At 38.6% G+C, this 72089-nt stretch overlaps 3 protein-coding genes, 1 long non-coding RNA gene and 2 other non-coding genes across 7 annotated transcripts in view; 2 read left to right on the top strand and 4 right to left on the bottom strand.

The window, feature by feature from the left end:
- LOC143751194 (uncharacterized) overlaps positions 1-9648 on the top strand; it is a 10418-nt gene extending 770 nt beyond the window's left edge. The window contains exons 2-3 of one of the 2 annotated variants that reach the window (XM_077243928.1): positions 6804-6904; positions 7157-9648. In XM_077243928.1, coding sequence (XP_077100043.1) covers positions 6804-6904; positions 7157-7957 — 902 coding nt within the window. In that variant the 3' untranslated portion in view covers positions 7958-9648. Of the gene's footprint in view, positions 1-6803 lie in introns of both variants that reach the window. The other variant, XM_077243925.1, reaches the window with a different exon arrangement.
- A 10963-nt stretch (positions 9649-20611) lies between these two features.
- LOC143752911 (uncharacterized) lies at positions 20612-22275 on the top strand. The gene is made up of 5 exons (XM_077245619.1): positions 20612-20750; positions 20856-21090; positions 21184-21306; positions 21397-21480; positions 21667-22275. The coding sequence occupies exons 1-5, from the start codon at positions 20665-20667 to the stop codon at positions 21736-21738; spliced, it is 600 nt and encodes a 199-aa protein (XP_077101734.1). The 5' UTR covers positions 20612-20664; the 3' UTR covers positions 21739-22275.
- Positions 22276-28840: 6565 nt separating this feature from the next.
- LOC143742234 (5S ribosomal RNA) lies at positions 28841-28959 on the bottom strand. The gene has a single exon (XR_013205387.1). It is a non-coding gene; the product is annotated as a 5S ribosomal RNA (ribosomal RNA).
- A 1209-nt stretch (positions 28960-30168) lies between these two features.
- On the bottom strand, positions 30169-30287 carry LOC143741196 (5S ribosomal RNA). Its single transcript, XR_013204958.1, has one exon. It is a non-coding gene; the product is annotated as a 5S ribosomal RNA (ribosomal RNA).
- Positions 30288-37716: 7429 nt separating this feature from the next.
- On the bottom strand, positions 37717-54813 carry LOC143749306 (zinc-binding protein A33-like). The gene is made up of 6 exons (XM_077241869.1): positions 54173-54813; positions 53965-54060; positions 49718-49948; positions 49622-49644; positions 49422-49540; positions 37717-40374 (listed from the first exon to the last, which is right to left on the bottom strand). The coding sequence occupies exons 1-6, from the start codon at positions 54566-54568 to the stop codon at positions 39881-39883; spliced, it is 1359 nt and encodes a 452-aa protein (XP_077097984.1). The 5' UTR covers positions 54569-54813; the 3' UTR covers positions 37717-39880.
- Positions 54814-64848: 10035 nt separating this feature from the next.
- LOC143753608 (uncharacterized) lies at positions 64849-70489 on the bottom strand. The gene is made up of 3 exons (XR_013207785.1): positions 70399-70489; positions 69968-70034; positions 64849-64955 (listed from the first exon to the last, which is right to left on the bottom strand). It is a non-coding gene; the product is annotated as an uncharacterized LOC143753608 (long non-coding RNA).
- Positions 70490-72089: the final 1600 nt, after the last annotated feature.

Genomic DNA, 72089 nt, shown 5'->3' with positions numbered 1-72089 from the left:
ACATAATAATAGAATAAAACAATAATATAGTAACAAGATATAATGTATCCCTTTCCCAGTACTACTACTCTGGGTTTTTTTTTTAAATAAACAAAATGCACACAATTATTATTGAACAAATGTTTTGAATCTTCTTTTCAGTTACTTTTGTGTTTTAAGGCACAATAATAGAACAAATGAAAAATATTCCCTTTCATTACACTTCTCTGCCATAGTCTATAAACAAAGTACACACACTTGTTGGTGGAAAAACTAAATAAATAAAGTGCAAAAAACTAAATAATAATAGATAAACTACTACAAACCTGTATAATTCTTAATCTTTTGTTTTTAACCCCAAAGCCCTCCTGTGTCCAAGGAAATGTTCCCTGAGACCCCTTTTATACCCTGTGACCCAGTTACTACTGAGTTAAAAGGGTTTTGTTCAGAAATAATAACGTTTACATTTTTCCCTTTTTGTTGCACTTCTCTGTCCTGCCTTCGAGAAAATTCTTCCTCAGGGACAGATGATACAGGGGAATGTTGGCTCATTCATTTTCCCCCAAAGTACTGGGTCTCGTCCTCTGAAACGACGTGGGAATGTGCTGACATCTCAGCTGCCAAATCGGTACTGAAATATGAAAAATGTGACGCTTGTGGGGAATCGTAAACACCTCTGATTGGCCATTGTGTTCACGTGCTCATCGGATATGTCTGTGATCGGCTACAATGATCAGCGCTTCAAAAACATGTTGTAAATATACATCAATGACGCTCTTTACAGAGCACTTACACCGATAACACACGGAGCGTTTGAAAGCAGGCGTGCATTGGCGGACCGGTCCACTGCTTGTTCTTTTTAAACGCTCCAGCTTCTTTTTTTTAAAATGCTTTTTTAAACACTTCCGTGCGTTGATAATTGTAGCCAATCACAGGCATGTCTGATGAACGCAATGGCCAATCAGAGGTGTCTACGAGAGGCTAGCGGATAGTCAGGAGATGTTTGTCGTATGTGACAAAAAATGTTTTGGCCTAAAAAACGCGTGACATCGCTTTGAGCACCTTTAATTGATTTAGTGACTATCGCGACAGGCCTAATCCAGATTAATAACAGCTAGCCGTGAGCCGTGGCTAACAGCTGGCAAGCTTCCAGCTGAGCCACTTAGCTAGCTAACAACTCGCTACCTACTCAGAGCAAACTACCACCAAAATCATACATTTGAATTTCTTTTATAATACCAACATTTCCCATGATTAAATATAAATCCTTGGTGGCCAGGTGCCGCACTTTTACGTCTTTTACCCATCCAACAACAGCATATTGATACGCGTCTGTACTCTTGAAAGCCTTCAAGCGATCCCCACTGTATGGGGAGGGGTTACACACAAGATAAATATATATATATCATGGAAGGCAAATTGGGGCAAGTCTGGGGCAGATAATAAAGGACAAAAGAAAACTGGGGGTAAAAAATAAGGATCGGAGCCTAAAACTAAAATTTTATCCATGTATCCCTGTCTTTCTCTCTCATTCAAATGGGTGGTTTGGGCGGCCATACCGGGCGAGATCGGTCGTCAATATGGCGGCGTTCTATTTCTAGTGACGTAGGTGGCATCTATGAATAGCCTATAACACGCTCTCACATGTTTATTTTTTAGCATTTTTGGGAGGAGTAAAATTTACATATGTGGTTTCAACAACCAGATGCATTTGCACTTGTCCAGTTTCGTCTGGAATGCGGTCCAGACCTCCTCCTGAAGTGGTTTGAGCGATCGGGTTCAAATCCGTCTCGGATGCGTTTCGGGGGGCATTTACACCTGGTCTTTTCACGATCAGATAGCTATCCGATCACAGAAAACGCATGAAGTGGTCAGGTGTAAACAGCCAGTGACTGAAAGTACTTGGTGAGATAATGAAATGTTAGTATTGGATGTCTGTTATGGCACGTTCATTTGTGGAATATGCAGTGAACGTAGCCAAAGCTACAGCGCAGTAAGTGTATCGTTAGCTACCCGCAAATTAGCCCAGTGCATAACAACAGTCGTTGATTGCTAAACAGAAATTCCTGCCAGATGGAGTGTCATACAAGTAGCCGACTGTAAGGTTGAGGATGGCCTTATGCAATATTTACACTGCTCTATTCATGTAGATAAATGTATATGTCTTGGCAATTAAATACTTTTTTTTTTTTCAATTAATGTTTTTTCAATTAATGTAGGCTATTTATCAGGCAGGAGCCTGTGCACTGTCAGAGTCTTCTGGGTTAAAATTGAATTACAGGTTGCTGTTGCACTCTCAGATTTTGAGTCCCAAAACCAAGGCCTGTAAAATATTTTTATTATTTTTAATATATTTTTAATAGTTTTACAGCCTGAAAATCATATTATCTGGGAAGCACATTAATATAATGAAAAGTATTATTGACAGGAATGATCTACTTAGTGATACATTTTGAAAAATAAAACTTGTGATTTGCTTAAATATCTGATCCTTCTGCTATTACGATATATATTACTGATATATCACTGTTTATAGCATTATCTTTTTTAATGTGATAAAAACACTAAATAATAATTTTTACTATGTATTTGGTAGGGGTGTCACGATTCTCCAAATCCTCGATTCGATTACATTTTCGATTCTAAGGTCACGGTTCGATTCGATTCTCGATTTTTACTTCTTTTTTTTTTAAGCACAGGTTGCTGTTGCTCCTAAAAAGCTGAAATCAGTTCATCGCGATCTCACACATCTCTGTTATTATCAGTGAAGCTGACTGCACAATGACTCTTTCATAATATATAGCCTACACTTTGTTTGTTATAATTAGAGGATTTGCCAGCTTACAGAATTCAGCACTGAACAAAAAGTCCGTTTTGAGCGGTGAGGAGAGTCTCTTAAATGCTTCTTATTGGTCATTGCGTTCAAGAAATCAACACATATTATGTCTGTGATTGGCTAAATCGCTTAACGCTGCAAAACATGTTATAAATAGAATCTCTAGCCTGTAAATCGTTTCTATTTTGTTTTAGTTGTTCTTGTTGCTTTTCTGCAACAGATAAATACAAATTTATTAGTTTTTATATGTTTAATTCACAGATATTTCTAGTTTGCGGGAGTCCCGCGAATCTTTTTATTCTCCCGCACACACAGAGTGAGTGCATTAGCGCCCGCGCTCGCACTCGGCCATCAAATCTAGTCCCGCACCGCACTCTATTGCGTTGGGAGTGCACGTTTGTAGATCAAGAGCCCGGCCCGAGGGTAGAGGATAGTGACGGGAAATATCGTCCCGGGTCAGGCCAAGTTCGGGCTCGGGGCATAGAATCTAAGTCAGAGGAATCACAGCGCGCCATGATGAGTCGTTCATTGCCTCTGTCACGCGACAAATGAACAAAAGAAGTAATTATTATCAAGTAATTATTAATGTTCCCTGTAAATTATTTTTGACTGCATTATAATGATTTCTTAATTCAGAATATGATCAAGATTGCGTAGGTGGATGTGTTCGGGGAATTTGCCTGTTAAAAGTATAACATTTAAAGCCCCTGAAATGACTAGAAAAAAGATTAGTTAATTTTGATGAACGAGACTGAACAATAGAGTCAGTAAAACGATCCGAACTTTCCATCACGGGCGCGACATGAGGGCGTGGCAGTATCGACGATTCCATTTTTTATTTCGATTTTTGAGATTGTGAATTAATTTCAATCGATTTCGATTTAAAATCGAAATCGTGACACCCTTAGTATTTGTTATGTAATTTAGGGTGGCGTAAGGTGCTGGAATTTTTTTTTAAATGGACCTTGAAAGTGCTTGAAAAGTGCTAGAATTTGACCTTGGAAAAGGTGTACGAACCCTGTATAATGCTGGTAAGTGTAGCTACCTGGATATTCTGTGCCTCTCTGAAGCTGAAATGACAGTGATTTTGTTCTCGGTGCCGGGGGTCTGTCTGAAGGATTTCCCTCTTCTTTTTTTTCTTCTTTTTTTAGCTCAGAGTTTGCTTTTTCATGTGTTTTGAATTGTTTATATGAATTAGTGGTGTTGCCACGGTAGCGAATTGCTTTTCTACATGCATCACAGGTCACAGTGTTTTCATTCACGGCATTGAAATGACTCCACACAACGCTCCTCTTTTTTTCTGTCATGATACCAACCGTATATATACCTATGATGCCTGTGAAACTGATGTGAAAGAAGAGGTGTATGAGAAATCATTCATAACTACACAATTCTAAGCTTCAGTAGTAAATAAATAAAAACAGTTGTCAAAAAATAACTTCGTATCTATATTTTTATTTGAGGATCGATCCTTTCGATACAACATCAGTATCGATACTTCAGGATCGATCCGCTCAACCCTATTGGGAAAAGGTGGATGTATCGAAATTAGAGGTCGACCGATATGGGTTTTTTCAGGCCGATGCCGATCTTTTGAAATCCGGGTTGGCTGATGGCCGATAAATGCTGTCCTGAAACATGTATTTTTGTTTTGTTTGTTGACGGACAAAGCCAAATGGACATAACCTAATTATCACAAAAAAGGGGGAAAAAAATGTAGGCCATATGGACAAAATGTAATGATTTGATAATATAGCCTAGTAATAGCTATAAATTATAACAATAACGTATTTCACTAGTAAATTGCTGTTGAACGACAAAAACAACCACCAAATGGAACATTTTTATTTTACAATAACTTAAAATGCACCATAATGCACTGTCTGTTGTTCTTCAGACAACGACAGCTGCACTGCTTAACGTCCCGCTGTTGGACCCTCATATCTACAGTAAAATACAATCACACTTTACACTGTTTGGCCAGCAATTTAACCATGTTTAATCCAGCTACTAGCTAACGGTATGTTAAAGTTAGCTGCTGACTAGCGTCTCGTGCAGCGAAGAAATGTTTCTGTTATTCTAACGTCCGTTTTCGGAGCATCCAAGAGAAGCACTGGCATAACAGTAGCACCGAAATGAAGCACAGAAATCTGCGTTGATATTCGGTCCGGTAGATAACAGTCGTTTAGCAAAGCAAAGCCAGTCCGTCACTAGCATTGAGTGACAACCCTCTCAAATTTAAGACACACAAACAGAACAAATAAAAGTCTCAGATTCACTGTCTTTAATTGCAAAATTCTTGCTTACTTATTGTGACATGATAGAAACCCTTCTGCTGTGATAATGCAACTTCAACTACGCTATCAATATAGGGATGACGAAAACTAAAAATTTTCTTGACCGACCACCGAGCCTCATTAGCCGGTTGAAACCGGTTAACCGATTAGTTTAAAAAATATGCCACGCTATTTGAAATAACAGCCATTTCGAGCCGCGCCTGCAATTTCGCAACTCTGTCGCATCTCTCTCTGCCTCCCGCTCTCACACACACACACACACACACACACACACACACACACACACACACACACACACACACACACACACACACACACACACACTCACACACACACTGCCCCGGCACCGCGCTTCCACTCACGTCACTTTTTTAAAATCCCCTACAGCGCGAAACATGAGTCCCGCAAACGCGAGGCCGAGGAGCTTGTATGTAATCAGAGGACAAATGGCTCCTTAGTTTCGAAATGGTTTGGGTACAAGGTGATCGCGTTGAAAATAAAGGCGTTGGTCTAGCGTTAGAAGCTTATTTGAAACATTGCAGCGGCTCATTTAAGAAAATGACAGCTCCGAAGAGACTCCGCTTAGTTTGAGGTAACGTTAGTGCTAACAATAATAAAGAAAGATGATGATCATCATCACCTTATCTGTTACCACTGAAATGTAGATGTAATGTATTACTACTGTATTTAAGCACTGTATCACACAAGTTGCAACTTACTGTATCATTCTTTTTGGTGAAATGGTCCCACACACTACTTTTCTTTGCATGCTTCATCCTGTCGTCTGCCCTTGCTCTAACCTCGAGTGTTTTAGCCTGTAGCCTTTACTTTTCGCAAACCTTGTGAGAGCGCGAACCCAAACGCTGTGACCCCGCGCCAAATGTTTTTATTGGTTTATTAAGTACAAACAGGCGAGTTATGAAAAATTGAGCGTGAGGGATTTGTTCACTTCACACAAAAATATCTTCGAATAAGATGGCTAACTGTAGTAGCGTTTAGTCCACTGTCTATAATAGCCTAATTTAGAGATCACTTTTTTTTTTTAACCGACTACCGACAACTTTGATCGGTTAACGTTGAGACGGTCAACCATCGGTCAAACGGTCATCGGTTAGCATCCCTATATCAATATCCAAAGTAGCGGAACGTCATGTTTTTTCTCGAAGTTGGCAGTAAAATATCAAAAGTTTTTAATTAAATATAAAGGAGTTATAAGAATTGAATCCTTGCCGTTGTCTCCAAGAAACTTAGCTCCTTCCTTAGACTGGATCCTTGCTCCAAGAAACTTAGCTCCTTCCTTAGACTGGATGAGGTCTGCTGCTCACTCTGCTGGAAAATGACTCTAGCGGCAGTGTGCGTCGAACACGTGTTCCACAACAACAACAACACTCGGCTGCCGACAGATGCGCCTGCCTAATAATCGGCTTGATATACTTGGATATTGGCCGATGCCGATTATGTTAAAAATTGCAAAAAATCTATAATCAAAATGTAATGATATCCTCAAAGTTTTCAGATCTCTGGACCTTTATTAGATCAATATCAGACAAGTGACCAAAAAGACAGAAGGTTGTAAAAGATAGAGGAAACGTGTAACTGTTTGTCGCATGATTTGTGTGTGGCATGATGTGACATGTTGACTTCTGTTGTTTACATTTGCCCCCCTTTTGTTTTTACTATGTCCATTTTAGTCCTGGTGGAGGTGAAAGAGGAAAGTCAAGAACTGACTGAAGTGGAGTGGAAATATCAGCATCAGGAACCTCATTTCATAAGTGGAGAAAATAAAGGTAACCTTAACGATCACATCAGAATTCACACCGCAGAGAAGCCGTACACATGCCACGAGTGTGCAAAGAGTTTCACATGTAAGAAACAGCTCAGTGATCACATGAGGGTTCACACCGTGGAGAAGCCGTTCGTGTGCCGTTACTGTGATAAGGGTTTCAGTCACAACGGACACCTTAAGGATCACATTAGATGTCATACCGGAGAACGGCCTTACCGATGTGACCAGTGCGGCAAGAGCTTCACTCAAAGAGGACACCTTACCGATCACCTCAGAATTCACACCGCAGAGAAGCCGTTCAAATGCCTGCAGTGTGGGAAAAGTTTCATACAAAAGGGCCATTTAAAGAGTCACCTGAGAGTTCACACCGGAGAGAAGCCGTTCACCTGTCAGCAGTGCGGGAAGAGCTTCACAAATCAAGGAAACCTCATGAGTCACACCAAACTACACTCTGGAGAGAAGCTACACCACTGCTCTCAGTGTGGCAAGAGCTTCTCCGGGGCAGCGCTTCTCAAGAAACACCTGCTGTATCACTTCGGAGAAAGGCCCTTCAGCTGTGAGCAGTGCAGCCAGACTTTTTTCTTTGCATCGCAGCTAAAGAGACACCTGAAAGTTCACGCGAATGAGCGGCCCTACACCTGTTCTTTCTGTGACAAGAGCTTTGTATGGTTGCACAATTTAAAAGACCACTACAAAACTCACACCGGTATGAAAGATCATGTGTGCTTTGAGTGTGGGAAGGCCTTTAGCAGAGCCAACTACCTGGAGCAACACCAAAACACTCATACTGGAATATCACCGTACAAGTGTTCGTACTGCGATAAGAGTTTTAAAGTTTCGGGATCCCTGAAAGCACATGAAAGAATCCATACGGGAGAGAATCTGTTTCACTGCCTGACGTGTGGGAAGAGCTTCACTCATTCAGGACACATGAAAGACCACGAGAGGGTTCATACCGGAGAGAAACCCTACAAATGCCCGCAGTGTGGCAAGTGTTTCGCCACATCAAGTAATCTACAGATGCATAAAAAACAGCATTGTCCAAAGTTGTTACAGTGAGCAAAGGTCATACTCAGGTCCAAACACTTCCATGTTTCGATAAAAAAATTTTTTAGGGCCCTGTGATTTCTGTGATGCGAAAAACATGGAGAGAATCTGGGAATCAAGTTATAAAAATGAAATTTATCATATAACATGGAATGTCTAAGCATTTGGCAAATTTTGGGTGAATAAATCAGAAGTATTGCTGTACACTTCAACAAATCGCCAGTGTCTGTGAATATCGAATCACAAAAAGACTGCTATTGAAATCTGCATGTTCCGCGCCTCAGTTTCATGAACTACACAGTTACAACACATTTTCTTGAAAATATATATATATTTTAAAATGTTAAATGGTTAAAGCTGGAGCATCATGAATCCAATTTTCCAAACTGTGTTTTTGTCTTATCCTGAGTCACTACGGTACACCTATAATAAGTGTTTATACTGGGACTATTTTAGACTGGTCCAGTACCCGCATGACTCGTCATAGACTTAAACAGAGAGAAGTAGATCCGGCTACAATGTTCGCTTGCAGTTCTGTTTATTAACCACTAGAGCGCCAAAAGTTACGGACTGCAGCTTTAAAGTCTTATGAATTTAATTGATTAGACATGCTTGTTTATTATTACAATTTATTAAACCCATTTATCATTAATTTATTTTAAAACTGTAAGAGTTATTAAGAAAGCTCTACTGAATCAGGTTGCGTAGTCCATGTAAATTTATTATTTATTTACTTTTTTTTTATTTTTTTTTATTTACTAAATTATTAAATTGGTAAAGTTTTATGTATTCAATTGATTAGACATGCTTTTTTGATTATTAATTTAACCATTAAAGCGGAATCCAGGTATTAATGAATTTTGGGGAAATAGAATTTTGGAAAGAATTAAAAGGATTTCATAGGACCCTTAAAATGTGTTTTTTGTTAACCTTTTAATAGATTGTAGTTAGGGTTTACCCAAAAATGAAAATGATCCCATAATTCACTCAACCTCAAGCCATCCTAGGTGTAAATGATTCTCTTCTATTAGTCTATATAAAAAATTATCCTGGCTCTTCCAAGCTTTATAATGGGAGTGAATAGTAACTGATATTTTGAAGCCCAAAAAAGCTCATCCATCCTAAAAGTAATCCGTAAGACTCTGATTGTTTTTGCCTGAAAGAAATGTATACCTATGGCTTGAGGGCGATTAAATTATGGGATAATTTTTGGGTGAACTATCCCTTTGAGTTTAGTTTTCTGACTTCAATTAATTAGACATGATTAATAGAATGCAATTTAACCATTCAAATAAATAAATACAAAATTCAGAAAAATTTAAATGGGGGGGAAAACTGAAATTGTGAAAAAAATAATTGAATTTGTGAAAAAATTACTGATTTTACAGGGTTCTAGGTTTTGTTTGTCTTTCAGTAAAATGTTTTTTTTTATTTTTATGATTTCTGATGAAGTGTACAATACTCTTATCCGGGTCCATTGTTCTCAATTTCATGTTTTTATGATAAAAATAGGGAACGTTTCACTGTGACAAGCTTTGCACATTACTGCTACCATTTGAAGCATTTCTCCTCATAACCACTGCTGTGTGTGAATCAGACCTCGTGTTCATGGACTTTTCGTTTATCAACCTTGCTTTTTTTTTTACACTGAATTCTGATTTACTTTACTGCCTCTTTAATAAACTGATGCATATGATTTCCTATACATGTCCTGGTGTTGATATGAGTCAGGAGTGTCCAGTCCTGCTGCAGCTGATGCAAGTTCAGTTAGTCGAGCTAGTGAATCTGCATGGCTATAACATAAAGGTGAGAAAAGACTATTAAAAATATAATGCAGCAACAAAATCTAAACATTTTGAAAATAGAAATAAAAATCAACCCAAAGTGCTAAAATTTGAAGAATCACCATGATGAAGATTATTTTAATAATAATAAACAGTTAAAGGTTCTAGGTATATTCTCACTTAACATTGACCAATCAGAATTCTTGCAACCCTGTTGGCAAGTTATTTGAAAAACTAATAGATGGATCTTTATTTTTCCAACTAGAACTGCACAGATAATATTGCTTTACTAATTAACCACAACCTTTGTGTCTGTTTTTCCTCATATGCTAGACAACAAAGGCCCCTATTTAGTCTTATTATGCCACAGTCTGAAACGACAGGATATGGTGTATGACTTTATACAATATACTTTAAGCAAATGTAGATGTACAGTATTTGTAGGTTCATGTGGAAGTGAAGGGGAATAAGAAATCAACTTTTCTTTAGCCTGCATTGTAACTGGACTAAATATTCAAATATCACAGATCTGATATATAAAATGACATGATGGGTGGGTGGATGGGTGGGTGGATGGATGGATGGATGGATGGGTGGATGGATAGGTGGGTGGGTTGATGGATGGATGGATGGATGGGTGGGTGGGTTGATGGATGGATGGATGGGTGGGTGTAAGGATGGGTGGGTGGATGGATGGATGTGTGGGTGTTGGGTGGGTGGGTTGGTGGATGGGTGGATGGATGGATAGGTGGGTGGGTTGATTGATGGATGGATGGGTGGGTGGGTTGATGGATGGATGGATGGATGGATGGATAGGTGGGTGGGTTGATGGATGGATGGGTGGGTGGGTGGGTTGATGGATGGATGGATGGATGGATGGATGGATAGGTGGGTGGGTTGATGGATGGATGGGTGGGTGGGTTGATGGATGGATGGATGGGTGGGTGGGTGGGTGTAAGGATGGGTGGGTGGATGGATGGATGTGTGGGTGTTGGGTGGGTGGGTTGGTGGATGGGTGGATGGATGGAGGGATGGGTGGGTGGAGTTGGATGGGTGTGTGGATGGATGGGCGGGTGGATGGATGGGTTGATGAATGGGTTGATGGATGGGTGGGAGGGAAGAATTGTGGATCGATTCGGAGATTTTCAGAATAGATTCTGAGCTTAGTTTTTAATTCTTAACATACAATTGTTTTAATTTAATTTAGATTACCCTAGTAAGCCATATATTGCTGTAAACTACTGTTATAAGCAATATGAATCATTTCATAAACTTACCCCGCTGGCCACCTCGCATATTTCTCTTGATTTTGCAATGACCTTGCATGACACAATACCATGAAATATGCCAGTTTTTCCAGGCACAGAATAAAGTTTGTGATGATACCAGTTACGTTTAACAGTCACATAAGGATAATAAGCTATTCATTGTGGAGTGTGCATGGTGAAGAGAAAAAAAACTTCTAACCTTAGAAAAAAAACTTTTGGTGATATCTTCGGATAGGAGATGCGTCCGTTGTTCAAATTATTTTTGAACAACGCAAGTTATTTAAGGTGTCTCAAATGCACACGTCTCAACTGTACACAGTCTACCCTACAAACCAGTGGGTCAGCGGGCGAAATAAGCCAGCCAGGCCACCGTTTCCCCCGCTGCTCCTGAATTCTACATTTAGCACACACTGTTAGACCTTGCCAGGTTTTTTTTTAAAGCAACACTGTGGAAAATGGTATGATATTGTCAGAATTTGGCCTTTTTAGCAACGGTTAACAGTGCAGTTATTAACATTAAAAACGGGCACTTCAGATGAAAAATTTTGTCCTGTGTTTCATCTTTTAAACTTCTCCTCAACGTGCATGCAGTGTAAATAAAACGGTTGCAGCAATGAAATGATAGTAAAGTTAGTCCACGGCCACACCCACTGGTGGTACCGGCCCATGGCGCAAAATTACAAGACGAAAAATAGAAAATCGGTTAGATTTCATTTATTCAAATGTTTGTTTCTGAAGTCACAATTTAGCACAAGTAAAAATGAAAAAAGGGAGAAAAGGCAACTATCCATTAATAATGTAACTGGAAAAACAAGAAAAATGAAAGTCTGGTTTCAATTTAGAATTTTTGCATTTGCATTGTATGGTCTGAAAATTTAATTGTGAAGCGTTACACGGACCAGTGGAGATCCTTGGATTACTTATTTTCTCCTGAACGCAAGGGTACGGTCCATTAACTGTTGCAATATTTGCTCATTTTTCTTTTTGACCTAAGCGAGAAGGGAGACTCTTGACAGTTTCAAGATTGTCAACAGTATCACCAGGAGGATACGATGGACAGAAGTTGACTTCAGCCTTGCGGGCTTTCTTCACTCCGAATGTCGGGTTTGTGATGCCCTTGGGTTTGTCTTCATTGAATTAATGGTCACTTCAGAACAACCAAGATTGCCCAACTTTGTTCGGGAATTTGCCATTTTGTATTTAAGACTCCCAGCCACTGCAGCCTGTTACCGATCCCGTTTTTTTGAGGCAAGGGTGCTGTCTTATAAGAACTTCATTGAACTCTAAATCTGACAGATAAACTTTGAATTGAATGATTTCTTCAAGTCCGTCCAAAATTCCTAATTTGAGCTTGGGATCTGGATTCAGCGACGAGCCATTGTTCTGTGAGCTACATTGCCTTGTCCCAGTCTAATTTCTGCATCGTAAGAGAAACAGGGCACAACAAAAGTGGTTGGCCAGAAAGACTTGGCATTTGAGGCTGACCCTAGAGATGAACTACACAATGCTTCAAAGGAGAGAGTAGGAGATAGTTCAGAGGATAATCTCACGGACGACGTAGGAGAAGACTGTATGACTGTGTCACACAATGAGGGCGATGCCGATAATGCTGAAGATTCATACAGTTTGATCACCTTGAGGGTGCTCTTGTTCTGTACATTAGTTGTAGATGTCAGGTTTATAAATTCATTAAAAAATCAGGGTTCATAAAATCAGGGTTCATAAATTGAGGTCTAATTTCTTCCATCAAATAACACTGTGTCTTGATTTCTTCAATAAGTTCTTCCAGAGAACAAGCGACACCATGCTGAAGTGTCACTTTCTGAGCATTGTTCTCTTCCAGGATTATTAGATAGTAGTTTGCTGTAGTTTGTTTATTAAGCATGCAGGACAACCACCCATAATAGCATTGTAATAATCTAGACTTGATGTCATGAACGCATGAACTAATAGTTGTGCATATGTCACTGAGAGCATATGACGTAATTTAGATATATTTTTTAGATGGAAAAATGCGGTTTTACAGATACTATTGACGTGACTTTCCAATGAAAGATTGGTATCAAAAAGCACACCCAGGTTCCTAACCTACGACAGGATTTAATAGAGCAGCCATCAAGTGTTAGACAGTATTCTAGGTTATTACGTGTGGACGTTTTTTGTCCAATAATTAGAATCTCTTTTTTTTCAGAATTAAGTAGTAGAAAATGATTAGTCATCCAGTATTTTATATCAGTTATGCATTCCGTTAATTTTTTGAATTGGTAAGTTTCGTCAGGGCGTGAAGAAATATAGAGCTGAGTATCATCAGCATAACAGTGAAAACTAATGCATTGCTTCCTAATGATATCTCCTAAGTGTAGCATGTACAGATACCCCTTTTCCACCAAAGAATTTTGAGAGCCGGTTCGGAGCCGGTGCCTACTCGCGAACCAGTTCTTTGTGTTTCGACAGCCAAAGAACCGGTTCTCGGCCAGGAAAATTGGTTCCAAAGCGGCACCAACTCTTTGCTGGACTAGAACCAGAGAACCGTTCTTTTACCACGTCATTAGGGATGGGCATCGGAAAACGGTTCCACCCGAGAAACGGTTCTAAATTTAACGATCCATCGATATTGTATGTTCTCGACGTTAACGAGTCCTCTTATCGATGCTCCTGCTACGAGTCCCAGCCATATACAGACCGTGAACTCACAATTTTGTCCTTTATCGGGCACCATAGATAGCACGGCGTCTACGCATCTGCGTGTCATCATGACGTCAAAGCGATTTGAGCAAAGGAGGGAATTATGGAGAGAAAGAGGCGATCTAAAGCTTGGCTTTATTTTACAAAACGGGACCAAAATCATGCCGTTTGCAATAAATGCAAGGCTGTGATTTCGTGTAAGGGTGCAAATACAAGCAACATGCTTAAACATATGTTAACCCACGGTACTAAATTGTAGGAATGCCGTGTTTTTGATCCGCTGCGTACAACTGCCCAAGCTAGCAGCACCGTAACCTCAGTTGAACAGGGTAATGTACTGTTAAATATCACTGGCGTTTTACAAATAACAGGCATATTCTACGAAAACACTTTATTGTGTTTGTGTATAATTATTCTCGCAATATCCATTTTAGATGATAGGCAGGATGAAATCATTAGCTCCCAGTCGACAGGCTGCTCGACTACGAGTGAAGAAATGCGTTCGCCATTCACACTCGCTGCTCTGGGAAGAAAACTAAACGAGGACAAGGTAAACGAGTGTCACCGGGCAGTAACCAAGTTCGTGGTGAAAGGGTTACACCCATTCTCAACGGTGGACCAACCAGATTTTCGGTATGTGGTGAAATGTTTGGTGAACATTTAACAAGTTAGGCGAGTCTTCTTGATTGAGGCAAATCAAATGAATACTTTTATGTTATATATAGAGTACAGCTAGCATTAAAATTGCATGTTAATTATCACATTATTTAATTTACATGAATAATGTGTAGGGAGATGATCAGGACAATAAACCCCAGGTATAAGCCACCTTCAAGGGACTACCTTGGCAACAGCTTGATCCCAGCCTGGTACCAAGTTGAAAAAGAAAACCTGTTATCTGCTGTCAAGGATGTTACAAAGGCAGCCATCACAGCAGATGGATGGACTAGCCTGGCCCAGGACCATTACCTCACAGTCACACTCCATTACACCAGACAGGGCACCACTGTAGGGAAAGTCCTCAAAACTAAGGCAGTATATGAAGCCCAGACTGGTGATGCTGTGGCCGAAGAAGTTGAAGCAATACTGAAGGAATTTGAAGTTAGAGAAAAGGTTGTTGCAGCAACAGTGGACAATGCAGCGAATATGGATGTTGCTATGAAGAAGATGCAGGTTTTGAAGATCAGCTGCTTTGCACACACATTAAATCTCGCAGCACAAAAAATTAACAAATGCAGCACCGTTTGCAATTGGTCTGCAAGAGTACGCGCTATAGTTGTTTGGATGAAGAGGTCCCACATGGCAAAGGTCATTCTGAAGGAAAAGCAGCAATTACTGAGTAAGTGCACATAAATTTCATAGTTTTTATTAGACTGTACAGTAAAATATTAATATTTGATTTAAAAATATATAATGATTTCCATTACACGAGAGTAGATGTTAAAACTTCATGCTGATTTGTACTCGGCTTTCGCCAAGATAATCACCAACTAAGACGTAGCTTTACAGTAACCTATGCTTCTCCATCCATTTACGCTTCTTTCCATCTGGTGACGTGAATCTTCTGTCTGGTGTTAATACAGTGTATTGCGCGTCAGCACACACAACGGCTGCAACCACAGTGCGGTCCCCCATAACAACCCTCTGGATTGAGCGGAGTAGAGAACATCTCTAGGGTCTTCAAGTGGGCACCTTCCGTCCTCAGTGTTTCGTCGACTAGCCCACGACACCTCAAGAGGGCTCGACAGTGACTCTGGCGTCCCAGAGTCACCCCCCTCCGTCCCCCACTCAACTCAGCCCAGCTTACTGACCTCTACTTCCCTTTTGCTGCTGAGACCTAACCACAATCTCACAATCTCTCCGCAACCCAACCATACGCGCCAACCCGTTTGACTAAGGCTGTCGAGCCCCACTGGTGCGTTAATATGCAGTTTCAGTGGCAACGGTTCCGTATGGCATACCACCTACCACAAAACACAATATCTGCCCCACCACCCGTCATTCACGCAATATACACAGGAACGTAATGACTGTAAATACTATACAACCTATACAAATAAACCAACAGTTGCTGCTGAGACCTAACCACAATCTCACCGCAACCCAACCATACGCGCCAACCCGTTTGACTAAGGCTGTCGAGCCCCACTGGTGCGTTAATATGCAGTTTCAGTGGCAACGGTTCCGTATGGCATACCACCTACCGCAAAACACAATATCTGCCCAACCACCCGTCATTCACGCAATATACACAGGAACGTAATAACTGTAAATACTATACAACCTATACAAATAAACCAACAGACCTTTCAAGTTTTCAAGAATTCTACGAAACCGTAGCATGGCGGCCTGTACACAGCCAGCTAGAATCTTTCCGTCTCAACCACAGCCAGTTGCTGCTCCTTTCTGCTGCTTCAGATAAGTTCTTTACTGTACGACGCAACTCTTGGCCACTGAATCCGACGTCTCTGAGGAACCGGGTTGTAGAGTGTGCCACAAAACCACGACAACCCACTTCCACTGGATAAACCTGGACTCTCCATCCTCGCTGTTCTGCTTCAGTGGCCAGATGAGCATACCGCAGTTTCTTCCTCTCATATGCCTCATCTACCGCATCCTCCCATGGCACTGTTAACTCTATCAGTTGAACAATGCGTGCTGATCCAGACCACAAAACAATATCTGGTCGTAGGTTAATGGTGGCAATCTCAGGTGGAAAAACAAGCCGCTGATCAAGATCAACCAGCATCTTCCAGTCCCTAGCAGCTTCCAGTTGTCCTGGGCGAGAATTGGTGTTAGCACCTTTTCTTGGTGGTTGCTCGTCTGGGCGGAGGAATATTGTCTTCCGCGTGTAATGTTTTGCTAGAACAGGCGGCAATTTATTGGTCATACTACGCTTGCCTTCCAATGCTAAAGCCAAACATCGCAATACTTGGTCATGGCGCCAAGTAAACCGACCCTGGCTAAGAGCCACCTTACATCCTGTCAAAATGTGCCTTAATGTGGCAGATGATGAACACAAAGGACAAGATGGATCCTCTCCTACCCAGAGGTTTAGGTTCTGCGGTGATGGGAGAACATCATATGTTGACCTAATAAGGAAACTGATCCTACTCTCTTCCATTGACCAAAGGTCTTGCCAGCCCATTTTGCGTTGTTCCAAACTCTCCCATCTCATCCACTCTCCCTGCTTGGCCTGGGAAATGGCCTTTATACATCTCATCCTCTCCTCCTGCTTTCGCACCTCGTTGACTACCAGCTTCCTCCTTTGGGCTGGGCCTGCCTTGTGCCATTTAGGAGGAGCTAAACTGAGCCCAAAACCCCCTCTTCCATGCTGTACCTGTCCCACGATATCCCCAATTTGAAGGTCAGCCTTTGCCTCTACTACAGATTTCTTTGCTGACCACTTTCTACCAGTTTTTACCAAAGGGGCTGTCTCCCTTACACATTTGTCACGTGACTCTGCTAAAGTCATTTCCAGTCGGACCTTGGCACACTTAAACTCCTCGGTTAAAGCAGAGACTGGCAGCTGCAATACTCCTTTACTATAAAGTCCCACTCTGCTGAGGCAGCGTGGAACTCCCAACCATTTCCTGATGTATGAACTTATTAACGCTTCCAGCTTATCCACTGTTGTCAAAGAAACCTCATACACAGTCAGTGGCCACAGCAACCTTGGCAGTAGACCAAACTGAAAGCACCAGAGTTTCAGTTTGCCTGGTAGAGCACAGCTGTTTATGCTCTTCAACCCTTCCACTGCTTGTCGTCTAACTTCTCCCACTCGAACTGTGTCCTTTAGATCCCCATCGTACCATCTCCCTAGACTCTTCACTGGCTTCTGAGAAACTGTTGGTATTGCCTCACCATTAATGAAAAATGTTTTATCTACTACCTTGCCTTTAATTATGGAGATGCTCCTTGATTTAGAGGGCTTAAATTGCATTCGTGCCCATTCAATATTATCTGTTAACTTCCCCAATAACCGATTAGTGCAGGCTACCGTTGTAGTCATGGTTGTCATGTCATCCATGTATGCTCTGATTGGTGGTTGTCGCATCCCAGAAGCCAAGCACACTCCTCCTAATACCCATTTTGATGCCCTAATGATTACTTCCATTGCCATGGTAAAAGCCAGTGGAGAAATGGTGCATCCTGCCATTATTCCAACCTCTAAGCATTGCCATGTAGTGCTGAATTCTGGAGTTGAGAAACTAAATTGCAAATCTCCAAAATAGGCTTTCACTAAATTTGTTATCGACATCGGTACCCTGAAAAAATCAAATGATGCCCAAAGAAGCTCATGTGGCACTGAACCATATGCATTAGCCAAATCCAGGAATGTCACGTGGAGCTCCTTCCTCTCCTTTTTAGCTGATTGAATTTGTTGCCAGATAACACTGATGTGTTCTAAGCATCCTGAGAATCCTGGAATGCCCGCTTTTTGAACTGAAGTGTCAATGAAGCCATTCTTTAATAGGTAGGTTGACAATCTCTGAGCAATAATGCTGAAGAAAATCTTTCCTTCGACGTTTAATAGTGAAATAGGGCGAAACTGACTGATGCTTGTAGCATCTTTTTCTTTGGGTATAAAGACTCCCCCTGCTCTGCGCCATGCTCTAGGTACAACCTGCTTTTCCCAAGCCACTTTTATCAATTTCCACAGAATTCGTAGAACTCCTGAAGCACTCTTGTACACTCTGTACGGAACTCCATTAGGCCCTGGAGATGATGAAGCCCTTGCCTTTCTCACAACCTGCTCTATCTCTTTCCACTTAGGTGCACAGACCTCCATTTGGTATTCTGGTGGATTGACAGGTGGGATGTCTCACGGAATAGACATAGGCTTATGCCTTTTTGCATCTGTATGTGTTTCCTCCAAATATCTCTCTAGCTCAACCCTAGATGCTTTTAAAGTGCCATTCTTCTCACTGGTGAATAACTTCTTTGCGAATTTGAATGGATCTTTATAGAAATTAGCCCTCGCACGCTCCTTCTTTTTGTAGCGTTTCCGTAGGCGCTCAGCTCTGCGTAATGTTGCAAGCTTATCTTTTATGGCCCTTTGTAAGAGATTGAGTCCCTCCTTCTGACTTTGTTCCGCTCTTTTCCATTGCTTCCTCAGCTGTCTCCTTTCTCTAACTAACCCTTCAATTTTCTGCTGCCGTCTAGACAATCCAGGAGTAGTTTGTACTTTTTCCTTCCTTTTTTCCACACCAAACCTCTCACTTCCATATGCGTAAATGATGTCCCCAAATTTATCCAGCTTCTTTTCAACTGTACCAGTTAATCTTTCTAATGCAAAGCATAGATCTGTGTTTACCGTGTCCCATGCAGTTTTCTCACAAGCTCTTGGCCATCTAACTCCAGGCCTATGCCCGTTGAGGTTCTTTTCTCTCTTATGCTGGTTAGTCTGACCGGGTTCACAAGAATCAATGTGTTCATCACTAACTGTGCAAACCCTCCTCTCCTCTATGACAGGGGTGCTGATATCCTGCGAACTGTGGTTTGCTTCCTGTCGCTGGATTTCATTTGACTGACTTGACTGACTTCGTAAGAAGTACTGATCAATGCGAGGCCCTTGTCCCTTCTCCCTCAAGCATTTCATTTTCCCTTGATGAATCTTCAAACCCCTGACCGTTGTCGCCTTGCTCCAGCCACAGACACAAGCTTGGAGTTCAATGGCTTTGCTAACTGCAGAACCTGAACTAGTCTTTTGTGAAGTACTCTCTATACTCATATCCGTTTCCATTCCAAAGTCGTTAACCATGTTGTCCACCATTGAGTCATCTTCCGCCCCTGCTCTCGCAGACTCTAGGGGTATTTTCCTCTTTAATTTTTCAGAAGCCTTGGGCGGGTGTCTCCAGCATCCTGTAAACACAGAGCTGGATACTGCCGACAAGGGTAGCTAACCCTTACCAGCCCCATTGGGGTCTCTTTCCTCCTGTCAGCTGTCTCTCCAGGCTGTCACAAGGTCTTTCCCTTGTTGCCAGCAGCACTATTCACCGCAGTCACTGGACGTATCCAGATCTTCATGATTTCCATTACACGAGAGTAGATGTTAAAACTTCATGCTGATTTGTACTCGGCTTTCGCCAAGATAATCACCAACTAAGACGTAGCTTTACAGTAACCTATGCTTCTCCATCCATTTACGCTTCTTTCCATCTGGTGACGTGAATCTTCTGTCTGGTGTTAATACAGTGTATTGCGCGTCAGCACACGCAACGGCTGCAACCACAGTGCGGTCCCCCATAACAACCCTCTGGATTGAGCGGAGTAGGGAACATCTCTAGGGTCTTCAAGTGGGCACCTTCCGTCCTCAGTGTTTCGTCGACTAGCCCACGACACCTCAAGAGGGCTCGACAGTGACTCTGGCGTCCCAGAGTCACCCCCCTCCGTCCCCCACTCAACTCAGCCCAGCTTACTGACCTCTACTTCCCTCTTGCTGCTGAGACCTAACCACAATCTCACAATCTCTCCGCAACCCAACCATACACGCCAACCCGTTTGACTAAGGCTGTCGAGCCCCACTGGTGCGTTAATATGCAGTTTCAGTGGCAACGGTTCCATATGGCATACCACCTACCACAAAACACAATATCTGCCCCACCACCCGTCATTCACGCAATATACACAGGAACGTAATGACTGTAAATACTATACAACCTATACAAATAAACCAACAGTTGCTGCTGAGACCTAACCACAATCTCACCGCAACCCAACCATACGCGCCAACCCGTTTGACTAAGGCTGTCGAGCCCCACTGGTGCGTTAATATGCAGTTTCAGTGGCAACGGTTCCGTATGGCATACCACCTACCGCAAAACACAATATATTTATATACATCAGATTTTAGCAAAATAGTTGATTATTATAATGTTTTGTTACATTTTATTCTAACAAAAATGTGCATTTTTTCACAGACCTCGCTCAGCACTCACTAATTGTTGATGTAAAGACACGATGGAATTCTCTTTATCTGATGGTTGAGAGGTTCTATGAGCAGTTCCCTGCTATTCAAGCAGTAATAATGGATCAGCGGATAAAAAAACAATCTGAGAAGGAAAAGTAAGTTCTGTGATGATTACAATACTACTAAATTAGTGTAGGGTGCAAGAGAGGACCACTTATTGTGCTACCTTGCTTAAGGAAAATTATTATCTATATTTATAGACTGCTTGAGAAACTGCAAATGGAGGACTTCAGGAAGGCAAAGGAGTTCATGGAGTTGATGTCTGTACTCTACACGTCAACACTCTGTGTTTCTAGTGAAAGAAGCCCTACATGTGGCCAAATCATTCCAATTTTGAAAAAGTTGGAGTGCCACTATGCAGTCCAGGCTGAAGACTCTGCATTTGCAAGAAACATTAAGGAGAAAATCTGGACTGATCTTTCAACACGTTACCAGGTTCCTTGACCGATAATCACTAATTTCCAGTCTTCGTGTAAATGATTCATTGTTCTTTCTTTTTCTTTTTTTTAAATTAATGAAAATGTCCAGAACTTCTTGGAAGAAGCAACGGTGATGGACCCACGGTTCAAGTTGAAAATAGACAGTGATGCCATTTGGGACAGGCTGAGGTCTGCAGCAATTGTAGCAGCCACACCCAGAGAGACAGAAAAGGTATTTGATTCACAGTTTGTGGCTTATTTCTGTTGTGATGCTCAACTCTGGTTCCATGCGTAGGGCTGACATGTTATTTTTTATTTTAAGCAGTCACAGCAGGAAGACAACATACAGAATCTAGGACAATCTCAGGAGGTGGAAGAGAAGCAACAGGAGGAGGTAGAAAACTATGTAAGTCCTTTTAATCATAGTAAACATGTGGCATAGATGAATATATTAAACTAATCAAATCATTGATCTAAACATTTTGGTGGTAAAGTAACAGTTCTACTACCAGTGGCACTAGCTTTGATAATAGAAGTAGTACATAAGTATATTTGTTTTTTGGACATCAGATTTACTTGATATACCTTTCAGACACCACATGTAAAACACCCCAGGAAGACAGCCTTGGAGAAGCTGTTTGCGGAGGAGGAGCATGATTTATAAACAGCCCCACAACAGACTCAGACATTTTTTGAACGACTGGACCGAGAAATACTGATGTACAGAGGCATACCTTCCATCTCTGTATCAGCGGATGCTACTCTTTGGTGGTGGCAGAAGAGGGACACGATGCCTCTTTTGGCTGATCTTGCCCAAACATATCTGTGTGTTCAGGCATCTTCTACCCCTTCTGAGAGGGTGTTCTCCACTGCTGGAGACACTATTAATCGAGAGAGAGCTAGGATTCTCCCAGAAAAAGCAGATATGCTTATTTTTCTTAATAAGAATTGTTAAATGAATCCAATTTGGTTCAAACATATTTCATTGCAAACCAGTTTTGTCACCGTTAGGCTTCCATCCCTATTTTTATAGAGAATAGTTCATTCTATATTAGGAGGAAGAGTTTATGAGCTGTATGCTTGTTATGTTTACAGAATATTTTTATTTATTTATGAGCACAGCTTATTTATTATTCAGTTTGCTTACTCAAGTCAAGTGTAAACTTTAAAACAAATAAAACCACTTGTTTTGCACGAAAAAGCAATTGACTATTTTTTTTTTTTTAAACCTATTAGGAATTGTTAAGAGAATCGTTAAAGGATCGTATCGATAAGCAGAATCGTCAGTGGCATTGATATTGATAAAATCTTATCAATTCCCATCCCTACACGTCATGCTTACGTCGGTGGCTGGAGGCGAGTTGACCAACAACACGACGGGAAAGGTTGTGACCGCCATTGCTAAAAACACAGTGCAAATAGAGGAGAAACATTTGCAGAAAGACGATGTAGTCCGCCATTGTAATTGTTATGCTTAAAGCTGTCGCAAGTTTTTCAGGAAAAGCTAAGACGTATGGCGACATACACAGTGATACACACAATCCATCGCGCTCTTTAAGATCACTCAATTCGAGGCTTCTGGTCATTCCTAGGATATCTAAGTCCACTAAAGGAGGGAGGGCGTTCTCGCATTTAGCTCCTAAACTCTGGAATAGCCTTCCTGATATTGTACGAGCCTCAGACTCGCTGTCCCAGTTTAAAACTAGATTAAAGACGCATCTCTTTAACCAAGCATTCACTTAATGCTTAACCTTTGATACTGCTGAATCGGTTCGAATGCATTAACATTATGAACATCAGCTATGCTAATTATTTCCCATCTGCCTTTCTGCTGTTATCTCGGGACGCTAGTCCCGAGGTAAATAGCGTTCGTCAGCTCCAGTTTGTATCCAGCCTCTCACGGAGACTTCAGATGCCCCAACGCCTGTGAAGAGACGACTCGACGCCTGTGAAGAGACGACTCAAAGCCGGCGATATGTTATGCCATAAATTAATACTTGATTAACTAACTGTATTTTTCTATGTACATTTCCGAAATGCAATTTCTGTAAAGCTGCTTTGAGACAATGTGTATTGTGAAAAGCGCTATACAAATAAATTTGAAATTTGAATTGAATTGAATTGATGTAACGACCTCGTTCGCTGGGCTCTCTAGTCCGTGGAAAAACAAACAGGTTCTGAGAAGGTTCGCAAGTTAAACCAACTTTGAACCAGCACAAGTTACGAACTAGTTCTTTTCTTTGGTGGAAAAGGGGCAAGCGTAAACAGCAACGGTCCTAGTACTGAGCCTTGTGGTACACCATACTGAACTTTTGATCTATAAGACATCTCTTCATTTACTGCTACAAACTGATAACGGTCTGATAAGTATGATTTAAACCATGATAATGCAATTCCACTAATGCCAACATAATTTTCGAGTCTATTTAAAAGAATGTTGTGGTCAATAGTAATAAATGCAGCACCAAGATCGAGTAGCATTAATAGAGAGATACAACCATGATCGGATGATAAGAGCAAATCATTTGTGACTCTAATGAGAGCTGTCTCAGTACTATCATACAGTCTAAATTAAACTTGGGCCTCTTCTCTTCATCATCTACATACTTCGTTTCGGGAACATCATCCGTCATCATGGCTTTAAATTCCAATGTTATGCAGATGACACCCAACTATACATCCATTCACAACGCAATGCTCCTTTTCCTACAAATTCCATATCAGCCTGTATTGATGATATAAATGTTTGGATGACAAGTAATTTTCTCAAACTCAACACTGATAAAACTGATCTACTTATTGGTTCACCTCAAATTTAATCCCGTTTCTGTGTTGCCAATGTTAATATTGCTGGAGTTTTGGTTCAACCTTCCACTACTGTCAAAAACCTTGGTATTATCTTTGATTCCTCTCTTCCTTCCTTCCACACATTTCCTCTCTCACTAAGCCTTCTTTCACCTTCGTAATATCGCGCGCTTACGTCCATTTCTGAATATCAGCGATGCTGAAACCTTGGTTCACGCTTTCATCACATCACGGCTTGACTACTGCAATTCTCTTTTCTATACCTTACCCAACTCATCTATAAATAAAATCCAATATATTCAGAACTCCGCAGCTAGAGTCCTTACATACACAAAGAAATCTTCCCACATTACTCCGATTTTACGCAGACTTCATTGGCTACCGGTACGCTTTCGTATTAAATACAAGATTCTCCTTATCACATTCAAAGCCCTATATTTCTGATCTCATCCATACCTACTCCCCAGTTCGCACACTTGGATCATCTGATACGGGATGTAATTTCTGTTGACGATCCGTAGGCACAAACTATCATCGTTTGGTGGAAGGGCGTTTTGTACCGCTGCCCCAACTCTTCCATTCCCCAACACATCCATGACTTTTCACCATTACACAATTTCAAAACTCACCTTAAAACATATATTTTTGCTACTTGTTTCCCTTGATTTCTATGTTTATGTACCACTATCTCAATTTATTTTTATTGTTTCTATGTCATGTTTATTTGTACTTTATTGTAAGGCGACCGTGAGTATTCTGAAAGGCTGATTGAAAATCCTTGCAGAAACCATTTCTTTCTAGAAAGGAACATAGTTGTGAGTATACTGCCTTTTCTAGTATCTTTAACAGAAAAGGTAGATTCGAGATCGGCCTGTAATTGACTAATTCTGTAGGATCTTTATCAGCAACCAATCTTTATGTAGTTTTTATCAGCAACCAATCGTAAAAGTAAATGGGCGGATTTAACTCTAAATGCGCAATCTCATTTTACAATATTAAATCTTTAAAGCCCGTTCTCTCATACTCCAAGTCCGAAATCTCTACTTCAGTAGCACCTATATACGCCAAACTTTCCAGTCTTGTACCTAGTTATATTGTGAAGACTATTATTTGGTGATATCTGTTAGTTAAAATTTTTAACCTATTCACCTGTAGTGTCTCGCCTTAAAGCGCAAAGGAGCACCTGTGTCTAAAGTGCTGGAAAAGAGAGTTAAAAGTTTCTGTCGCAGTATCGAGTTCTTCTAAGCTATCTAGGATGCTGAGATGATGAAACTAATCAGGAAGATTATTAATAAAGCAATCTTTAGTGGCAGAAGTGATAGGTCTAACATATTTGTAACACGGGAGTCGGCTTTGCAGCCTTGGCTAAATGAAGTTTACACAAGACTAGATAATGATCTGAGATGTCATCACTCTGCTGCAGAATTTCAACAGCATCAACATTGATTCCATGTGATAATATTAGATCAGATTAGATTAGGGTTGGTAGATGCAACGGGGACCAAATCATAGCACTTAAACACGGAAAAAGTCAGATTTTCATATGTCGTCCCCTTTAAGCAAAACGGTCGCTTTTATCATGTTCGTTTTGCGATCTCGCTAGTTTCTAGTGATTTCTTTCTGATAAACTTCCATTTGTTGATGAAATGGTGGGTTTGTGTGACGTTGTTTCAGAGAGGCGTGTTACAGGCGGGTTTTAGTGAAGCGCTGCGGAGCTTCTGGCCCGACAGTGGAAACACAGCATGGTTTTGGGCTCTGTGTTACAGGTCCGAGGATATTAGCCCAGCAAATCCCATTTAAAGCCTTGGTTCACACTGCCCCAACAGTGGAAACGTGGCTATTGAACCTTCCAACAGGACAGTGATCCCAAGCATACCTCAAATTGCATTACGGCTCGGTTGCAGAAGTCGTCCTGGAAGATTCTACAGTGGCCGTCAGAGTCGCCTGACTTGAACCCCATAGAAAATCTCTGGTGAGATTTGAAGAAGGTATAGCAGCATGCAAACCCAAGAATATTACTGAACTGGAGGCCGTTACTCACGAGGAATAGGCCAAGATTCCTCAGAAACGCTGCCAGAAACTGGTGTCTGGTTATACCTCTCGTTTGCAGAAGCTCATAACAGCGAACGCGTGTTCTACTAAGTACTAAAGATGCTTGCAATGAAGGGGTTGAATAATTTTGAGACCACAGAAGTCATTAAAAGTTGAATTTTCAGTTGAATTTGGGGAAAGCACTTGAAACATTTGTTGTGTTGAACAACCTGAACCTGAAACATGTGCCGAACTGTTTTCAATCAGAAACGGCTAAAACATGCAGACTGGGACTGCTTTTGTATGCACACCTGAACCATGCTGAACTAACATTTCAAGATTAAAACATTACGCTTTTGTTAAACCTCAAACCCATTTGGTTTAGTAGTTCTAGTTATTATATAGTGTTTTACGTTTTAAATCATATTATATTTTAAATTCAAATTCTCAGTGAAAATGGAATGTTGATGATTATTTTTGTATCAATATTAAACATGACTTTGTTATTCAATCACAAAATCGTTTGAATGTGATGACATGTGATTTACTACTTCACTTGTATTTGTATTTTATTTTTTATAATTGAAATTAAAAAAATCCAGTGTTCACCATATATTCCCTGTCATTATTAATGTTGTCAGTTGGCTGATATTCATCAGGTGCCACAACCATGTAAATTCTTAAACCAACAATTAATAAGTCTGATAAAAAAAAATGGCTGAAAACTACATTGTGAATAGTAATTTTATTGAATTAATTCATTCGTATACTTGTATGATCATTTTTCTGTCTTAAAAAGTTAAATCGGATGCCAAAGATATAAATGCCTGGCCACTACACTCCAACAAATAATTCAATGGCTTTGTAAAATCACAATAATAAGTATATTATCTTAATAATATATCTGAATATCACAATCAGAGCTTCAGACTAACTTTTTTTTTACTAGTAGCCTGTAGCCCCTTACTGAATTTTTTAGGAGCACAAGCAGAAAATTTAGGGGCACACCTTAAATCAACCTGCAACACAGTTATTAATGTTTTCCCCTATTTTTACTGTATTACTGACAAATGACTTGGTAATAAATATACTTACCTTACAGAAATTACAATGTGCAGTTTTATTCAAAGTTCACAGGGCTCCAGACTAACATTTGAGGGCAGCAGCACCTGGACCAGAAAGTGGCACCAGACCCTGATTTGGTTGCATTGGGGGTCTGACAATAAAGCACTGAGCTTGAGTTCAGATGTAGATCAAATTAACTTTAATTATTATCATTCATAATGTCTAAATATTCACTCAAAAGAAAAACAAGTGAAAAAATATATAGTAGGCAGTGGAAAGAGTTAATAAACGCTCCTTTGCAACGACCTACTGGTTTCAATGGTAGTTTTAATGACTTTCTTATTATTAAATACGTGTATATCCTATATCTTGAAACTTTTATTTTTTGGGCTTAATTTTGGACTGAAAGCCTTTGGAATTCTGCGCTGAATTTGAATGCGTCTCACTAGATCTTGCATGTTATGTTATAAATTCAACGCTCTCTTCACTGGATCTCTCGCTGTGTTTGCTCGCACCGGTGTCCTGACAAATCGGGTTTTACCAAACTGTCAATTAATGATTATCCTAAGTATACTGTATACGAATGATATTGATTTAAAATGCATGTCAATAAGTTTTCAATATCATTAGGGTATTAATGTGAATTTTTTATTTTTAATAAATTTGCAAAGATTTCAAACAAACTTCGTTCACGTTGCCATTATATGGGGTATTGTTTATAATATTCCAAAATGGATTAAATTCATAATTTTCCTCACAATAAGGCTGTAACTTTACAAAATGTGGAAAAAGTGAAGCGCTGTGAATACTTTCCGGATGCATAGTATAGGCTATATTGATTTTTATAATTAGAGTTAAAACAATTGTATAATAATAATATCAATAGGCCCTACTCACAGCCCTATATTAAAGTGAAACCAAATCAAATTAAACAAGTAAACCCAAAAAAAGAAAAGATTCAATTTCATCTGTTTACATGTATGTCCTCTTGTGACTGTTCCCAACGTCTGAAAATCATAAACATGCGAATTTGTGTGGGAATATTGAAATATTAAGCTAAAATCTAAACGTTCAGCTGACAAAAACAGTTTGGGAACCTCTGGTCTAATAAATAGAGTGCCGAAGTTATGAGTCACTTTGTAGGACAACTCGGAAGTTAGCGGCACATGGGTTCCCTCGATCGAAAAACTATGCATTTTCCCCATAGACTTTCGGAAAATCGCAAAAAATAAGATCTGTGTTCAACAAAGAGTTGTGACCCTTACAGATTTTGTCTAATAAGATAATCTTTACAAGTTAATCCAAAATGTATACATTTTGAAGCCTATATAAAGTTTAAAAAACACAAGCAGACACAATAAAGTTTTTAAAAAAACCACAAGCAGGTTATAACTGGTATGTTTTATGTCATGGATCAAAACGTGAACATATTTAGAGGCTTTGTTAACCACAGACCTTATTTCAGGCGATTTAGCAAAAATCCATTAAAAAAACCCATAGACTTTAGGGCGAGGGAACCGGAAGTGCTAAAACGCTAACTCACTTCTGCGTTTTGGGCTACAAAGTGACGTCACAACTTCGGCACTGACTCAATTTGAAGTCGAGGAAAGGAGCGTGTTACAAAAGAACAAGCGCTCAGAGTTGTGTGTTGCTTGTAGACTGAGAGAGAAAAGCCTGTCGATCGCCCCCTGGAGGAGAAAGACAGAATGACGAGGCTGAGCTGTCCTTTACCACACCGAAAGCAGACAGAAGCCAGAGAGAAAGCAACATGAAAGACAAATAAATGAAGCAATTGAATTGAAAAGGATAAAGGAAAAACCGTGGGACCCGAGCCATGAAGTGTATTAGTGAATTGATAAAGCAAAAGCTTACATCACCAGGTATTCCCAGGCGGTCTCCCATCCAAGTACTAACCAGGCCCGACCCTGCTTAGCTTCCGAGATCGGACGAGATCGGGCGTGTTCAGGGTGGTATGGCCGTAAGCGAGAGTCTCAGCCGATAGAGGGATATTTAAAGAAGGCACACGAGTCTCGGCCCGCATTCACACACACTGCAGCTGCAAGACAAACAGCATCCACAAAGCGTTTTCATGTCTTTATACAGCTGCTCAAAATATTCATTCATTAGACCTCTATAAACATTAAATTAATAATAAATTAAATATTTTTCGGAGTTTCTAGACTATTTTAAGATGTAAAGTGAGCAGGATATTAAAATGTTGCACATGAATTTATGATAATAAGCAGAAGTCTCCCCAGCTCTATAGCGCCCCACAAATTCTCCTATATAAACCTGTGGTGAAAAATGGAACTGCAGCGCTCTAATCAACCTTAGATTCTCTTTTAACTTTTGGCATATAGAGAAATCAAGAATCAACATATGAATCTCAACAATGGTGACAATCAAAGGTGGAGTAAGAGGTTGCAGAGGTGGGTAATCCGAGGCCAAAGAGTAAAAGTCCTGCCACATGTTTATTCCACCCATGAGCTCAGTCAGCTGATTTCACTAAATAGTTATATCTCCTGTCTGAATTAGCAAATCCAGGTGATTGGAACAAAATACTGAGGAGGACTTTTACTTTCTGAACCTGGACTTTACACCTCTGCATTGCAATGCCACATGTCAGCCAAGAGCAAAGAAATAAACCAGAACTGGACCTTATACTAGCCAAAAAATATGTGTATATTAAATATCTATAAAGAAATAAAGTCTGGATTGTAATAAGTGAAAATGCTGAGATCTTGAGAGATCTGATACCAGCACTGAGTACCAACACTAAAACCTATTCAGACCCAGTAGAGCGCCAGTTATAGGTTAGTAGCCTAATTAAAAACCCATGAACATGCAAATGTGTGTGGAATTAATGAAATATTAAGCTAAAATCTGAGCGTTCTGCTGACAAAAACAGTTTGGGAACCTCTGGTCTAATTGAAGTCGAGGAAAGGAGCGGGTTACAAAAGAACAAGCACTCAGAGTTGTGTGTTGCTTTGAGAGAGAAAAGCCTGTCGATCGCCCCCTGGAGGAGAAAGACAGAATGACGAGGCTGAGCTGTCCTTTACCACACCGAAAGCAGAGAGAAGGCAGAGAGAAAGCAACATGAAAGACAAATAAATGAAGCAATTGAATTGAAAAGGATAAAGGAAAAACCGTGGGAGCCGAGCCATGAAGTTTATTAATGAATTGATAAAGCAAAAGCTTACAGCACCTGGTATTCCCAGGCGGTCTCCCATCCAAGTACTAACCAGGCCCGACCCTGCTTAGCTTCCGAGATCGGACGAGATCGGGCGTGTTCAGGGTGGTATGGCCGTAAGCGAGAGTCTCAGCCGATAGAGGGATATTTAAAGAAGGCACACGAGTCTCGGCCCGCATTCACACACACTGCAGCTGCAAGACAAACAGCATCCACAAAGCGTTTTCATGTCTTTATACAGCTGCTCAAAATATATTTATTCATTAGACCTTTATAATCATTAAATTCATAAATTAAATATTTTTTGGATTTTCTAGACTATTTTAAGACGAAACGTGAGCAGGATATTAAAATGCAGCCCATGAAATTATGCATTTAAAGGGATAGTTCACCCAAAAATTAAAATTCTGTCAGTATTTACTCTCCCTCATGATGTTCAACACCGTAAGACCTTCGTTCATCTTCGGAACACGAATTAAGATATTTCTGATTAAATCTGAGAGCTGGATCACTAGCTCTGACAGAATATTCTGACAGAATTTTCATTTTTGGGTGAACTATCAATTTAAGCATGTTTTTTTTTTCTTTCTTTTTTTTCAACAACACAAACAAACAATTAAGGTACATTAACAAATCTCTGACAATAACCTCCATTGTTCAGCCTTAGGTTGAGCATCGCTAGTACAGAAGAAAAACGACTAGAACAAACAAATAATTAAATAAAAAGCAATACAAAAATAAATAAATGAAAAAAAATTTAAATAAATAAAAAGGGACTTTTAAATGAATTTAACATATCCGAAAAACAAATCAATTTAAGGGCTTTCTGATTTTTAACTAATTTTAAAGATTTGCACAAGAGTTTAACCTCATTCATCCAGTGATTAAATTGGGATTAGCTTTAAACCATCAGCATTTGTGTAGGAAAAAATTTCCAGAACATAACAAGAAATTAATAACAAAATCACAATCTTTGTTATCCAGACAAACACCAAACCTAATCAACTTCACCGTGAGAGGCGGGAGTTCAACCCTCCTAGACCTTAACCAGTTCTGCACCTCACTCCAAACAGGTTGCACCATATCACAATCAAAGAAGACATGCTCCAAATTCTCAATATTTTTTTCACAAAAAACACAATTATTCACCTCAAAATTAAATTTCAATCTTAAAAATTCATTAGTAGGATAAATGTCGTTTACAATTTTGAAGTTCAGCTCCTTAGCTTTAGGAGGAAGGGGAAAAGACAAATAATTCTTCCTAATTATTTTTATTTCAACCGTATCAAAATCTTTAAGCACGTAGTGCCGTCTAATTGGGGTTGGGTAATTAGCCTGTAAAATAAAATTTCTAATAACTATATTTGTACATTTTTATCACAAAAATCATAACCTTCTAAGGAAAGCTGTCTCAGTTCTGGGGAGATTTGAGAATACAACATGTCTTCTTTAACCATTATCTTAAAGGAATTATGGCTCTAATCATTCTATTAAAAATATTAATGGTACATTGTACTTGGAATTTCTCACAAAACTCTCTATACAGTAACAGATTTCCCTTATCATCCAAGAAATGGGCAAAAGCCCAAATCCCTTTAGATTTCCATTCCTCAAGATATACAGATTTTCTGCCAAACTTTATTTATCTACTATTCCAAACTGGAGTGTTGTGAGGCGTGAAGTTATGTTTGAACAATAGTTTCAAATAGAGCAGCACTTGCTGATGAAAGGCTGAAAGTTTAACTGGTAACGAGGTGCACTCAAAGTCACAACATAACAAAAAATGTATTCCCCCAGTTTGTTAAAGATAGCATTGGGGACAATAAACCAAAAGGAGTGGCTATTTTGAATGAAGGATTTTAACCATTTCAATTTCAAAACACCATTCAAGTCAAAATCGATCGCATTCCCCCCACCATCTTCATATTTTTTAATCATGTCATCCTTTCTTATGTACTGACATTTATTTCTCCAAATAAATTTAAAATCCACCTTATTTATTAATTTAATCATTTGTGTCGATATGGGCAAGGAGAAGGCTGGATAGATGAGTCTGGACAAACTATCCATTTTAGATAAAAGAACCCTTCCAAATATTGTAAGATCCCTCTGCAGCCATCTATTTAGAATGGACTTACATTTATCTATGTTATTCAACACATTTTTATTCTCCATAACATCTTTATCCTTAGAAATAATAATCCCCAAATATTTAACTTCCCTTTTAATTTGTATATTAGATAATTACTGCAAAGGAAACTCCTGCAATGTTAACATTACACATTTGTTTAGGTTTAAATGTAGCCCCGAAGCTTTAGAAAAATGGTTAATAGACTGTAAAGCTAGTGGAATTTGATATTCATTTTTTAGAAACAATGTTGTATCGTCAGCAAATTGACTTATGATTATATGACTATCCAACACTGTAAGACCTTCAATACCATTATTTTTAATCAATATCGATAATAACTATATAACTATTCAACAATTATAAATAATAATGGAGAGCTACCACATCCCTGACGAATCCCTCTTTTAATTGGAAATCTTGATCAGGTTCCATGTCCTAGAGCTACAGAGCTATTGATTCCGTTATATAACATTTCAATTAAATTTATAAATTTTACTCCAAAACCAAAATTATGTAAGGTTTTCAAAATAAAAGGATGCTAAACAGCATCAAAAGCTTTGTAAAAATCAAAAAAAATAAGAAACCCTCTCTTGAACCATTTCACTATAATCGAGTAAATCTAGAACCAATCTAATATTATTATGAATTGACCTTCCTCCCAGAAACCCTGATTGTGTCTCACTAATTATAGTTGAAATACCCTTTTTCAGCCTAGCAGCGATAGCCCCAGAAAAGATTTTATAATCAATGTTAAGCAAAGTGATAGGCCTCAGATTGTCTAAGACTCTTTTATCTTTACAAGCTTTTGGAATCAATGTAATCAAACCTTGCTTCATACTTTCAATCAACTCTTTTTTTTCAATACCTTCTTTTAGGGCACAGAATAATAGATTTCGCAAATCTCCCCCAAAAAACTTAAAAAAATTATAGTGAGCCCATCTGTCCCTGGGGATTTGTTTAAAGGCATCTTCTCAACAACTGAATCCAATTCTTCTATTTTAAGATCCGAATCACATAAAACTTTGAAAGAGTCCTCAATACGTGGAATATTGTTCTGAATTTGAGCAAAAAAAAGATCTGACTCATAGGAAGAGAAATCTGAGGAATATAATTTAGAATAGAACTGAAACTCTTCTTTTTCAATTATTTTAGAATCTTTGCATTCCTCTCCTTGGATCATTAAACTACTGACAGAGTTCCTTTGCTGTCTATTTTTTTTCTAAATTACTGAAGTATGAAGAGTTCTTTTCACCTTCCTCAATCCACTTGGCGCGGGATCTTATATAAGCACCCTGTGCCCTCTCAAGATAGAAATTATCTAATTTACTTTGCAGCTCCATCACCTTATTTTCATAATCATTTAAAATAGGTTTGTTACAACACTGACTCATTTCACAAAATAAATTCCTTTCATATTATCTTTTTTCTTTTATTAGAGAAACCAATGGAAAATTCACGAATTTAAAATTTTAGAAATTCCCATTTACTTATATTAGAATCAAAAGAATCATTTATCTTTATATCTCTTATTAACTCCTTAATTTTATTGAAAAATTCTTCATTTTGTAAAAGGAAGGCATTGAACTTCCAGTATCCTTTGTTTCTAAATTGCTTAGTTGTGGGTTCTAAAACGAGATCTATGAAACAATGATCCGTTAACGGAGCTTTAGAAATTGTAGATTTTACAGCATATTTTAAAATGTTGTCGCTGACCATCCAATAATCAATTCTAGATTTGCTCTCCCCATTTGGGTTAAACCATGAAAAGCATTCAACCTCAGGATTTAAATATCGCCAAACATAACTCAAATTATTTTCTGTCATCCAAAAATCAACACTAGCATTAAGCCGCCCCTTGTTAAGTCTGGGAGGCCATCTATCTTTCCACTCGTCAGGAACCAAATTCCAGTCCCCTCCTATTAAAACATTATCAGATGGGTACCTCACTTTAGTTTCGGGGATCATATTAGAAATATCTTCTAATAATTTCTGGTTTTGTGCTGCATTATTAAATCCATAAATATTAATTAGAATGAAAAAAATACCATCAATTTTCAGTATCACCATCAACCAGTGACCACTTCCATCAGATTTATGAATGATGACTTCCCCAGGACATTTGTTGAAACATATTGCCACTCCTCCAGAACGGTTAGACCCATGGCTGAAAAAAATCTTCTCCCCCCATTGATTAGTCCAGAAAGATGCATCCGAGTCCGAAGGATGAGTCTCTTGTAGAAACACACAATTAGCTTTCTGCCCTTTACAAAATAAAAAAACTGTTTCCTTGTAACAATGTCCTTTAAGCCCCTAACATTCAAAGAACCGAAGATTATTTTGTCCTTAATCATTACACTAGAACAAACAAAAACGAAAATTAGAGAACTATAAAACCAAAAATCGAACCACTTGTGAGCTCACTCAGTCACTGTATGAACCGCGACTTTCAAATAGAGCTCTAGTGTCCTATTGAAAAGTTTCCAACTAAGATACCTGATTGAAACTAAAATGTATAATTTCACCCGTCAACGTCGATCCATCGTCCTTCAATGAAGCCATATGGACCACGAAAGAACGCAACCTTTCCTGCCCTCCTTGCTTGCTCAATTTGAGGCCAAAGCTTTCATCTGTCTTCCAAATCCTCTCGAGGAAGCATCTCCGCGAAACGAACTCCTTCCGTCTCACAAATAGGAGAGTTTTTGCTTCAACGCCATATTTCATCCTTCACCCGTGTTTGAGTGAACAGCACGATGACATTCCTGTTTTTATTGTCTATCCTTCTTCCCAGCCTATGAACAATGTCAACAGCCTCTTCCATCTTTCCCTCAATCTCAGGTGCAAATTTGCTGAGAATCTGGATGACATGTGATCTGATATCTTCATCTTTTTTTTCTTCAATGCCTTTGATACGAATACACCATCTCATTCTATATCTTTCCTGTTCTCTCACCCTCTCCTTAAGATCATCATTATCCTTGCGAAGAAGCTCATTTTGAATCTCCAAGTCCTTGACTCTTTTCTTGCACTCATTTACCTCTTCTGTGTTGAATTGAATCGCCTTTGTTAAGCTTGCAATCATGGCGCTGCTTTGCTTAGTTTGCTCGCTTAACTCCGCCAGCTTCTCATCCACCCTCCTTTCAAGTTTTAAAATTGCCCCCAAAATGGTTTCGTTGGAGATTTCCACCTTCTCACTGTCCGCTTTAGGCTTGACCTTTTTTCCCGCAGGATTTTTCCTTGGCGTTGCAGGAAGAGAGGCCTCACCGTGTCCTCTTTTGCTGTTTACGTGACCTCCATTGCGTAGTCGTGTACCGTTTCCCTAGCCTCAACTTTCTTTTCAACATTAGGCTACAGATCTTTTCCTTTGGGGTCTAGTTTTAGTTTAGCAGGTTTAATTAGTTTTTGTGAAGTCATCACGTGACAAGTCAGTTGGAGTTACTTACTTCAGACAAACTTTTGTGAACAACTATAACAAGCTTCAGAAAACACAACTGCTCAACTCACCATCTTCGTACCGCTACCTCAATTTAAGCATGTATTTATGATAATAAGCAGAAGCCTCCCCAGCTCTACAGCGCCCCACATATTCTCCTATGTAAATCTGTGGTGAAAAATGGAAATGTAGCGTTCTAATCAACCTTAATTCATTTTCAAATGTAGGCATGCAGAGAAATCAAGAATCAACATATGAATCTCAACAATGGTGACAATCAAGAAAGCTTTTTTGTGACTTTATTAGCTTGTTTTGTGATATTCATGGGCGGTTTCTCTGACAGGGTTTAAATTAAGACAGGAGTAGGCCTTAATCTAGAATAGTTAATCGTGATTTTAAAAAGATTTTTTTTTTTTTTTAGCACAGATTAAGTACAGATTAGTTACACCTACAGACTATGGAGTCCTGAAATAAAATAAACCAGATTAATTTAAAAATAACTGTACTAATCTGAATTAGCATGACAGAGGTTGCCTATAAAACATGGAATGAACCAAGAAAAGCAAAAAATTGCATGGAACTGAGAGAAGCAAATACAAGGAAAACAATGGCATCAGAAAAATACTGCAATCAAAAAAAGTTTACTAAACAAGAGAAAACTATTTTTAAGCAAGCTACATAAACTGCACACATCAGCTATGGAATAAAAGAAAAGAAATGTAAATACATTTTTTACAGCCATTTTTGATCATATTTACCAGGGGTGCCATTAATATATATATATACTAGTAATACATGTGTCTTCTTTGAAACACAATGTTAATCTGAAGTTAAACCTGCCTCCTGACCTCCTACCCTAGTCCTGGGGTAACTCTAATCTTCCTCCAGGAAATCAGTTTATTAAACTCTGGACTAAACTAAATCTAGGACTATTTAAAGCCATGACAGAGAAAGCAGATTTCTGTTAATCTGGTTTAAAGAGCCATTTAAGTCTAGGACTAGTTTTAATCTCTGTCCAGGAAACCGCCCCTCAGAGTTGATCTGATTTTTTTTTTATTGTCACCATTGTTGAGATTCATATGCTGATTCTTGATGTCTGTGTGAGTATACATGACCATGTCAAAATATTTTATGCATAATGACTTCATAAAATCTTTCAGAGTATCATAGCAGAACATACATTTCTGCAGGAGGATTGGCATAAAAAAAAGTTCAATAAAACATCAACATCTAAACCTCTGTTAATTCTCAATAAGAACCTTAGTATGAGAGAAATAAAGTCTGGATTATAATAAGTGAAAATGCTGAGATCTTGAGAGATCTAAATACCAACACTAAAACCTATTCAGACCCAGTGCAGGGCCAGTAATAGGTTAGAAGCCTAATTAGCTGAGACTTAGTTTGGCCCTTTGTTTTGAATCCAGATCTTTCCAGAGCTGAATCCAGAGCTGAATCCAGAGCTAGGCCAGAAAAAATGCTATGTGGGGTGTTGCTTCCAAAATAATTTAGAAATCTATTTTTAAATGATAATTTATGGAATAATTTTTAAATCTTTTAGAGGCCAAACATGATAATCCTCGTGTGACAGACCCCCATCCTAAAAATTGAAAGACATGTAATTTCATGTATAAAGACCCGTTTTATACTATAAAAAAATGTGTTATTAATTTGTCTAAATATTTTTTGGCAAATATATTCATTTTGTAATGTTATACTGTATTTATTTATTTATTTTATTTATTTTTCCTTAATGTTTTATTTATTTTTATGTTTACTTTAATGTTTATTTATTTAATTAATGTGTTATTAATTAATAATCTTAGTTTGTATTATTTCTTTATTTTTACACTTTTTTTTCTAAACATCACCCTAAAAATTGCTTGGTTAAAAACAACCATTTCTGTGTTGTTTAACCAGCAACTGGGTAAAACATCTTACAAATAACCCAATTTTCACTCTGTGGCACTAATAATCACATGACACAGGAGAATCCAAATAAACACTTCTTTATTAATCTACAAAGTAACTTAAAAAAGATTGCAGGAGCAAACTAATGAACACAAAGCAAAAACAATACCGGACAATGAACCAAAGCAAACTGAGGGCCTAATTACTCAGGGAAGGTAATCAACTGAACAGAAACAGGTGAGGGGAACTAATTAACAACCAAGGAAACTAATTAGGGCACACAGGCAGGCAAAACAGGGACAGAACACAGTAAACGAAACCAAACTGAATGTACACTAACACCAATAAAATGACCCAACAGGCTAAACCTATCATTTGAGGTTTTAGCGTGATTGAGAACCCCTTTTTATTTGAATCAAAATTATTTGAATCTGTGAACGTGGCTTTTGTGGAGTTGAAAACATTGATCTCTGTTCGGGATCATCATCAAAACTAGCGAGGACGCAGGAAGCATCAAAAGGTTTAAAACTCCTGTCCGCTCCGCTCTTCCGTACGGTGGGTCTGACGGGTCTATCTACTAGTTTGCCACCCCATCATCACATGGGTTCAGTCTTAAACATGACCCAAAACACATCAGGGTCAATCTGTTGACCCTTCCGACCTGTTAACAGGTAGAGCTTAAACACCCTTAAACGGACTCAAATGCATTCACACACAAGACAGGCCATTACCCAAAATTGTATGTACAAACCCTCAAAAAGATGATGAGATAACCATGAATAAACAGCCGCAAACGGTCAGCATTTAGTGCTGGCATCATGCCGGACGACTAAATGCTACAAAGACGACCCGTGGCAGAGACACAGGAATTAGGACTGAAAAGGTAGAGTACTTGTTTGAAAAAGTTTGGAGGGGACAGACACCAAAGCTGACGAGAAAAAACAAAAATAATCGTGTAAAATTCAGAGACGAGCTGTCAAACCTCAGCCAGTGGTTACAGAGTTTGGAAATAACACACAGGAAGAGGGAACAAACCACAAAACGACACTGGAACGACTGGTGGACGTGGCTTCAGGGCAGATCCAGTATGTAAATGGAAGGAGCAACAGAGCAGAGACTGTCACCCACACTTCCTGCCACCCATCACTCAAAGCAACAGTTTGCTTAACATCCTCCTCCTCATATTCAGCCTTTTCCAAGAGAGTGGATCCACACCAGCTCAACATGACTGACACTGTCTGTCACTTTCTGCAAGTCAATCTTCATGTTTGAAATATACAGCCAAAAGTTTGGACGCACCTTTTTGTACTTTATTGTTACCGCATTTTAAAATAATACTAATATCATGAAAACTCTTAAATCACACAAATGGAAGTATGGGAATGATGTAGTGATCAAAACATGCAAGATAACTAGAAACTCTATGAATCTAACTTCATAAAGACTATTATAGGAAATTGTGTGATGAGCAAATAATGATGCTTTTCTGTTTCATCACCAAAAATAAATTTTAGTTAGTTTAAAAAAATAGTTTTGTAGGCCCAATTTATATTGGTGTACAAACTAGTTAAAGGGATCGTTCTCCCAACAATGAAAATTCTGTCATCATTTATTCACCCTCATGTCATTCTAAACCTGTGAGTTTCTTTCTTCTGCTGAACACAAAATATATTTTGAAGAGTAGGACGTAACTGTAGCAAGGTTAAATGTTGTGGGAAGGAGGCGGAAACCGACAAACGTAGAACAGTTTAATAATAAAACAAACACAAACCTAAGTAAAAGCGGCAGCCCCTCATGGACAACTGCCTCACACACACAAACAAAACAACATAAATCCAGGCCTGGTACTCTCTCATTGTCCTACGCTTCCGTAGCTCCTCGTGAGATACGAGGCCGGTGTGTCGTGCATTTGACGCTCATTATCAATAACTGCCCTCTGCCTCGTCCTGCCACAGTAACCAAGCAGTTTCTGATTCCCATTGACCAGATTGTATGGAAAAAATACCATGGAAGTCAATGAGAACCAGCCATTACCGCCATTCTTCAAAATATCTTTTTTAATGTTCAACAGAAAAAATAAACTCAGAAAAAAAAACTGGTTTGGAGAGTGAGTAATTGATGACAGAATTTTCATTTGTGCCCTTTAAGGGCATTTCTGAGAAGATTTACACATACAAATATTGGAAACATGATGACTGTAAAAGATGAAAGCAGCTCGATCCAGACCTACAGTACAGGTGTAAAATTTACTCCTGTTGACTGTTGACTGGTAAGATTGTTAGAGGGTAAAGAGTATAGAAGAATGGAAAAACTGTGTCAGTGAAGATGGTTGTGAATGTGTGTAGATGTTTGTTAGTTACTGGGTCAGAGAATGACACCGTTCCTCTGTCATAGTCTAGATCAACTCTCACACACTCAAGATCCTGTTCAACAGGAAAGCCAAACCGCTCACCCAGTCCGTACTGCACCCAACAGATATCAGTGTTATAGAAATCCCATCCCTTCCTCGGGTTTGATTCTGAAGTTACTCCAAGACTCCAGGCTGAACTCTCTTTAACCTCCACATCCCAGCAGTGTGTTCCTGAGTTAAAACCTTCTGAACCCAGAATACACTCATAGATATCAAATCTCTCTGGATTATCAGGAAGTGGTTGTTTGTTCTCACTCCATCTCACACCGGTCAGATCATCAGACAGGACGAGACGTGGATTTGCAGTGTTTGGATCCAGAGTCACAGGAGCTGATGAGACACAATCAACAGCTGCATTTATTCTGATCTTCATATAATGATCAAGAGTGAAACCGTACACATATTATTTTGAATTATGACACTCGTCCTATTGATCAAACACATCATACATTTTCCTCTAATCACTGTCAGTGTTTTTAGTTTCACACTAATTTGTATCATCGGTGTGTAATGGCATCAGCGACAAACATCAAATGTGTGATTCAAACGTGTGTCTCATCAAGAGAAACTGATATTTTGTAAAAGTTTAAATCACAATCAAACAATAAGAGCTGTAGAGATGAAAAACTCTATCAGTAAAAATTATGTTCAGCATCTGATCATGTTCATTAAACTGGGTCTTAATGTGTGTGTATATTTGTTTTAAATACTTTGTTACTGTCTGATTGGTTTGGATTAGTATTGAATAAGCAATCATTTTAATATTTTAAGATGTATTAAATCTCTGTGGTGTGAGTAACTGAAGCAGGTTCTTCTGGTAAACACATCACTATCTGAACAGACCCTCATCGCATTTCTGAAACATGGAAAAATTAAGATACATGAGGAAGCACTTCTAGAAACCCTTTCAAAATTGATTGATTCATGAAATGCTATGCTTGAAAAATTATTAGGTTCTCAAATATACCAACAAAAACATCTTAAGAAATGGTTTCTTCTATCCCTTATGGAGATAAAAAATATATCTCCATATATTAATGATAACTATTTCCCAAGTTCACACTTACATATAATTAAATAGAATAGAGGTTATGGGTATTTGGCGTGCTGCCTGAGGGGAGGGCTCTGAGCTTTGAATTTGGGCCAAACCCAGAGTACTCCTTCCATCCCAGGTTGGGATAGGAATAGTTACAAGTGAGGAGATGGGGTGGTGGAGGAATGCTTGAAAAATTTCATGGAACAGAAGCAAAATCTGCTGTATACCCTTTTATCTCGCTTATGGAGTTGATTAATTGAATGAGCTCCTCCCATGTTAATTAGGTTAATTATCTGAACATGCTCCTCCCAAACTTTGTTAATAAAACATAATTTCAAAAGTTCATAATTCCATATAATTAAATTAAATTAGAGTAAAGGTTATGCGTATGTGGCTTGCTGTCCAAGGGGAGGGCTCTGAGCTCGGAATTTGGGCTGAAGCCAGAGTACTCCCCCCAAAAAGCAAATGAGCAAAGGACAGTCAGCAGATGGATAGACTAAAATACCCCTCAAAATGAGAGCAGAAATTTGGCAGACTGGCATTTCTGGAAGAAGCCTAGTCATTTGACCGGGATGGTCCATGCAACCTTCGATGGGAGCAGGGCTAATGATCGGAACGTTGGGCCCTACCGGCCGATCAATGAGGGGGAGCGTGATTTTAGCCACCCAACCAGATGAAATGCACTGTCTGAGAAAGGCAAAGCAAGAGAAAGTCAAGGTGGCTCAGCCAAGAGGCTCTCACAGCATTCGACGGGAGTTCAATATTCACGGCATAGGAAGGATAAGCCTCGTCGGACAGATAAAGTCATGTTTGCTCAACTCGGGAGGGCTCTCGCAGCATCCGCTGGGAGATCAATACATAACGGCATTGGTTGGGTAAACCTTGCCAGCAGTCGAAAGAGAAAGCATAAAGAAAGCAGTTGCTCGACCAGTGTGGGCTAGTAAGCCGAGTAGGGTTTGGTAGGTCTTTTTGATGTGATGTGATGTGATAGTGAGTTCAGAGCATCTAAGAAAACCAAAAAAGGTTCAAATAAACATAGCATTGAGTGTGGGGGCGGTAAAAACATTTTGTGAGAATGTCTAATGTTATGGGTTTTCTGGTGTGGAATCATTGAATTCCTTTAATGAGGAGGGAGGTTTGTGAAATATTTATCTCAGGGGACGGAGTGCCATTGTAACAAGTGGGCATTCAGGCAAGCAAAGGAGCAGGGTGAGAAGCAGATCCAAATGCAGTTAGAGATTTATTAAAATAATTCACAAAGTTGAAAACACAGGGAGCGGGGGGGACAGACAAGATTACCAAGGATACAAGCAAACATTTAACGACTCACAAACACAGGTAAAACACAAGGGCTATTTATACACAAGACAAGACAAGCTTCAACAAGATAACAAGGGGGCATGTTAAATTGACATGAGAACACAAGAGGGGAACCAAGAGACACACCTGGGGAGACCAAACAACATGAAAAACAACAAAGAACTACAAAACATGGCACAAGACTCCTGCTCCACAGGAAACAACAGTCCAGGAGGGAACAGAGGCGGAACAGGGGGAGGGATGGAGGGCTAGACTGAGGAGGATCAAGGACCTAGCACATTCTGGATCAGGCAGAACAGGTGGACAGGGAGGAGCAGGCAGTGCAGGGATGGCCTCCTTGGCTGTTCATGGGTATCCCCCTCCCAAAATTGTCTTGGACGGAACTATGGCTGTGCTCTCTGGGCTGTGCTCAGGGGCTGGGGCCATAACTGGTCCCTGGTCAGGGGCTGAAGACTCAGGTGACCATCTTTGGATGAGACTCAGGTGTGGCGACCATCTTGGGACGAGACTCTGGAACTGTAGCCATGACGGCCGGAGACTCTGGAATGGTGGCCGTAACTCGTCAATGTTATGATTGTGTTTGCTTGCCTGCCTCTGTTAGGATTTTCCTGTGGATACTATTAAAGACGGTCTTGGATCTTCATCTTCTTCATCGTGTGTGTGGTACTACAGTCAGTGTGTGACAGAAAACCTGACCAAGATTAGATAAGAGGCGAAAGTTTTCTTTTTTCTTTTTCTTGTTTGTGCTTGTTCTTGTACACCTGCCAGAACACCGTAACGAAAGCACAGCTGTTTAGGAAGGGGGTGCTGGATTCATACGGATCAACGCTGACCATTGGAGCAGTGGATGACAACGCCAGGCCCACTCCCAACCCAGTGCCCAGCCAGTTACTACCCTGCTGGTAGGAGCTACAGTATGTGCCCACCGCAAACGGAGAGAACACCTTGGCCGTGATGTTGGAGCCCGTGGCTCTCCACCTCGTCTACAGTCCAAGGTGACGTTGTGAAGACTAAAATCTTACTGTTTAATGTTATTTGTTTGTATTATTTTTCCTTATTAATTTTCATACTAATTTCATTATGTATTTTGTGAAGTCAGTATGTTGTTCATGTGTGCTGAGCAGAGATAGGGGATGAGTTATATTTTGCTTAGAGGTATGTGTGCAATGTAATGTTCACTGAGCAGAGATGTTCAGTGATGAAACATATGATAATGATGAAACATTAAATGTGTACATGTTCTTTAAAAGGAAAGGAATGTTTCAACTGATGTAAAAGTACCATTAATGTATACAGAGAGGTACAGTGGATTGTACCATGTGTAAGCATGAGGGATACGTTTCATTTTTAAACATAAGCAACATTTTTTTATTACCTTACAAGGAAGTTGAAGTCACTCAGTTGTGTATATAAGCTCAATCCTTACTGTACCACTTCAGAGAAACATAAAGGCATGACGGGGTGAGAGGAAGGAGAAACATGGAGATGAGGGGTGAGGGAGGAGAAACACCAAGGAACCATTTACAGCTGATACGATGGGGTGAGAGAATAGAGAAATGAGGAACAGAGAAATCTAGAATGAAGACCTCCTCACCTGTAGCCTTAATCTTATATGCCTGTTTCTCTCTGTCTGACACATGATACATAATAAATAGAAATCTCTTGGCAAAGTAACTGGTGTAGCTTCCGTGATTCAACAAAAATGGGGAAAGCATGATTTTCAAATCTACAGTTAAATATCTTCACACCATGGCTCCTCCCTCAAGCCTGAGTCTCCATCCGCACGCCCCTGTTCAAGGCCATCCCTTGGATTCATCCACAATCCTCACCACCGTTGACTGTCTTGTTATCCATCCCCCTCCCGGATCTTCGCCCTCGACTAAAGCCTTATTCTGACTCACCATCCCTTCGCCCACTCCTCTCCAAACCTTTACCATCTCCTCGTCTTCCCTCAGAGCACTCAACCCGCTTTCTCTTATCCTTTCAGGCATGGCGCCTTCGTGCCCTCCGGGAGGGGGCATACTGTAACAGTTTCCCTTCACTCAAAAAAATTCTGTGTTGGCTTTACTTAACTTTTTTATGTAAACAGGTTCCACTGGTTCCACATAACTGGGTTTCGTTAAACAAACATAATTTGTTCATGTAACTTCAACATCATGGAAGTCATTTTAAACGATCCAATGAAACTCTGAGCTGAGTGTTAAATGAACACTGAAGCAGTGTTAAAGTTAATGAGATAATTAAGTGAATAATTGAGTGATGATTGAGCATTATTAAAGACACCTGATGTTAACAAGCAGAGTCACTGAAGGAGAAAACCGGAATTTCACGTCACCATTATGGAGATGAGTGTCTGTTTTCAGTTGGGCTCTTGACCCCCACATTATTGACTTTTAGGGTTGGGCGATATGGCCTAAAAAAAAATCCGATTTACGATTTAAATCGATTTTTTTCTCTCCCTACTTAAAATCAATCTGCAGATGACAAAGACATTGATAAAATGAGTTTTAACTTTATTCTGTTTTAAATATTCCCTTCTGGGATTTGATCTCGATTAAAGTGCAATCGGAAACAACAAGCCAAAAAGACAAGAGGACAGGCCCTGTCTGTGAAAACAATGAAAATGTAACATAAAATAAAATGGGTGGATTGGGATTGGGGGGGATGTGTAAAAAAACAAAAAACTTGCATCACAATAAGTGTATGGTGATTGTCAAATTACTTGGTAACTAAACATAATTTTATTAAGTTTACTGGTATGCTACTGTTTTTATTATTGCTTAACACAAATTTCACAATTTCAATTCTTTTGATTTGATTCTGATCTTGATTCAATATAAATTCCTTTGGAATTTTATAACCTGATCGATCGATTTTATTACATTACATCTTCAATCATTGTGCCAGCGTCACATTTACAAGCGCCAAAACGGTGTTTATTGTTTGAATTTTGTAATAAAATTGACAGAATCTGAGAGCTGAGAATCTGTTTCATATCGATAGTAACTGCTCTGTCTTGTCTGTCGGTGTCAGTGTCCTCGTTGCTTCGCGAATGTTTCTCTGCGTGAGAAAATGGTTGTGTGGCGTGAGAGCGTGTAAAAAGTGCGTCTCTCACAGTGAACTCGTGAGAGTTGGCGGCCCTGCAGATTCAGCTTGTAAATGTTTTCGGCGGGTGTGCTTCTGCTGCCGCGGTCTTGTTCATTTGCCATGTTGTTTGTGTATCTCTATCATGGCAAGCGCTGAGCCCGGTCGGAACTACGGGAGCCCAGATGGGAGCGTCGGCAGTTGATAAAGAGAAAACCGATTTTCATTCAAAAAAATCGGCGTAAACTACACATTTGAGTTAATCGATAAAATCGATTTATCGCCCAGCCCTATTATAATATAATAATAATAATAATAAACTTTATTTTATATAGTGCCTTTAAAAGTAGCATCTCAAAGCACTTTACATAAAAATAATGAAATTAGAAAGATACAGAACAGTCTAGGCAGTAAAAACTAAACAAGCAATAAAAATAGAAAGCCAATATAATAACAAACACAGTAATCACACGAATCACATAAAAGCCACCCTAAAAAAGTAAGTTTTAAGAGACGATTTAAAAACACTAAGGGATTCTGCATTCCTAATCTCAGAGGGCAGGGAATTCCACAATTTAGGAGCCAAAGAAGAAAAAGCCCGATCACCCATAGTTTTTAGCCGTGTTGTTTGGACAGTTAAAAGACCAGCTTCAGAAGATCGTAAAGCACGTGTAGGAGTGTAGGGGGTTAAGAGCTCACACAAATATTGAGGGGCCAAGTTATTCAAGGCCTTATAGGTGAGCATGAGAATTTTAAAATCAATACGAAAGCTAACAGGAAGCCAGTGCAATTTTTCCAGGATAGGTGTGATGTGCTCCCTTGCAGTGGTCCCAGTCAGAACCCTAGCAGCCGAATTTTGTACCAACTGTAATTTACTTAGGGTAGCTTTAGAAACTCCAGCCAGCAAAGCATTACAATAATCAATACGTGAAAAAACAAAAGTGTTGATTAACTTTTCAGCCACAGAGAAAGTCAACATAGAGCGTAATTTGGCAATGTTTCTGAGATGAAAAAATGATGTTTTGACTGTGTTACGAACATGATGGTCAAATGTTAAATTGGCGTCAAATATCACCCCCAGATTTTTTAGTTTAGTTTGCAATTTCAAAGCAGAGCCATCCACACTTAAGTTTATGGACTCTGCTTTACACAACTGATGAGGTGAACCAATAAGCATCACTTCAGTCTTATCACTGTTTAGACAGAGAAAATTTTCAGACATCCATTTCTTAATCTCAGTAAAACATTGAGAAAGAAAAGACACAGGCATTTTGACATCAGGTTTTGAATGTATATAGATCTGAGTGTCATCGGCATAAAAGTGAAAGTTAAGACCAAGTGTTCTTAAAAGTTGGCCAAATGGAAAAATGTAAATACTAAAAAGTAACGGGCCCAAAACTGATCCCTGGGGAACCCCAGAGTGCACCACACCGACCTCAGACTTGCAATCACCCATCACAACAAACTGCTTACGACCAGAGAGCTAGGACTTAAACCACTCTAGTGCAGAAACAGAAACTCCAAAGATGGTCTCTAAGCGGTTGATTAAAATAGAGTGATCTATAGTGTCAAAAGCGGCACTACGATCAAGAAGAATCAGTATAGATAGACGGCCAGAATCAGAAGCCATTAACAAATCATTAGTCACTTTGACCAGCGCTGTCTCAGTGCTGTGTCGTTTCCGAAATCCAGACTGAAGTGGCTCAAAAAGATCATTAGAGGAAAGATGAGAAAGTAGTTGAGAAGCCACTGTTTGTTCTATTGACTTTATGTTTTGTCTGGCTGCTGTACATGAGTTATAACAGCCAGATAATCAATTTGAACATGTGATCTATATATGTTGGTTGTGTTTTAACATAATCATTATATCACAATCGTTTGACCTGAATCACTGAACTCATACAGAAGCCAAATGCTGAGTTAAGTTTACCTTATGGATTATTGCAGCACTGCCGTTGTAGAGCATATCATTTTTTTAGCCTTTTCAAAGAAATCCAAATGATCAAATAAAATAAAAACTTCAAAAAAATCTTTTGTATGCAGGCCAACACAGACATCAATATTTAGCGTAGGAATCTCAGCAATGGTGACAAACAGATCACCTCTGAACATAATTTCATTATTTATTCATGTAGCAATGCATGATGGGAGCCATGAATAAGTTTTGATTGGTGGCACACAGAATGCAATGCAACATGCTTTATAATTGTCACCATTGTTGAGATTCACAGGCTGATTCTTGATGTCTGCGTGTGCCTAAATAAACATTTTTTTTTTTTTTTGATCATTTGGATTCCATTGAAAAGGCTAAAAATGGTATGCTCTACAACGGTAGTGCTGCTATAATCCATAAGATAACCTTAACTCAGAATTGAGTTCTATATGAGTTCAGTAATTGAGGTCATATTATTGTGTTATAAAGATTATGTTAAAACACAACCAAGATCATCTGGCTGTTATAACTCATGTACAACAGCCAAACATAATCTAAAGTTAATAATGTGGGGTCAAGAGCCCAACTAAAACAGACACTCATCTCCATAATGGTGACGTGAAATTCCGGTTTTCTCCTTCAGTGATTCTGCTTGTTAACATCAGGTGTCTTTAATAATGCTCAATCGCCACTCAATTATTCACTTAATTATCTCATTAACTTTAACACTGCTTCAGTGTTCATTTAACACTCAGCTCAGAGTTTCATTGGATCGCTTAAAATAACTTCCATGATGTTGAAGTTACATAAACAAATTATGTTTGTTTAACGAAACCAGTTATGTGGAACCTGTTTACATAAAAAAGTTAAGTAAAGCCAACACATCATTTTTTTGAGTGTTTGTTTGGACTTTGTGTTCCTTTTACACCGTCTAATCTGTCGTCATGAACACTAATGTGATTCATTATTCAGTTCAGTATTCACCTGTATTTAAGGTCCCTTGTTTCAGTTCAGTGTTGTTGGGTCTTCTCAATGTTATGGTTGTATTTGTTTGCCTGACTCTGCTAGGATTTACCTGTGGATACCATTAAAGACTATCTTGGATCTTCATCTTCTTTGTTGTGTGTGTTATTACAGTGTGTGACATTGTTAATACAAAAGTTGTCGATACAAAGACATACCAAAGTTTGTTCCTAAGTTAAATTTCTTCAAATCAATTCCTTGGGTATTTTTCAATATGTTGTAATATCTGAATGCAATATTTTTTAAATATATTCAAACCATTTAATATATTGATCATAAATATATGGAAATATATTATTTTAAGGGCAAATTAATGAAAAGCTTTGAAGTTCTCTGATTGTACTATCCTGCTCAAGGTAAATCTGAGCAATAAATCTTAAAATATAAAAAAATGATTTTTAAGAACATTCTTTATAAGATATCGAATTCTTCTTAAGTTATGACTTAAGAACAACATTTAAAAAAACAGATAAGAAAAGTGGTAAGTCTTAACTTTTTCTTAAGTTCTAATATAATAAGAAAATAATTGTAATTGGGTGCAGCTTTCTGAGGAGATTATAAAATTAATAGTTTTCTTCATGCACTTGAAAGACCGTCAATTGTTCCTCTAGTAAAACCATCATAATAGAAACTCTTTGAGGAACTTCAAAAACATATTTAAGTTCCTTGAGTTCACAACAATATATTTGAGCTTCAGTGTTTCAGTCTGAAGAATCACAAATGGAGATTCAAGAATCTTTTCACTTTTACACTGTTGAGTTTGTTCTGGCCTCGAGTAGATGAAGAAATGAGAAATATTCTCAAAAAAAGAGTTGATAATATTAATTATACACCACAACTACTGTAGTATGACCTTTACTTACTACAAACTGAAATAATATAGTTATTATATTATATCAAATAATATATCATGAAAAACCTGTCCATCATGTGTGATTTCTAGTGTGTGTGTTTAACAGCACAGATCTTCTGTAGACTCACTGTTTTGGACGATGTCCTTCATCTTTTTCCAGACTCTGAACGGCAGGTTGCCCAAGTAACGTGGTACATGAATCAAAGCTCCAGAAGCCATCTGTGGATCCGGCTGTGAGATCTGGACTCTGGAGGAACATTCAGGAATCAGAACTGCAGTGGCTTTGGATCAGAAGCAGAGAGACCAGAGACACCAGCAGATCACTCACCTTTCCATTGAGACTGGAAACTCCTGCAGAACAAACAGACCATTTATCATAAAGAACTCAATCAATCATCAATCAATCAATGATCAGAAATCAGACCTTCATAAAGCAGACGTCATTGGCGTTCATCATCTCCTCCATGTCTTTGATTGTTTGTGAAAGAGCTGAGATGTGTGTGTTCATCTCCTCCAGCTTTTCATTCATCATCTGCTTCTTCTGCTCCTCTTCCTCCCTCAGTGCAGTGATTGTAGCTTCTTCTTCATCTCTGAGAAACTGATGAAACTTCTCAAACTGCTGTTTAATCTGACGCTCTGTGTGCTCAGCTTGAGACTGAAATCAAATCACATTCACTTCAATCATCTCAAACACACAACATTTTCTGGAACAGCATGAAGAGTGAGTGGGGAAATGTGGGATAGTTAACTACAGCTTTAACTTTCTGAAGTACTAGTACTGTTGTAGTAGATGTTCTATGTCTGTAGGGTTAAGATACACATTATCAATCGAATCCTCAGGTAGTAGCATAATGTCAGCAATTCAGTGTCTGTTGTCCTTACGGGTTGTTGGGCTCATGAAAATAAAGTGAAGTTCAGAAACGTAACTTCAGGAGGAGTCGACCCATCTAATCTTTCAATTAACTGCATCCTGAGCCTCTCACCTTGCTCTGGCATCAGTTGTTTTGGAATCTCTCCATCTCCCCAACTACACCAACATAATTTATGCATCTCGTTACCATACTTGTCTTCCAAGCACTAGAGGGGTAAATCTAAGCTCGAGTTAAAGCAGGATGCCAAATACGCTTAACCTTATTGGCTTAAAGATTATATGGCTAAAATAACTTGTGAATCACATTATCTGCATTCGCACAAACTAATTACAGTTTTTTTTCGATTGCTAAATGACAGTGAGCACAACTGTAGCTACATGTGCAAAACTCTAACTACAGTCTGCACTACCAACAGTCACCTGAGCTAAACAGTTCACATCACCTGCACAACTCACTCCAAGCAACACTCAAAAAAATAAATTTTGCCTCTAACTTGGCAGTGGATCTGTAGTTCCCAGCATGCTTTGCTTAGGAGGGTAAATTTAGGGATTAAAATGTTATTTTATTTGTTTTTCAGTAAATGTAAAGATGTTGTTAGTTGATGTTAGTATTTAATGTTCAGTTATGTTAGAAACTTAAGAGGACTTTATGTAATGTTTTTGAATTTTGTGGTTACCATTATGCAGAAGAGTGAAGACTGTGTTTAGACTGTGGGAACTCAGTATACACTCCATATGCATAAAACCTCACTTGCAGACCTGCATAAGTCATATCTAATAATACTATGCGAAAAGATGTTTTAATTAAATCGAATGCTAGTAGCTACTATCATTGGAAGTAACTATTGAGTCAAACAAGCTACAATTATAATGTTGGAGATTTTAGGGAGGACAAAAAATAAATCTGGGTAACTTGACAAAATTCTATCTAGTAGGAATGACACAAATATTTTAGTAGTCTTGACCAAATTAATTTAAGTTCATACAGCAAGATTACAACAAATCATTTCGAACAAATTCGATTTTGTTGGAGAAATATAATTCAATTTCGTGGAAAACCTTTCCTTAATTTAATTAAGTTGGTTCAACAGATTTTTTTTTGAATGAACACAACTCTTAACACATGGCTCAAAACAGGCTCAGTGCAGCCAAACACTACACAACCCTCACTGAGATAACACACAATGTCACTCAGAACACACTGAGAGTAAAAACACTACACAACCCTCACTGAGATAACACACAATGTCACTCAGAACACACTGAGAGTAAAAACACTACACAACCCTCACTGAGATAACACACACTGTCACTCAGAACACACTGAGAGTAAAAACACTACACAACCCTCACTGAGATAACACACACTGTCACTCAGAACACACTGAGAGTAAAAACACTACACAACCCTCACTGAGATAACACACACTGTCACTCAGAACACACTGAGAGTAAAAACACTACACAACCCTCACTGAGATAACACACACTGTCACTCAGAACACACTGAGAGTAAAAACACTACACAACCCTCACTGAGATAACACACACTGTCACTCAGAACACACTGAGAGTAAAAACACTACACAACCCTCACTGAGAAAACACACACTGTCACTCAGAACACACTGAGAGTAAAAACACTACACAACCCTCACTGAGATAACACACACTGTCACTCAGAACACACTGAGAGTAAAAACACTACACAACCCTCACTGAGAAAACACACACTGTCACTCAGAACACACTGAGAGTAAAAACACTACACAACCCTCACTGAGAAAACACACACTGTCACTCAGAACACACTGAGAGTAAAAACACTACACAACCCTCACTGATATAACACACACTGTCACTCAGAACACACTGAGAGTAAAAACACTACACAACCCTCACTGAGAAAACACACACTGTCACTCAGAACTCACTGAGAGTAAAAACACTACACAACCCTCACTGATATAACACACACTGTCACTCAGAACACAGTGAGAGTAAAAACACTACACAACCCTCACTGAGATAACACACACTGTCACTCAGAACACACTGAGAGTAAAAACACTACACAACCCTCACTGAGATAACACACACTGTCACTCAGAACACACTGAGAGTAAAAACACTGGCATCAAACACTAATACAGAAAATACAAACTTTTCATCTTTACAGTTTGAACAATTTCAGTGACCACATACAAAGTAATATTTTCTTCAAAGAAAAGAGTGACATTCTTTCACATGATTTATTTACAGTTTTTTACAGTCGCTAGGACACATTTCTCAATACTTAGGTCACTTTTTCAAAACTCTTCACACAGTTCTTCAAACCAACTTTCAGCTCGGCACAGCAGTTCATTTCACTTTCAAAATGCACTAAAACTACCATATCACTTCATACATGTCTCAAATCAACATATTCTTCCATCACACTAGCAAAGGTTGACAGACAACAAACACACTTTGTCACCCACAAAACAATGACCTAAAAAACACTAACAACAGGTAGCATTATACAATGTTTTCTTCTGTAAAACAAGCACACCTCTCTACTGTTTAGAATTCACTCCAATATATTTTACTGGAATGAATCAGACCAGAATCAATATATTTTGTCTTTTTTTTGTTTTGTTTTTTGCACAGACTAATTACAAAATACAAGAATTTGTATACACAACATTCACCGATACAGATACAATAGGAATCAGCTGTGGTTGGTCCAATTGTCCAATTGTTTTTATAGCATTTCATTTTTAGATTCGAAATATATTTCATTACAATATTACTGTAGAAATGTAGCAAATTGCTGTCATGTTCAGTTTTGGATTATGTTATTGTTTTGAACATAAGTTTAACAGTTTTGAAAACAGTATGTAAGCATGTGCAAATTGGCCTGTAAGTACACAGAGTTTTGGTGGTTGTTGTGTCGAAGTGAGAAAAGAATTAATGTAATTTGAAAGATGTAGTCATTGAATGCATTTTGTGCCAAAGCAGTGATAAATGATCCACAGTTTAGCCCACATATACTTCTGTCGTGCTCACTGTGTGAAGAGTTTTGAAAAGTGACCTAAGTATTGAGAAATGTGTCCTAGCGACTGTAAAAAACTGTAAATTTTTAGAACATAATTCTTTAAGGTTAATGAAAATTAGCAATTTGCTTTAATAGTCTGTTGTAATTTACGGAATTACAGTAATGAGGAAAAAAAGGTAGAAACTAAATGTACATACTGTAATTCGAACAAATAACAAACAAGACCTGCTTAAATTTTCAGCTGAGATTGCAGTCAGCAGTGTTTGAAAGGCACAAGACTGAAATCTATTCTGTTTTGAATGTGTGGTTCACAGTTTTGACAGCAGTGTGTTAGCATTTGAACAAAGTGCTGTAAATTCACAGTGTTGTGCAGGTTGTGGTTAAAGTAATGGGATAAGTGTGTAGAGTTTTGAAAACTGTGTTCAAGCAATGAAAAACGAACTAGAGTTTGGTCCACATGAACTGCTGCTGTGCAGACTGTAGTTAGAGTTTTGCACATGTAGTTCCAGTTGTGCTCACTGTCGTTTAGCAATCGAAAAAAAACTGTAACTTACATGAAAATGGGTAAGGTGAGCGCTAGCCAATGGGATTAGTGCACATTTGTCCTGCACACTGCTGAATAACCACCTGACAGAGGCACCTGTGCTTGATCATCATTAGACACAAACGGTTGTGGTTGTGTGTGTGTGTGTGTGTGTGTGTGTGTTTGCGTGCGTGTGTGTGTGTGTTTCGGTAAATAAATGTCAAAAGAATCAGCAATTACCTTTATGAGTTGAACTGTTTTCTCAAACTCTTCTTTAATGTTTTCGATGTGTTTGAGTTTCTCTTGCAAGGACTTCAGTGCTGATATGAGCTCCTCCTGTAATTTAAAGATAAAAATTTATCAGACACAAGAGATTTCTGTAATATGATTTTATGTGTAATACTTTATCTTAAACAAGTGTTTATCCCCATCTTGAAATCTGTCTTACCTTATGTGATGGAATAACTTCACTGATGGGTCTGAATGTGTGATTGATGTGTTTATGCGAGTTAATACACACTACACACACAGGCTGTTTGTCCTCCAGACAGAAGAGTTTGAGTTTCTCACTGTGTAAACTGCAGAGCTCCTCAGACCCTGATGAACGCCTCTCATTTCTCTTCTTCCGGAACGACTCGCACAAGTTTTTTAACACAAGATTAAGTGGAGGATCATCTCTTGAGGATCTTCTTCTGCAGACAGGACACTCCTGAGTTTCTTTGGTTCTCCAGAACTTTTGAAGACACTCTTTACAGAAACTGTGACTACATGATAAAACAACAGGAGTCTTGAAGATTTCACAGCACACGGTACAAGAAAAATCATCTTCAGATAGTGAAGCCATTTTCGATGTTTAATCTCCAGCAATCTGAACTTTACTTTCACTTTCTGAAAGATGGTTTCTAAAATTATACCACAAGAATCACAAACATCTGCTGTTTGTTCAGAAGCTTTGCAAAAATCCTAACTGAAAGTTTTTCTCTTCCTTCTTCATTGATCGCTGTTTTTGTTGTTGTTGTTGTTGTTTTGCTTTTGTCAAGAGAGAAGAGAGTCAGTGTAACAGAAAGTAAGTCTCTTCCTGGTAAGTGTAAGAGGGTGGTGTTTCTGATCAACTTTGGGAGTGTTAAAACAGGTCAGACATGAACATCAGGATTACATCAGGTTAGATTTTAACAAAATGCATTCAAAATGAACTTACATTGAAAATATCAAGTATAATGCTACAAATATTGGTAATAAAAAGACTCAAGGCACTTTAGTTTTATTTATTGCACTCTATTTGTTGTTGAGTGTGTGCGTAAGATAACTGTAAGGGAAACAGCTCAAAAGGAATTATTAATTCATTTATAGGGAATGTTGAAAGTCACTTATTTTATGGCCTAGCAAATGACTCGTCCAGTGTTCATTTGACGGGCCGTGATCATCAGGTCTATTTAAATGTCCAAACTATAGAGAAAACTATTTATTTATTAGCAAGATAACTTAGATCAGAAGTTTAAGACATTCAATTTGTATTAGCTGTTAGCACATAACACAAGACACTTCGCTTTAAATACAAACACGACTTTTTTGACTATTCTAACAAACTAATGCCTAACACAAACACACACACACACACACACACACACACACACACACACACACACACACACACACACACACACACACACACACACACACACACACACACACACACACACACACAGTGAATTTCAAAAGAGTGAAATTATGAAATCCCAAGTTTCTAGCAATATATGAACTTTGTAAAACCTGACCTGAACGAACCATCAATCATTAATTTAACCCTTCTATCGTTTCTTAGTTGTTACATTTTATATCAATTCACTAATTCAGCTAAGAGTCTGGAGGCCACCTGCATTTGTGTTTGGGGATTCCCTTAGGCACACTCCTTTGGTTTGAAAAGGGGGTTTTCCGGGCTAGTTGATTAACTGGCGGGTTACTCATGTCTGGATTGACGTCTTGGGTGGCCTATCACGTTGTGTGTTGGTGTTTGAATGAGTCTTGGTTGGAAGTTGTAGAACTTAAAACTTAACACAAGACTCAACGGAAAGAAAAGAAACCAAGAGAAAGGACAGAATATTGAGACGAAAGTAAAGATGGCTTAAATGCGTCTGCTGAAGGCTTTGTTGGTGTCCTGAGATTTCCTGAGAAATCAAATGTCTGCCCATCCTCCTGGATGAGGTCTGACCCATTAGGTATTGTCTTTAGTTCAGAGGTGAACCTGTTCCCTCCTCTTCGACCATGAATTACATATTATCTGTGGTCTCCTAACTTCTCGCTCTAAGCAGAGGGTACAGTTTAGACATGATTTCTATTATTAGGCATTCAATACGTTTTACACAGATTGCAATCAAGCCATCGTCTGAATTATGAACAGATACATACAATGGTACCAAACACCGCACACTTTCAATCAACCATTCAATAGTTATAACAATTACATGAATTGTAAGTGATTTAAGCATAATGGTCACATATATAGGTTGTGGACATGATAAAGAATTATATAGTTGAACAATGTCTGATTACAAGTCCATTTAGTCATAATTTTGGAATGATTTGATGCGTTTTATAAATGTAAAACCAGTCTCTAGTTTTCCTGTGGATTTCAATGGGGTCTAGAGAGTTTATTCAAAGGTCTTTAAGAAGAAGAAGGTCTGTTTTGGATCTTTGTCATGGGATCAAACAAACTCTTGCGTTATCTTCGTGAGACTAAGGCTCTGACCTTTTTAAATGTATTTTATCTATTGGGTCACCAAAATCTATTTATAAAAGTTTTTTTGTATCAATTGAAATGTCTCCTTTAATAAAGTTTGAGACATAGATTCTAATCTTTATATTAGAAATTATCTTGTTTTTTTTCCTGTTGACACCACCTATTTTGTCATGTCCCTCATAGCCTTCTATGAAAGTGTGCTTGGGATATGAACAATAAAATTTTAAAAAAGTCTATACATTTTGCCATTCCCATAAATATCTATCTCTGCTTTTTTGCTGTTAATGTTTTTTTTCTAAGTAAGTTCAAGATTATTCATTAAAATCACATTATTTAGTCACGTACCTTAGTAATTATATTTGCTGATACTTCAAAAAATTCTTCAATACGATTTGATTCATGGCTATATCGATCGATTAATCGATATTTAGATATTTTGTGCACCTTTACACAACCGGTTACATTTTTATTATCTCACAAATGCAACCAGAAGATATATAACATGAATGTTTAATTAAACACTTTGAAAATTGCACCCTCTTTCCCAATTGGGACATGTACAACAACACAACAAAAATTGAAAAAAGAAAGAAAGAAAGAAAGAAAGAAAGAAAGAAAAATAATTAATGATTGGGGGATTGATAAAATCAATCAAGCTTATAATGGCAACAGTCAATAAAGTCTTCCAGTGTGTTGTGCCAACATGTGCAATAGTGCAAATAACTGAGGTACTCAATATTTTTTTTTAAATAAAACAAATTAATAAAACAAAACACAAAAATAAAACTGTTAAACTTATCTGACATTTGATCTTTCACACAACAGAAGATCTATGAATCATACAAGTGCTACAGTGCAGTGGTCTCTTTTGAGAGGTTTTTCTTTAAAAAAAACAAAACTTATCAACATGTTCAGGAGAGAGGACACTGCCTTCTGAATTGACAATGTCACCTGCAGTGCTAAACACGCGCTCAGATGGTACACTGGTACCAGGAATGCACATGTTTTGTCAAGGTTTAACAGGAGGGGAAACAGTTTGATGACTTTTCGACCCCTCCAACACCTTACCCCCCAAGTTTAAAGATGCAGTGTCTACAACTTCAACATGGGCCAGCTCTTTAGGGGTCTTGACAGTCTGGCTAGGGTCCACAGTGCAGAAGGTGTCACCAAGGTTTTGACTTCTTGGAAGGAGGAACATATTCTAAAATGACAAAAACAAAAGCATGGCTTAGTTATGTCAGGCCCTGTCCACACGGAGGCGCGTTTAGCTGTATACAGACAAATTTTTTATCGGATCGGCGTTTCGTCCAGACGGATGTCGACTAGTCAGATGCGCTAAATCAGTAGGCTAACAGCAACAACAACTGCGACTACTTGCTTGAGTTCATGCTTCAGAAGCTACTGAGCCTATTTTATTTCTTTATTTATTATTTAGGCCTACTTTCATGTATATTTATTTTATTTCTTTATTTTACTTCTTTATTTTTTTATATTTCTTTCTTATGCTATGATGCTTGTATTTTGTCTAATTAAGACATTTCGTATTTTGTAGGGATGGGCATTTCAAGCAAAAATAATATTCAACAAATTATTTGATTATTATCCAGAAAACGCACCTCTGCCCCCTCATGCTCACCGGTAACACGGCGTTCGCTCCGACATTAAATTTCTCTGTACTGTAGGCCTACATGTTGTAGCCATTAAAGAAAAGTTAGTTTCATATTTATGAATATCGTGACTCATTCCTATTTTGTACCAGGCCATTTATGGTTTTTCATATTGTTCAATAAAGTTCTTGGTTAAAAAGAAAGAAAAAAATAAGCTACTGTTCCTAATATTATTGTATACAGCGTGGAAGGTTTATGCGCAAGTCTTCTTCTCTGTTTTTAGTGTATCTGTGTCAGAAATACAGCGCCTCATACTGGTCCGACATGTAAACTACATCGGTTTCAGTCGGTTTCAGCAGTTTCGTGTGTACGCAGATATTTCTTGAGACGGTGCCGTGCTTACGGAATTTTTTTTAGAACGAGGAAAAAAAAGATCGGATAAGGAAACCTCTGGCTTCGTGTGGACGTGGCCTCAGAGAACAAAATAAAATGTGTGCCTCTTACAACTGTTACTTGATAAATAAAAGCACAGATCACATTTCAGCCTGATCAACATTTGTCTATTGAACTCCAGTTTGCACAAACCTGGTTTCAGCCTGGAACATTGGCATCGGTTCAGGGTCGTCATCATCATCATCAGAAGTTCTGTCAGCAGATGAGTTAGCCGTTGCATTCTCAACCTGACACATTGTCATTCTGTAGATTATAACACAGACACACGTTCTTACACACATAGTAAATGGAGAGGCAGTGCATTTTAATGAATTTATAAAACATTGCTGAAACTAAAAAATATATTCTTACTTTCTGGATCATCAATTCTGCAGCCTCATGGATGAGATACTGGAAGGTTGCATCTCTTTCCTCTTCACTGTACCATAACATTGGAGTCTTTAGCTGTGACAGTAAAATGTTTCAACAATTTAGCTTGAAGAGGTGCAATAACAGATACAGTTGGCTGCTCTTCCTCGCACATTATGGTGGTGGCAGTTTTCACTGGTGAGAGTAGCTTAACCATATCTTCAGCTACAGTGATATTAATTTCACTGAGGGTATGCACGTCATTTGATAGTTTCCTTCGTTTTTTGTCCAGCAGTGAAGCAGACACTGCAGCTTGTTGCTCCTAAAATCGTGATAAAATACTAAAATACAATAATAAACCAGCAACAATACACTATGTCTAGCAAAACACTGCAAACATGTCTCAAATAATTTTTCAAAACACTAACATATATATTCTCAGGAAGAATTAACAGGAAGATTTAGTCAATCATAGCACAATGTCATAAAAACACGAACATATGGAATTACAGAAACTGCATTATTTTAAATTTATTGTATATTTTATATGTATTGTATTGCACCAACAACCATGCCACGCTCAAAATTGCTTAAATCACCTTTCTTTCCCATTCTGACATCCAGTTTGGAGTTCAGGAGATTGTCTTGACCAGGACCACACCCCTAAATGCATTGAAGTCAAGTCAAGTCACCTTTATTTATATAGCGCTTTTACAATACAAATTGTTTCAAAGCAGCTTTACAGAGATAACAGGAAAGTAAAGTTGTAATAGTATTGTTAAATTCAAAATTAAATGTTAAATGTCCCCAACTGAGCAAGCCAAACGCCAATGGCGAATGAAGGCGAAAAAAAGGCGACAGTGGCAAGGAACCAAAACTCCATCAGGTGACAGAATGGAGAAAAAAACCTTGGGAGAACCCAGGCTCAGACGGGGGGCCAGTCCTCCTTTGGCCAACAAACGAACAGTGTATGATTATGATTTAGGCGGAATAATAGGTCAGAAGTCAGATTGGATCAGAACTTTCACAATATTTATCCAGTTCATCTGGTTGGGGTCTGAGTCATCACGCCGGTATGGAGATGAGTTTGTTGAGCTGTACATGAGGCCTTCACAGTGTTGATGAGGCTGGCACTCCAGGGATGCGTTATCATCGTGTCCATGTGATGGTCCTTCCTCAGATCTGGATACGACGGTTTGCGGTTAACCTCAGGATAAACAGAGAGACTAATACTGTATTAGCGTAGACGCCATTCTTCTTATGATGTACAAAGTACATCAGGATTTATGGGAAGTGTTCCCGGTTCCGGCTGATCTAAACTATGCAGCCTAACATTGAATTATAGCAGTCTATAATGTGTTATGTGTATGCTAAGCCAAAGAGATGTGTTTTTAGTCTAGCTTTGAACTGACAAACTGTGTCTGCTTCCCGGACAAAGTTAGGAAGATTGTTCCAAAGTTTTGGTGCTAAATAGGAAAAGGATCTACCGCCAACAGTTGATTTTGATATTCTAGGTATTATCAACTGACCAGAATTTTGAGATCGCAATAGACGTGAAGGACTGTAATGGGTTAAGAGCTCGCTCAAGTACTGGGGAGCTAAACCATTTAGTGCTTTGTAAGTAATCAGCAATATTTTGAAATGTATACGATGTTTAATAGGGAGCCAATGCAGTGTTGACAGAACCGGGCTAATATGGTCATATTTACTGGTTCTGGTAAGAACTCTAGTGGCTGCGTTTTGGACCAGCTGTAGTTTGTTTACAACTGTTGAAGCAACTGCCATGAGATTGGGTGATTAGATAATTGCATTAATGAGAAATTGAACAGGTGTTCCTAATAATCCTTTGGGTGAGTGTATATTCTGACCAGGCTCTGGGCTAGAATCAGGGATGCTCTAAGGGAGCCTGCAACCTGATAATCAGTTATTGCTAAACATCCAACGCATTGGTTGAGCCACCTTCAAGAAGGCTTGTGAAAGCCTGACTACTTGATAGTGATACTAGTTAGCAGAACTAGCCTCAGATATCTAGTTGTTCTCACAGAAATTCTTTGGGCCTGGTTTTCCTAGTTTACATTAAAAGGGCAGTGTACTCAGCAAAAGTGCTATTGACCCTTTAAACAAGGGAAGTACAATCTTACAGTACCTAAATATCGAGGAGGTCTATAGAAAGGCCAATTATCAAAAGTGTCAGCCCATGGCAGTGCTTAGGCTCTAAGGGAGTGTACTCAGACCGACCCGAATGGTAGGGAGTACTAATGTGTCTGTACCTGAGCCCCAGTGATGCAGGGTGAAAAAACTAAAGCTACGGCTGGGCGATATGACGATATTATTGTATATATTATTTTGTATGTCTCACAATATCGCCATATCGATAACAGCCAGTTACCAGACGATAATCGACAATATCGTAAAAATGACGATTGATAAACCTAGGACGTTGCCAAATACACTATAAATAGCTTAGTAGTTACCATACAATTACCTTTTTAGCGTTTTTGATGCATAGCTACCGTATGTGTTAAAGCAAAACATTAAAAGTAGTATGGATAAGATGTTGGTTGTGTCTGTTTTCATTACACATACGCAGAGAGAAGCACGTTACAAAAAATGAATGAGACAAACTTGGCTACAAATTTTAAACAGCTCTAAAAATATTATAGGCTTTTACCACCGTAAATGTGATTTACCCAGCTGTCTTAACAGTTGCATATGGAAATCTTTTTTTAAAAATCATCATTATTATTATTAAACCTTTATTAATCATAGAGATTTTTTTTTTATTAACAGAGATTAAAAATCTCTTTTTCAAGAGTGTCCTGGCCAAGACAGGCAGCAGTACTATACCACATATGCAGTACATACAAACATAAAATATGCAAAAACACTAGAAACATAAAACAACTGCCACAGCAAATCTTTCAAAGTCAACCAAAATCCTAAAAACACATTAGGTAAAACATCTGCAGCCAGATGTGGCTGCCTCCATGTCAATCAGCAACCTCTTAAAAGCAACCAATGAGACGAGCTCAGTAAAAATCATCATTCAAATCATCAAAAAATGAAATCATCATTCGAAATTAAAACAAATATGATTTCAGTTTTTAACAAACACATTAGTTCTTAAAAATAAAATAAAATCCAAACACCATGTTATTTAATTGAACCTATACATTTCTAAAACATTAACTAACGAAACAATCTAACTCAGGTTTCTAGAAAGGAAACCGAGCATATTCACCTTCTCCGGGGTTAAAACATTATGGAATGGGGTGACAATTTGACCCGCTGTGCTAAAAACCCTTTCTGAAGCATTGCTTGTTGCAGACACACACACAAAATTTCCCCATTACCAGAGGCATGAGCGGGAAGCAGCTTTCATTATTTTTCCACCACACAAGTTTTTTAAGCTCCACACACAAAAAAAAGTCACCATGTTTACTAACTGAAAAGGGGTCTATTGAATCAATTAAATCATCAGTTTTTGTTTACATATTTTATTGAGAGTTTAGGTATATGAAATGTTTCTCCCCTGATAACTACTTTAAGTGTATCCCACAATGTAGATGCTGGGGGGGAAACATGCAACATGAAACATGCGCTTCATAAGGCACACACGCACATTTGCACACACACGCAAGGTCTCTCGCTCTCTCCCTCTCTGCGCTACACGGTTTGGAGCTCGCGAGCTCTAGATTCCCGAAGATTTGAACTAATTTGCGGGCATCAGGGAGCCGCTATCAATATGCGGGAGACTCTCGTAACTTCCAGGAGACTTGGGATGTCTGAGATTCCGAAGCTTCGAATATTCGATGTTCATTACTACCGAAGCTTCGAAGCTCAAAAAATGGTATTCGGACCAGCCCTAAAACTTACAAGATTTATATGATGTCATCAAATTGAAAAACCCTCTCAATGTATTGTGATGTGCCCATGATGACTTAATTGATATTTATATTAATAGAATATTGTCTACAACTGCAAGAGGTAGTATTTGGTAGAAGGTGTAGACAAGCATCATTTAAACCAGGCTTTCTCAACCCTGGTCCTTGAGGGCCACTGACCTGCAGAGTTTAGCTCTAACCCTAAATCAAACACACCTGAGCCAGCTAATTAAGCCTTTCGGGATTGCTGAAAAGCTACAGGCAGGTGAGTTTGATCAAGGTTGGACCTAAACTCTGCAGGACAGTGGCCCTCGAGGACCAGGGTTGAGAACCCTTGTTTTAAACTAATGTTGTTTTTGTAGTTCCCAGTGTTTCTCACCTTCTGGAATCAAATCTCCAATCATAAGAGGCAGCAGCCTTAGAAGGCACCACATCTGTGCTGCTGTTTGTCTCATAGACCCATTAGGGTTTTTAAGATCCTGAGGTTTGATTGCAGATGGTTTGTTGTGACTATCAGAAAAACCATAGTGAAAGCTTGTCAGTCTATTATTCAGCTGATCAAGTGTCAAGACTTTTTGTTCAATCAAAGAATTGAGAACAAGTTTGGTTTCATAACCTCCAACCCCTTCCAGAATGTCATGCATGACATCTGGAGTTACGTTGTCAGTTACGTGATAGAACTGCAGTTTATTGAGTGAACACTCTCTTTTGATGCCAGTTTCAGTTGGGTTATTCTGAAGCAGATCAGAGTGGTAGTTAACCCTGTTGCGCATTGCTGACAGATCCTCAACTGTTTGTCCTCTCAAAACCTCTCTTTGTACCCGACACCATCGACACACAGTTTTTCCTGAGAAGCTTTCTGTGTAGCCTAGGATGCCATTAAGACCCAAGTTGTCCCCACAAACCGGTGCGACTCCTGCTTCGACAGTGCCCTTGAAATGTTTTGTGGCAACCTGTATTCCTTCCAATTCCAGATCTTTAATGTCAGACACAATTGGATCTAAGACAGCATTGACTCCATATGTTTTTACATCATCTGTCTTGTACACTGCCAACAAGAAGTGAGAGTTTAGGCTGGAAAGATACTCAGGATGCAAGCATTTAAGAGTAAAATAAATAAAACCTAGCTTGTGAACTGAGGTTTTTGATCCAAGTGGATTGACCTTCTCACAATCATCGTTGTAAATGACAAGAGGAATGGACAACTCTTTAGAAAAGAGTTCATTTGTTTTGAAGATTGTGCCATCTTTAAAATCTGCGAGACCCGTGCTTTCTTGATTTTGCCACTCAAAGATTTTCTCCATTGTTCCTGGACTTTCTAAAACCTGCTTCAGCAAAGGCTTTAGAGGAACACGCTGAAAAGTGTCTCGGACTGCCACTTGTCTAACAGTCCCCGTCAATGTGTCTCTCTGTTGAGTGTATGAAAAGCCAGGGAGAGGTACTTCCTCTGGCCGCACAAAGCATCCAGACTGAATAAAATACTGCATTTGTTTGTACTCTGACTCAAATCCCTGAAATGGTTGAGCCGCACACACAATATATTCTAAGAGTTTCTGGGCCCCAGGACTCTCACTATGGCCTATCTCTCTTAAAAAAGAGACGGTGTTTCTCTGTAGAGATCCAACAACATCACTGATAAGGCTGGATGTGTGATCTACCACAGAATTAACAGTACTCAACATCTGGGAGGAATTTGACCTTAATTTAGCTAAAAACAAAGCTACTCTGTCTTGTACATTTTCTTCCTCTAACTCATCAAATTGTTCTTCAGCAATTTCATCACAATCCTCATCACACTGCTCAACAGCATCTAAAACTGAATTTGATAAATTATCAGGCTCAACCAAAGGGGTTTCCTCCATTTCATTTCCAATGTCATTAACATGCTCCAGTAGGTGTCTTCTAAATTACCTAATAATACTGAATGTGCGATGACATCCAGCTTGACCACACTGAAAGTAACTAAATGTAGAAAATACATGATGTGCAACCCTCAAATGTAAAAATAAAGCTCTGATATTAGGCCCCGAAGACCTTTTGCATTTAGGCATTTAAATGAACCCCATGCATTCTACACCTAATACCTTGTACTTACATCAAGTGCATTCTTAAGGTACTTCTTGAATTTTCCAATAATGGGGATAAGAGAGGTCAGAGTGACATCATCTAAAAGAAGGAGGGTTTCTTGATCGATCTTCTCAGCTTTTGATGGAGATGATGAAACATCATTTTATAATGGATGGATACACTTTTTTGGGCTTCAAAATTTGGGATGCCATTCACTGCCATAACAATGATGGATTATCCAGGGCTTTTTTTGGTCCCACTTTATATTAGGTGGCCTTAACTATGCACTTACATAAAAAAAGTACAATGTACTTATTGTGTTCATATTGTATTGTAAAACACTTTACAACTTTACACTTTACATCATTAACACTTTACAATGGCTGATATTGAGGTGAGATACGGGTAAAGTTAGGAACATGTGTGGTGCATGGGTAAGTTTAAGGGTAAAGTTAGGAACATGTGTGGTGTATGGGTAAGTTTAAGGATAAAGTTAGGGACACGTGTGGTGTATGGGTAAGTTTAAGGGTAAAGTTAGGGACAAGTGTGGTGTATGGGTAAGTTTAAGGGTAAAGTTAGGGACACGTGTGGTGTATGGGTAAGTTTAAGGGTAAAGTTAGGGACAAGTGTGGTGTATGGGTAAGTTTAAGGGTAAAGTTAGGGACACGTGTGGTGTATGGGTAAGTTTAAGGGTAAAGTTAGGGACAGGTGTGGTGTATGGGTAAGTTTAAGGGTAAAGTTAGGGACAGGTGTGGTGTATGGGTAAGTTTAAGGGTAAAGTTAGGGACAGGTGTGGTGTATGGGTAAGTTTAAGGGTAAAGTTAGGGACATGTGTGGTGTATGGGTAAGTTAACCGTTGCCAGAGCGTCGGCGCACTGAAGCGTTTTTTTTTTTATTTAGTTCAAATTTACTATCAGATTTAATGTTATACCTTGACAAACTATACATCATTAAAAAGATATAAGACTCAAGATTCAGTATTTGACCACTATTGTATTCTGAGAAACTTATAGTGACAGTTATGTCTTAATTTGTGTCAGGAGTTATGAAATGAAAAAATGAGTCGATACCTTTAATATGAATTATGAGCGTCAGCTGGTCCATTCATAAAAAACACTCCGTGCTGTCGTCATGACAGTGATTCACGAAACAACGTCCCTCAGGGCTTTAGCTCAAAAATGTGCAGACTTGGAGAAATATTGATATATTTTCATTGATTCACATCATATTTCTATAGACAGGAATAATATTTATTGAATTTATACCCAAATGCGTCGATGTAATCATTATGATCGCTTCTTACTGAGATGTGCTGTGTTTTCAATTCATACCAATAGCCTGAGGGCGCTATATGCACACTAATAGTCCATATATGGATCACGAAGAAGACCCATAGTCATGTGACAATCCAGACGTCACCTCGATACAGAAAGTAGCTGACAGAGATCGCTGTAACATGCAGATAAAGATGTTTTGAAGACAATAAACATGATTGCAATGATATTTGAGTTACCTGTGTTCTTCAAGCCGTGTCAGGTATTTCATAATAATAGATTATATTTATAATGTAATGCTAATCGATATAGATTCCATCATCGTGTAGAACACTATAAATAATAAATTTTCTGTCGGATTTTTTTTTATCTGAAGCCAAATTAGATCACATAAGATTATTTAAAACACTCGACTTGCGTTATAAAGTAAGTTTGGAGCACAAACATGGTTTTAATCTCATAAATGGTCGTGTATTGATGGTGTGCTAAGCTAACATGCTAGCTAGCCCAGGTGCACCTGCCACCAGCAGTTATTGATTTATGATTTTATTCTAAATAGGAATGCTTACTGAAATGTTTCAGTGCATTTGATACCAGTTTCAAATATTTAGTGAGAACTTTGATAAAATAAATTAGGGTTTGAAACCCTATGAATAGCCTGTGAATAGCCAGTTGTTAGTAGCTAATGCAGACAAAAGAAATGCATATTTAGAGCCATAACCAGTCTGGAGAGGTGTAAATGTGTGCAGGGGAGACTGACTCTGAATGGGGCTCGTTTACACCACAAAATAATAGAGACAATAGACTGAATAGATGACTCAGAAGATGACTAAACATCAGTTTTCATTTTAGAGTCTAATCAAAATAAAGTAATTTGACATGATCTTGAAAAACATTTAACTAAATACAGAGTTGTAGACTTTTCATTTTCAGATTTTAAATATAAAATGGTCACACATATGGCTTTAGCTGCAGTGCATTTCTAGATTCCTCCAGGGCCAACTTCAATTTTATTTTTATGAAGATGTTTCATAAAAATAAATTTCTAATAACTTTACAAAACTTTGAAGCTATTTAAACATTTTTTTTCATTATGACAATAATTAATTCTACATTTACAATAAACTACTAGGTGTCAGCTTTCAGATGAGATCATACTTGTGCTTTTAGTGCAAAGGGTTCATGAACTGTATCTGTTTAAGTTTGGGTATGCCATTTCTGGGGATTTTTCAAAAGTGGCCTCGAAGGTTAACAGTTAGGAACATGTGTGGTGTATGGGTAAGATTAAGGGTAAAGTTAGGGACACGTGTGGTGTATGGGTAAGTTTAAGGATAAAGTTAGGGACACGTGTGGTGTATGGGTAAGTTTAAGGGTAAAGTTAGGGACAGGTGTGGTGTATGGGTAAGTTTAAGGGTAAAGTTAGGGACACGTGTGGTGTATGGGTAAGTTTAAGGGTAAAGTTAGGGACACGTGTGGTGTATGGGTAAGTTTAAGGGTAAAGTTAGGAACATGTGTGGTGGTATGGGTAAGTTTAAGGATAAAGTTAGGAACATGTGTGTTGTATGGGTAAGTTTAAGGGTAAAGTTAGGGACACGTGTGGTGTATGGGTAAGTTTAAGGGTAAAGTTAGGGACAGGTGTGGTGTATGGGTAAGTTTAAGGGTAAAGTTAGGGACACGTGTGGTGTATGGGTAAGATTAAGGGTAAAGTTAGGGACACGTGTGGTGTATGGGTAAGTTTAAGGGTAAAGTTAGGAACATGTGTGTTGTATGGGTAAGTTTAAGGGTAAAGTTAGGGACACGTGTGGTGTATGGGTAAGTTTAAGGGTAAAGTTAGGGACAGGTGTGGTGTATGGGTAAGTTTAAGGGTAAAGTTAGGGACAGGTGTGGTGTATGGGTAAGTTTAAGGGTAAAGTTAGGGACAGGTGTGGTGTATGGGTAAGTTTAAGGGTAAAGTTAGGGACAGGTGTGGTGTATGGGTAAGTTTAAGGGTAAAGTTAGGGACACGTGTGGTGTATGGGTAAGTTTAAGGGTAAAGTTAGGGACAGGTGTGGTGTATGGGTAAGATTAAGGGTAAAGTTAGGGACAGGTGTGGTGTATGGGTAAGTTTAAGGGTAAAGTTAGGAACATGTGTGTTGTATGGGTAAGTTTAAGGGTAAAGTTAGGGACACGTGTGGTGTATGGGTAAGTTTAAGGGTAAAGTTAGGGACAGGTGTGGTGTATGGGTAAGTTTAAGGGTAAAGTTAGGGACAGGTGTGGTGTATGGGTAAGTTTAAGGGTAAAGTTAGGGACAGGTGTGGTGTATGGGTAAGTTTAAGGGTAAAGTTAGGGACAGGTGTGGTGTATGGGTAAGTTTAAGGGTAAAGTTAGGGACAGGTGTGGTGTATGGGTAAGTTTAAGGGTAGGGTTAGGTGTAAGGGACGTGTCAACAGTGTAATTATAAATGTAATTACAATGAAAAAACATGTATGTACACAATAAGTGCATTGTATTAAATTATTAATTTAAATGTTAGTACATAGTAGTTAAGGCCACCTAATATAAAGTGGGTCCTATTTTTTAATATAACTCCGATTGTATTCGTCTGAAAGAAGAATGTATACACCTAGGATGGCTTGAGGGTAAGTAAATCATTGGGTAATTTTCTTTTTTGGTTGAACTAACCCTTTAAGGACATTTCAAGGGAACGGCAAAGCGCTGCCGTTACCAACTGGGTGTTCATTCACTCAGGTTCAGCTCAAATGCAATGCCCGACGTTATCGAGTCTGGGTTATTTCAGACGGTTATATTCTTTTTAGATAGGCTATTTCTTTTTCAAAATCATTGATGATATTAATAATGCTGCAGTGTTATTTTGTTCTCATGTTTTTTAATGAAAGTTATTTTTCGGTATGGCTTCGAAAACGCGCAGTGATGTCTGTAATCACTTTGATCACAAAAAATAAAATTAAGTGCAAAATGTGCATCGCTAATCAGTCATATACATAGCATTATAACAAGAACAAGATTGCTTGTGGTGCTAATGGCACAGCCTACGGCGCAAATTACATGACAAAAAAAATGGAAAAATAGAAAATCTGTTCAATTTCATTAATTCAAAATGTATTGTTTCTGATGTCACAAATTAGCAAAATTAAAAAATTGTAAAAAGGGGAGAAAATGGCAAATATCCACTGATGTAAAGACTAAAAACTAAAAAATGAACTTCTGGTTTCAATTTTTGCATTTGCATTGTATAGTATGAAAAATTAATGTGTAAGGTTTCACGGACCGTGATGCATCATGAAACATTTTATAATCGGTCCCACTTTATATTAAGTGGCTTTAAGTACTATGTACTTACATTGAAATTAATAATTTGATACAATGGACTTATTGTGTACATACATGTTTTTACATTGTACTTATATTTTGAAAATACCTGCGTGTAATTACAGCTGTAATTCATTTGTGTAATTACATTTGTAATTACACTGTTGACCCTTCCCTCACACCTTAACCCACCCTTAAACCGACCCATACCACCACACCTGTCCCTAACCTTACCCGTATCACACCTCAATAGCAGCAAAAGTGTTTTACAATACAACCTGAACACAATAACTACATTGTACTTATTTTTCGATGCAAGTACATAGTACTTAAAGCCACTTAATATATAGTGGGACCTTATAATCTAATTGTTACCCTCAGAATTGTAATCGAATCGTGAGGCAAGTGAAGATTCAAACCTTTTCTAAAAATACCCTGGTTTGAACAGCAGATTTGATAAATTCAACAGAAAAGTCAATTTGTAATTTCTACACTAATTTTTCAGTTTTAAAGTGTGCAAGTGCTTTACGATTACAATGAACCCTGTAAAATATTACTACATACCTTCAAATGTGGGAATTAACTCTTCAAGATTCCACTCTCTTAGTTTAGTTTTCACATATTCGTCCATCTAAGATAAAATAACAGATAACATACATTTTATGACTAAATTATGTACATCCCAATAACAGAGTGGCAAAGCAAAATTGGCGGTAATGATGCTAGTTACCATTATTGAACTAGGCAACTGTAGTCAGGTTTATAGAACTGAAAACATGTAAAACGTCTCATTGCTCTTTAATAATAGTGAAATCAGGGTTGATGATGTCAAATGTACAAGGCTTAACAGAGTTGAAATTAGAAGTCGGAAAATGAGACGGAACAGTTAGCTGGATTTAACAATTTTCTGCGTCAAAGCAGCATTTGGCAAAAAAAATTATTTATGAAATAAACAACATAATTTAACAAGTACAACAGTAACAAAAAGGTCTTACTGTTTTGCATTTATTTTTCAATGTCCTTCGATGCACTTTCCAGCCATTTCAGAAAGATCACAGTGCTTGCTGCCTTTGCATTCTCTAAAACAGAAAATGTGTGAAGTATGTTCTGACAGAAGACCAAGCTAACGTTAGCAAAGTAAGTTAACCTTCACCGAATCAAACCCGTAGCTAATACAGCAAATCATATATAATAAAGTTAACATATTCAGAAGCAATTTTTAAAAATGGACTTACCTTTTCCCTCCCTAAGGCCAGCGTCGCGATGACAGTGTGGCGCACTTAGTCCACTGAGCAGAGAATTGTGTCTTATGAGGCTGTGATTCGGCCGTGAGGTAACGTTAATCTCAATTGAGCTGAGAGCGTAAAACTGCGTTTATACAGTAAAATCGTTAGAGAAATATTGAATATGTAAGGGATAATGTAGTGTGACTCTATTAACAGAATTTTTGGAAATAAGACATAAGAAAACCAATAAAAGCAGCAGTTAAGACTTAAAGCAAAAATCGCAAATATTTCCATGTAAGCTCTTTTCCGACTTTTCCACCTTCCACGAAATCTCAAAATACTCTTGGATAAAAACCAATTGATAACTACTTGAATGTGTATTTATTTACCATAAACTGCATAAACGTATATTTTATTTGCTTCCACCTGAAGGCGCTAAGAAAATGGCGGCTTCTCCGACTGGTGTCGTCCGTGTTGTTGCGTGACGTGCGTGCTCTCTCTCACGTCCGCGTTCCCAACCCAGCACCGCTGGGTTACAGATTAAGAACGATTTTCAACCCAAATTGGGTTACATCAACCCAGCATCCTTACCCAACAGTCTCAACCCAGCGTTTGGGTTGAAAAAACAACCCAGCAATTTTTAGAGTGACACTCAGTGACGTTGAATGTCACCTGGCCCAGTGTAGTGCCTTTTCCTTTTCCTGAAATCGAGTCAGAACGGTCCTAACTAACGATGGAGGAATTTACATAATGTGTAAGTATTTATACATTTTGTCATTATTACACAAATTACAGTATTTTTAACTGTTATTGGGGTGAATATCACATTTGCATACACTGTTTTTGTATGTCCTAAGGGACGAAATGTATGATGATTATAATAATTTACCTCAGTGAATGTAGCCAGCTTAGCTAGTTTGTGAAGTAAAGTTATTTTTAGTTTAGGTAGCTGAAAAATAGTGCTTAGATACATGTGTCATTGTGTGTTGTTTGTTTGTGTGCTTAGGGTCTAGAGAACAGACTGTTGAGTTTATTCAGTTAAGGAGCCGACACACGTGTCTTGCAGGGAAGAGAAATGCAGAAAAATGTGGATGGGAGTATGTTATATAATACGTGTTATTGATAATTATAGACTATATAACTACATATTCTTAATTTCTACTGTGACTTGTTTACATAAAAATGTGCTAACTCCTTTCCATACTATGTTTCAGAACAGTGATTGAAGAGATAGGGCTAGAGGGCAAGGTGTCCGTCCAGTAGGGATCTAGGAAGTGGGAGAATATATATATGTTAATAAACAAGATATAATATATAATATACACAGATTTGAAATAACTATACACACATTCATTCATTCATTCTAGGAATTTAAGTACCCACCAACTGGGTCATGAAAAGACAATGGGGAGGAGATGGCAACCTCGTGGCTGTGGTAATGCCATGAGGCGAATGGTCAG

This window comes from Siphateles boraxobius, unplaced genomic scaffold (assembly GCF_051911475.1).
Source record: "Siphateles boraxobius isolate OS27281-9 unplaced genomic scaffold, OSU_SipBor_1 1, whole genome shotgun sequence".
NCBI lineage: Eukaryota > Metazoa > Chordata > Actinopteri > Cypriniformes > Leuciscidae > Siphateles > Siphateles boraxobius.
Note: the sequence above shows the minus strand (reverse complement) of the source record. Positions and strands in the feature narration are given on the sequence as shown.

Coding starts and splice junctions, on each gene's coding strand:
- LOC143749306 (XM_077241869.1), bottom strand. CDS start 54,568: ATGGCTTCACTATCTGAAGATGATTTTTCTTGTACCGTGTGCTGTGAA. Junction 49,949..53,964: donor AAACAGTTCAACTCATAAAG/GTAATTGCTGAT, acceptor ATTTGATTTCAG/TCTCAAGCTGAGCACACAGA. Junction 49,645..49,717: donor ATGACGTCTGCTTTATGAAG/GTCTGATTTCTG, acceptor TTTGTTCTGCAG/GAGTTTCCAGTCTCAATGGA.
- LOC143752911 (XM_077245619.1), top strand. CDS start 20,665: ATGGTTGAGAGGTTCTATGAGCAGTTCCCTGCTATTCAAGCAGTAATA. Junction 20,751..20,855: donor AAACAATCTGAGAAGGAAAA/GTAAGTTCTGTG, acceptor CTATATTTATAG/ACTGCTTGAGAAACTGCAAA. Junction 21,481..21,666: donor AGGAGGAGGTAGAAAACTAT/GTAAGTCCTTTT, acceptor TATACCTTTCAG/ACACCACATGTAAAACACCC.